Genomic DNA, 68,406 nt, shown 5'->3' with positions numbered 1-68,406 from the left:
ATATCTCAACATCTCGCTAATGTAGTCAATAAATCTCTATAGGAGCTTCAAATTGATTTTTTCAGATACGAACATCCTGCTGTACTGGCGGTTGAAGCACAGGTAATTCTAATGTTAATTTCCTTACAAGCTAACGGAAGAGTATTTTCTACTGAATCAACATCAGGCAAAATATGTTGAAAATTTGGGCGGTGTACTCTGTAAGAATCTGTTTTTGAAGGTAGACATCTGAACAAACTGTTTCTAAATGCGTTCTATATTACAGCGTAGGTTTATAACATCTGCGATACTTTCCACTAATTGACAGGACAAAAAGAACAGATACTATATTGTTTCTGCATTGGCAGACGCCAAAATGTTCCTATAAGGTCTGTACACTTTACTAATGCCTGTGGTTCGTACTAAGTTTTTTTTTTAGGTCTGAAGAGAAAAAGTCTATGTTCATATATTTATATTGCGATATGATTCATGGTGCATTTTAGTCATGCAGTTCTATCTGCAAGCCTTGGTTTGGGTAAAGGAGGTCTGAGAATGGCTCCCGAGGAAGCATTGGGCAAGAAACTTAAGGTTAGAACTAGCATTTTCAGGGAAATTCGGGCTGTGTGATAATTCTTTCACTTTATTTTGTTAGATCTTGCACGGGTTCATTTCTCGAAAATCATGGTGTTACGGACAAGAAGTCTAAGGCAGTTGCAGGTAGTATATGAAGCTTATGCTTATAAGCTATACAGTACAAAAAGATAGGGGAGACATAGTAGAGTAGGACTGAAGAACTGGATATCTAGTTTTGCCTTTTAAGTTCGTTTCATACTTCCATAGGCGAATTCTTTTTCCCCACCGCTTTCTAGGATTTTGCCAACCTGTGTGTTGCTAAATAATAGTTGATGGTCCACTGATTACATAACTACTTAATTACATAACTACTGGATAGTCTGACCATAGTTATTCGAGGATTGTTGGAGTCTCACGTTAACTAATTAAGGGGAAGATGATGGGTATATAAGTGAGGGACATTGACTTCATTGACACGAGGCCTTTTGGGAAAACCAAAAGTAAGGTCATTAGAGCTTATTTCCAGAGTAGACAATATCATACTAATTGGGTCGTTCCTAACATGGTATCAGAAGTCATGCTTAACTATGTCAATAGAATCTTTAAGTGTCGAATAAAGAAATTGTGAGTCTCGAAAGTGTAGTCAAAGTGACTCAAGAGCCGTGAAGGATGTACTTTGTTTAAGAGTTTATGAGAAGGAGTCGAGCCTCAATTAGGGGAGGCTGTTCAAGGGTTCAAGAGAAGAAGGTCTTAGAGGAGGCTCTGTGGTGTACTTTGTTCGAGAGGAAGATTCTTGAGAATTATTGGAGTCCCACCTTGGTTAATTAAGAGGAAGATCATGGTTATATAAGTGAGAGAGACTAACTCCATTGGCACGAGACTTTTTAGAAAAGCCAAAAGTAAAACCACGAAAACTTATGCTCAAAGTGGATAATATTGTTCCAATGTGGAGTGTGGAGGGTCATCATTCCCAACAACATCAAACCTGTACCCAAACATCCTATGCAAATGTGGAGAAATGAGCATCCTAACGCCAACCTTCAATCTACCAACAAGGTAAAGACTTAGTAACCTTCAATCATTTACATAGAAATTCTTTAGTAAGTGTGGTATTATCATTGTTCTTCGTGCATTTACATGTTTTTATGCTCATCGTTGAATATTTTTTGCATGAGATAGTATAAATTGGGGAGAAATCACGACATCCTGCCAGTGCTTAAGAAAATCTTTTTAGTTTATGCTTTCAGCTAACACAATCTGCTATAAGAAATGGTATATTTTGGAAGCTATTATCTTTGAAGACAGACCCATTTCTGCAGATCAAAGAGACGAATCATCTTATCAGTGCTTGGCTGAAACTGTAGATAATGAGAAGCTATTTGAAAGCAGGCAGTGGAGTGGCATCATGCCAAATTCATCCTGGTAATGAATCTAATGATTATGTTCGTCTTTTCCAGCGTCTTCTTATATGAGCTCACGTATTTACATTCCTAACGAAGAAAAATCCAAGTTATTTGCATTAGAAGGGCTAAGGAAGAGAGGTACGATGAACCACCCCATGAATAGAAATACTTTATACTTTAGCTATGTTCTTTTTTAATCAAATGTTAATTTCCCTTATGAGAATCTATTACCCCCACCTGCCTTATGAGGATTAACTCCTTCTTTCACAATGTGTAGAACAGGAAAATTCAATTGCCTTAGTTCGTCTTATGAGGATTAACTCCTTCTTTCACAATGTGTAGAACAGGAAAATTCAATTGCCTTAGTTCGTTTAATGTACACCAAAATAAAATAAATAAAAATACTGTTTTTTAAGTTTTAAAGAGGGTATTAATAAAAATTTGAAAAAATTAAAGGGTATTTTCTAATAATTTAAGATATTTATTTTTAGAAAAATGGGAAAATTAATAGATATTTTATTAATTTTTATCCCATAAAATAAATTAGACATCACCTGGATGAGAAGAAGCATTGAAGCGGTTCGGTGGACTTGAAGGACTAATCTGCCTATACCTATTCCGAAATAGCCAAGACACCAACCGATTCCACCACCTGGTACATGCTCTCCCGATCCGTACTTCAGTTTCAGAATTCCCCGCCGCTCCATTCTCCGGCGGCAATGGCGGTATCTCTTGCCTACAAACTGGGCAAGAGTTGTGAAGCCGAAGCCACGGAACTATGCACTCCGAATGGTATATATGCTTACAGCTCAATTCCCTTGCTTCTCCCCCCACCTCAAACTCCTCCTTACAAACTGGACAGTGCGAGTCGTTCTTCAGATGCTCCGCCGCTATCTTCACCGTCGGTATCCTCTCGATCGCCTCCTCCCCTGCAGGCGGCGGTCCTGGCCGGTCGTTCTGCGTCAGGTCTTCAATTAATTCGTCGAGTCTTGGCCCGGTAAAGTAGTCTCTTGGATTGGCTCTCCGAGGTATTATGGGCTGAATCGGCTGAAACTGGTCGGGGGGACCGAGAACTATGACAGTTCGAGACTGGTTCGGATTTGGGGGTTGTCGGCCGGAATTGTCCCTCTCGTCCAGGCTTCGACTGCGCCGTCGTGTTCGCCAGTGCAGCCATTCGTCTCCTTCCGGATCGCTAAATGATCTCCTGTCAAAATCGTCGAACCTATGCAGCGGTGGACGGCGGCGGTCCGGGTCTGGGTGTCGGTAATTGAAGAGACGAACCGGTGGGTCTAGCATTAGTGAGAGAGCTTCGAGTAAACGAGTCTCCGGTGAAGGATCGAGTTCGGGGAGGGGGAGGTGGACCTCTTCAACGAAGTGGCCGAAACAGCGTGGGCATGTGAGGTCCGACGGTTCTGCGGAGGCGAGGGTGACGGTCCGATGGCATTGGTGGCACCAGTAGAGGTGGAAGGTTCTGGCATGGCGGCGGTCGTTGGTTGTGTGGGGAGGTGGGCTCAAAGCCATGGGTAGTTTTGTTATATTATGAAAGGATTTGGGAAAGGGAATCGGAATATGGGAAGATTTTATATATCGGAAAACGATGGGAGAGGACGGGAGAAAGGAATGGCTTCCTTGGTTTGCAGAAGCAATTCCGACAGCCGCCATTTCTGTATTCTGAGGTTTGTTTAGTTTCAGATTGTTTCGTGCAGATGAAGACAAGGATGAGTGTTACGAGCTCCTTCTCTCTTTTATTAATTTTATTTATTTAAATTCTCAGTATTTCAAATATATTTCTTCACTCACATTTTATAAATCTGACTCAAGACCTGAACATATATGGACCTTATTTCGACCTCTAAATTTTTCATGACTGACTTGTTCACTTAGTTAGAACGAGTGCTGCACAATTGCTATCCCGCTATTGTAAGAGTGTGATTGTAACCAGTAAGGATGATTATTCTTTGTTGAATATGATATTCATTCTCTTATAAATTAACATCGAGTCGACTCGATAGTATTATAGGATAGGATAATATAATGATTTGAAATGAATTAATCATACTATATATATATATATTATAGATTAATAAAAAAAAAAAAAGGATGGCACCCGTGGAGCCTTTTTGGGCCGAATCTTTCTCAGGATGGCAACTTTTTGGGCTCAAAGTTGTTATAGTTCGGCCCAATTGTTCTAATACGTTCCGATGCCTATTTAAATTAAAAATAAACACTTTTCATGTATTTTTAAATTTTAAAAAGAATAAAAACTAAATTAGATGTTACATACGAGACAACGGCCTTGTGGGAAATTAGACCGGGAATGGGGGAGGGAGTGGAGAATATTTTTCCCCATTAGATAAATGGGGTCAGGAACGGGATTATATTCCCCGTCCCCGTCTCTGTCCCCGTCCCTGCCTATCTTAATATAAATATTATTTACAACACACCAAATATATATTCTCCAAACCCATTTTCTACAAATCTCTCGTATGGAGTTCTCCCTCTCGATCCCTGCAAAAATAAATGAAAATTTTTGTGGGGATGAAAATGAAATAAGTGGCGGAGAAGTCTTTCTCATCTCCGCCTGCTCCGTGGACAGGTGTGATGTGTGTATATATATATAAATAGAGGTTTCTTCACCAACTCCGTGACATGATGGTGAGGACTAAAATGACACATAATAATGGTTTTTGGTGGTTCACCTTCCAATTATTTTATTTGAATTCACACTCATTTGACATTTTTGTTTGTATGGTTTGATTTGGTTGAAGACATGACTTTGTAACATTTTGATTGTATTCTCAACATGCCATTGTGTAGAAGTTAATGTGACATGTTTGACCCGACTACACTTTTTTTTGTTCAACCAATAAATACTAATCAAGAGATGGAGTGTTTACTAGGTCATTGATCCGTCATGCTATGAAATACACGACTTCATTATCTATAGGATCGAAAGGTTGAGTGAAATATAGTTAATTCGAGCATAACTCAACTGAATAAGATATGCTCTCAACCAAAACGTCAAAGGTTTGAATTATCTACATTATTTAATTTTTAGTTAAAAAATAAAGTGAATAAATATAGAAAAACATTTTTTTTTTTTTTAAAACTTTAGTACACAGACATACCAGTTATCACAATCTCATTCTGTAAAGACTTTCAGTGCGATTGTCTCCGACTCTGTTCCTCATAAAATATTATAGAAAATAGTGACAATTTTTTTTTAAAAAAAAAACACGTTTGAAATCAATTTTAACACGGTGTGTATATATATATATATATATAAACACATCATCATAGATCATAGATTTTGTGTAAAGAATGATATAAATGAATGATTATGAATGCAATTTGAAGTTTGTGTATGGTCGGCTTTCAAAGGTTACAAAGTCAAAATATAAGTCTTATTCATCATTTAATTTAATCAAAAGGAAAAGGAAAAAGACCCTTGATTTTCTTTTAAAGATACAAAATTAAATTTGGAATCTTTCCTTTTTGTATGTATATTTCGAGACATTTATTATTAGTGACACGATCTCGTGTGTGTTGGAAATGACTTTTAAATTTGTATATATTTCTATATAAACTTCTAAAATTTCTATATAAGCTGTACTTTATCTCTATTGGTTTGAGTTCTTTTGTGAAAGTACAAAACAAAGTCATGAGAGCTTATACTTAAAATAGACATTTTTGAAAAATTTATGGACTAAACTTGCAATTTTACCATAAAGTTACGAACAATTTGACGAACATGAACACAAATGCTAAAAGAAAAAAAAAAGAAAAAGAAAAAACAGAAGGGTAATTTGGGGAATACAGCCCAAGTTGCTTTCAATCCCACCTGTGTTGCTAATTTCTTCGATCATAAAAAAAGGAAGGGGAAAAATAATACAAAAAAACGCCCAAAAACTAGAAAAATTCTCAAATTAAAGAACCTTTCTTACACCACTTTACAATTGTACCCCTTTTTTATTTTATAAATATTTATCCATAAATGAAAAATGGTTGCATTATTGAGTGTTATTGGAATCTGTAAGTAGAGGAAACGACAAAGAAAGTGGATTTTGTAAAGAATCATTGTGGGAGTTTTCTTTTTTTAATTGCATATCAAAATTATTTCTTTTTTATTTGGTGGGTAACAGTCATTTTTAACCAATATTGTTCATGGTCAAATGCATACAACAAAAACCCTATAGCCCCATTAATTGTTTATATATTAGCTCAATAATATAAATTGGTTGCTTATTCTATAGGTGTTAATAGTTCATAGAAAGTTTATTCGGAACAATTCTCTCGTTTTTTATGTCTTAAATGAGACCGATTTGAAATTAGGTACTAAATTTGTTACCGTCTAATATTAAAATAAAATATTTTAAAATTCATTTTTTGAAATGATAATTAGTGTATTATTTATGTTTTGATATTAAAATAATTTATTTTGAATTACATATCTGATTATGAAAAAAAACCAAAAAAATGTAAAAAAAAAAAAAAAGAGAGAGAATCATAGAATAATAAGAAAAATGGGGAAAGTGGAAGAAGAAGTTGGAGAAAGAGACGGCAAAAAATAATGCAAAAACACAAAGAACACTCGCAGACAGTGCCTGTCTTCCTCCATGTTTGCATGTTTTGAGTAGACAGTGTTGATGGTGAAATTTAAGCTTTGCAACAACACTTAATGTTTTTTTCTCAATAAAAAAAAGGCGTAGCTGATGAATCATTATGAATATATAAACTTCGTGACCCGAACACGATTGGTACCGATCACACTAAGAGCTACTAGATAGCAAGAGAGGCCGAACAATGACAATGCAGAGGTTGTCATTGAGAATTAAAAAAGGTCGTAACCACGAAAATCTAATTCTTAAGCTTCTCCTTGTAACATGTTTTTGGAGTTGTCTTCCTCATTCCCCACCTTTTCTTTCCTCTTTCCTTTATCCTTCTTGTTTTTGTTGGACATGCTTTTCTTTGCCTCTTCATCTTCATTCAAATTCACCTTCTCGTGTTTCAAAAGCTTTAAACTTTTGAATTTGCAATCAACTCTTGTTTAGCCTCCAACTTTGACGTTTGTGTTGATTCGATTTTTAAATTTCAAAAACACCTAAAGGGTCTTTAGACTTGTAATTACTTATCATCCAACTTAAAGAAGAGGGGATGAATCTGTTAGAATTAAGAGTTTTTAACCTTTTCTTGATGGAAATGGATTCCATGGATATAAGTAAGATTTGAATGGGAGGTAAGCATTTAAACTAATGAGAATAGTAAGCAAAAAGCAGTTGGAAAGTAAAATAAGTTTATTAAAAAGTCAAATTGAAAGCAAAAGTAAGAAAGAAAAAGATTTTAACTCATGATGAGTTTGAAGAGAGAGAGAGAGAGAGAGAGAGAGAGAGAGAGAGAGAGAGAGAGAGAGTTTTATTGGTAGAAAAGAAGTAATCTGCACCATCAGACACATGATGGAGCCATGTGCTATGTGTAAAAATTATGACCAAAAGCTACCATATTATCCCATGGGACAGAATCATGGCACATGCCTTCCTCCCATTGGCAACATAAAAAATCCCAATTTCTTCCCTTTTGTCCCCCAAAATTCAAGATAATTCACATCAACTTAGGTGATGCGTTCCATTACAATTTTATTCAGGGGTAAATTAATGAGAGTAGTAATCCCACATGGGTTATGATGTACTTTGTTCGAAAGCTCCAAAGAAAGAGGTCTCAAAAGAAGCTCTATGATGTACTCTATTTGAATGAAGGATTATTGAGAGTAGTAGTCACACATTGACTAATTGAGAAGTTGATGGGTTTATAAGGAGCATTATCTATATTGGTACGAAGCCTTCTGTCAAAACCAAAAGCAAAACCACGAAAGTTTATGCTCAAAGTAGACAGTATCATACTATTGTGGAGATTCGTGGTTCCTAATAGCCAATCCATCTGAGTTTTGTTCATACTTGGAATATAAAAACCTTTTTTCAAACAAGTAAGAGCATGAGATTTAACCACCAACTAAAGAGATTTGAATGAAGTTAGAATTATTTCTAAAGTCAAAAGGTTTAAGCTACATTGGCTACAAATTTCCCCTTTTTGCGTCCACCTACCCTAAAAAAATAATGGTATTATGGTGTTTGGGTTTGAATTTGAGACCATGGAATCATTTAAATGAAATAATAAGGAATTCTACGGATAGAGATGGCTTGGCTTGATGATACAGAAATAGAGATCAAGGTATATAGCTAGGGACCATTGAGTGTGGGCAATAGAGTTGAAATCTACAGAAACAGAGACCAAAAAGTGCTCTAATTCATTAATATACATAGAATGTACAAGTTGAAGAGTGATGATGATACATACTTGAAAACACCTCCGGTGAGTTTGCAGCCACCAGGGTATTTGTTTTTGCCTGCCTTGTAAAATTAGCAACAAGCAGAGACTTACACATCCAAATCGCAGAACTTACCATCCATTCGATTTTGAACGGCTTTGATGGCTACGACTCGGGCCGCGGTGGCCGATCTATTAGCAGCAACCACAGCTTTATTCACTTGTTCATCCAACCGGGGAAGGTTTATAGCATTCCTTGCTGCCTTTCTAGATGCCTGCAGTTTGTATAAACATGATCACAATCACCTCAATTCTCATAAAGAGCTACATTTCTCACAACAATAGTGACTAGTGATCAAGTAGGTATACCTGAACAGCTTCGACAACAGCCTCACTCAGCGGTGAGAGAGGCTGCTTGAGGCTGCCAGCATCCCATCCCCCGCATTTGGATTCGCTGTTTCGGAAGGTATACGTGCCATATCCTTGCCTTTGGCCTTCATGCCACGATCCTTCGTAACAATGGCCGTTCGCGAAATGGTAAATTCCAAAACCATGTACTTTGTCCCCAAAGTATTCTCCTGCGTATCTATCTCCATTTCTACAGCACAGGCAAATGCATTTTGGGATTGTAATTAAATTTATGTACCCCCAACTGGAAACCAGCCAGCTAGTTTATCAGTAAACCAACGACATTTCAGCGCTATATGCGTAAAGAATAAGATAATTAATGACATGGGTCATCAAGGAGCAGCCCATATTGCAGCTTAAAGTCAAATTGAGCTCACAATCTTCTATTACATATTCCATATGCAGATTTGAAAATATTATGCACAGTCAAAGAGGAAGCAAACTCCAAACAGAGAGGTTTCTTTGATTTAAGTAATAAGATAACCAAATCGCTTCAGAACCCAGATGTTCATAAAGCTAGAACAAATGAAGAAACACCCTGGAACAAGATGACCATAGTTACCAATTCTAGCAAGATTACGTTTATACAAAGATAATCAACCAGATTCCTTCCATAAATGCAACCAAATTGAGCTTAGATACAACGCCCAAGACACCTTACAACCAAATTTTTGGGCTCAGATATTTCACTGTTGTATTAACTGCAAGCAATCAAGATCCAAAAAGAGCAAACAGATGAAATTCAAGCACGCGAAAGTTTCAGGGAAACCATTTAGAGCTCAAAAATCAAGAAGAGACATACCTGAAATAGTAAGATCCAAGACCATGCTTAACGCCGCGGTGGAACTGGCCAACATAGCAGCTACCATCAGCGCAAGTCTGAAGCCCAACGCCATGGCTTTGGCCATTACACCACTCACCGGCATAGTAATCCCCAGTGAAGAACTTATAGACTCCAAATCCATGTCTAAGACCCTGTCGATACTGACCCCTGTAACGACTCCCCTTCGCCCAGGTCTCAACCCCATGGCCATCGTACCTCCCATCGACCCAATCTCCCTCGTATCTCCCACTTAGGAAATAGTTATAAACCCCACTTCCATTACAACTCCCGTTGTGAAATTCTCCCTCGTAGAAATCACCATTGCTATAGAACTCTACCCCCTCTCTGCTAATTTTTCTCTGATTTTGGTTGTCGTCTTCGGCTCCGTTCGAATCACCAATGTACCACTGAATCGGAGTCGAATCCGTCCTGGAGAAACAGAATCTCTTTGCATTTTCTTGCCAAGAATGCTTGATAAACGAAAGAACATGTAAAATTAACCCCTTATTCTTGCTCACAAATACAAGCATAATAGCAACAAAAATCAGAGCCAACAAGCAAGCGGACGGGAGTAGCCCATCCTTCTTCAGAAAGAAGAACGCAATGAGCAAAGAGAAGAAGGTAAAGCAAACAAGCAAAGCCATAGCAAGAACACGGTTCGCAAATCGGTTCAATCCGGCTCTCGATGACGAACTGGACCTACGAGGCTTCTTAGGCCTCTGCTTCTCTTCATCATCATCCTCTTGATGGATGGCGATGAAATCCTCCTCGGTGACGGACGATAAACTATGAACAGACGTTCGGAAAGTGGGTGACGAACGGAGTAACGACGACTGAGTCCTTGTAAGCTTCAACTGACTTTTCTGACCATCCATTACGAGCCCGATGAAGACCGAATCAGAATCCGAATCTCCGAGTATCTTCAATTTCGACTTTCCTCCTTCAAAAAAAACTCATATACCTCGAAATACTTGAGAGAAAAGTAGTTCTACCCTCCGCCGGCAACATTCCAGAGCGACGGCACCGGATTAGCAGTACACACAGGGCGAAATTTAGCAAACAAACAAAGAAAAAAGGAGATAAAGCGAAGGAGAAGATTGAAGAAGACGAAGAAGGGAGTGAAGTTTCTTTCGGTTTCCCTCGATTTTGATTGAAAAAAAAAGGATAAAAAATGGTGCGAATCGGAGAAGATGGACCAGGTTTATATATTTATACTGAGAATCCTTGGGTGGGGCCCAGTGAAGACTAGCGTGTAATGTGGGCCGTTGATTATTTTGACGGTCGGATTGAATTGTGCGTCTATTTGGTCTGGGCGGGAAGTTTAGGGTCGTCGGATTAGTCCCGCCTTTGACATATGGGTGATGATAATGATTCCATGTTGGTGATATTGGGTTAAGTCAGTTGCGTCGTGGTCTAATCACCGTTGAATTGGTAATCATGATTTGATCGGACGATCGGGACCACTCTAACCATAGTTGGGCGGATTTTTTGGGGACTACGCTCTCTTTGTTTGTTGAATAGGTAAGCCTAAATATTTTGGTAGATTTCATACACAAATAATTTTTTTTATTTTAATGATTTTTTTTTTTTTTTAAATTTCAAATGCGTTTTTTTTTAATTATTTCTAATAAAACTAACCTAAAATAATATCTTTTACTTAAAAAAATTATAAAAAATACTTTTAACCTTGATTTTGGACCAATATTTTTTAAAAATATATTTTAAGTTTTAATAGTTTTTAAAAAATACTCTTAAATTTTTTTAAAAAAAAATTATTAATATCTTTTTACTTTATAAGAAATTAGTACTATAAAAAAAATAAAAAAACCTATAAAATTTAAAAAATAGCAGTAACATATTTACCTTTATAAAAAAAATGTTCAAAAAAATTATTACCTATTGACATATTATAGATTATCAATAAATATTTTAATGTGACTTTGAAAAGAACACCTCATAAATTATCTATAAATATTTTAATGTTAAAATGTTAAATTTTTTTAAAAATATTTTTAAAAGTTAAAATATATTTTTGAAACTATTTAAAAAGTTGATATTAACGAGTATTTTTTATATATTTTTCAAATTATGTTTTGTTATTATTATTTAGATAGTTATATTTTTTTTATTCAATTTTCAAATCATTTATTATTTTTAGTTGCCAATTATATTTTATTTTGACCCATAAAAAAAAAATAATAATAAATAAAGAACAGAGCAACTGGAATCGTTATTCGATTAAATTTATCCATTCATTGATGCAATACATTGAAGAGCAAAGCAGCTGGGAAAACAGCTAACTTAAAAGCGACACCAATGGAAGCAGTTCAAAGTGAAAATTTTATTGTTCGAGGAAACTGAGGTTGCTCTCAGCAATCAGGCCTTACTTCCTAACTAGCTTCTCCTTCATCTTCTCCACCGCCGCCCTCAGTGTGTTCTCATCTTTGCAGAATGTAAATCTCACTAGATTCTTCCCATCTTCTGGGTTTAGGTAGAACACACTCGTCGGAATAGCAACAACCCCAACTTCTTTGATCAGATACTCGCAAAACTCGACGTCGTTCTTCAGCCCGAAAGGGGTGTGATCGACGATGATAAAGTAGGTTCCGCTTGATGGAAACACCTTGAACCCAACTGCATTCAGTCCCTCTACTAAAATGGCTTTCTTTGCCATGTAATCCTTCTTCAGCTCCTCGTAGTAAGAATCGGGTGCTCGGAGAGCTGTAGCAGCAGCTGACTGCATTGGAGTGGAGGTAGCGAAAGTAAGGAAAGCGTGTGCCTGTCGAACGCCCCATGTCAAGTGAGGTGGAGCGATCGCCCACCCGATCTTCCAACCGGTGAGGGAGAATGTTTTTCCTAATGAATTCATCGTAACGGTGCGCTCGTACATTCCTGGAAGAGAGGCTATGGAAATGTGGTCCATTTCGAAAGATAACTTGTCATAAACTTCATCCGAAAAAACTAACACATCGTTCTCGATGCAGAGAGAAGCAATCTCGTTCAATTCATCCTTCGTGAACATTTTTCCCGTTGGGTTGTGGGGCGTGTTCATAAGAATTGCTCGAGTATCCTTTGAGATTGCAGACCTGAGCTCATTTATAGGGATCGAAAAATCTGGAGGGCGTAACGTGATGCATTTGATTTTGGCACCAGCCATTGATAGAGTGGCTTCATAAGAATCATAAAAAGGAGCAAAAAGGATCACCTCATCACCAGGATTTATTAAGCCAAGCATGGTTGCAGCAATTGCCTCGGTGCACCCGGAGGTAACGGTAACTTCCTTCTCGGGGTCGACCACAAGTCCAGTGTCCTTCTTGAATCGCTCAGCAATGGCCAAGTTCAAATCTGGCACTCCATATCCACGAGCGTATTGATTTTTCCCGTCCTTGATGGCTTGAATTGCTGCTTCCTTTACAAATTCGGGACCGTCAAAGTTCGGGAAGCCTTGGCCGAGGTTTATTCCCCCATACTGGATCGCTAAGTTACTCATTCTAGTGAAAATGGTTGTTTTGAACTTTTCAAGCCGATTCGAAACCTACCAAACAGAACAAGAACTATCCTTACATTCAAGCATATATAGTCCTTACTAATCTCTTCCTTACTAAAAGAGAACATGCAAGTTCCAGTTATCTAATATACATATATGAAATATCTAAAGCTTCTTCAGGAATCAAAATTTAGGCATCAGAAGCATCCAAGCATTACAATCATCATCGATATTCACTCGACATTGTCGAAGGATAAGAAGAAACAAATACTAAACGAGCAACATAACTGCAGTCATTTAGTACAAAAGATAGGATTGGTAATTAGAGAAGGAAAGAGCTGCCCAAGCCCACCGCTAGCAAATATTGTCTTCTTAGGGCTTTCCCTTCTGGGTTTCCCCTTGAAGTTTTAAAACGCGTATGGTAGGGAGAGGTTTCTACAACCTTATAAAGAATGTTTTGTTTCCCTCTCTAAACGATGTGGGATCTCACAATCCACCCCTTGAGGGCCCAAAGTCCTCGTTGGCACACCACTCAGTGTCTAGCTTTGATACCATTTGTAACAGCCCAAACCCACCGCTAGCAGATATTATCTCTTTGGGCTTCCCCTCAAGGTTTTAAAACGAAGGAAGAAGGAAGAGGTTTCCACATCCTTATAAGGAGTGTTTTGTTTCCCTCTCTAAACAATGTGTTTAAAGATGGGACCTCACAGAAAGTGTGCAACTAATTGAAGTGAGGCATGCTCCATTGAAAACACAAAACCACATCAGTATATATGCAATAGTACAACTTTCACTAGGTTACTAAAGGATAGTGAAGTAGATTCGAGCTTCCGATTTGCTTGTCTAAATATCAGTAATAACGACAACCAGTTACTAAATACTAGAGGACCAATCTGTGACAAACAAATCCAATGGTATGACTGAACAACAAGAGGTAGAAAATAAACCCATAACTTTATTAGTTTGATAGGAAATGGAACTTCTTTTGAGCACCAAAGAAGAACAGAAGATGTAACAGCCCATGCCCACCGCTAGTAGATACTGTCTTCTTTGGGCTTTTCCTTTCGGGCTTCCTCTCAAGGTTTTTAAAATGTGTGTGCTAGGGAGAGGTTTCCAAACCCTTATAAAGAATGTTTTGTTCTACTCCCCAACCGATGTAGGATTTCACAGAAGAAGACAATGAGGAATCCCCCAAAACCCGATGGGATTTCCCAAAAAAGGAAGAAGAGTTGGAGTACTTCATAAACCATCATAGTTACAAATTTTTGGGTAAGTGGAGAGTTGGTTGGTAAGTTGTAAGAGCAATACAAAAGCTTATAGTTCGTAAAAAGGAATCTGAAAGTTCAGATTCCTGTGATGCTGACAACAAAAGTGTAAAGGTGAGTTTGAGATTAGTTTTTGAGTAGATAGTAATATTGAAAGTTCTAAAAACACTCAGGTATTTTTTTAATAAGCCATTCCAAACCCACACTCAAGTATTTCCATACTTTCTTCGAAGCCTCTAGAGAAGGAGTCGAGCCTCAATTAAGGTGAGGCTATTCGAGGGCTCCATAGACCTTAAGGGAGGCTCTATGGCGTATTTTGTCCAGGGTGAGGATTGTTGGGAGTGGAGTCCCACATCAGCTAATTAAGGGGTTGATCATGGGTTTATAAGTAAGGAATATATCACCATTGGTATGAGGCCATTTTGAGAAACCAAAAACAAAGCTACGAGAGCTTATGTTCAAAGTGGACAATATCGTACCATTGTGGAGAGTCGAGAGTCGTGTTCCTAACAACACATTCATTGATAAGTGGGTCCATGAACATAAAAGAACTTGGAGCAGTAACACAAGCCACAGAATAAAACCTTTCACAATAACCAGATAGTTATCCATTTCTAAACGCCCCCAAAGATTACAGACCACAAAAGGCTGAAACCAATCAAAACCCACCTCTTCCTGCATTAAGAATCGCAAAATCCCTTTCCAAGCTCCCCCAACAAATCACAAACCCTAAATTTGCACTCGCTGATGAAATCACAGTAAATTAAGCTCGATAATCAAGCATAAGGTAGTGCAAGAAACGAAAACAAAATCCACAATCTAAGCATTACCCAAAGAACAAAAACATGACTATACCAAACCCATTTCCACCGAGAGCCGATAGAATCCGCAGGCGATGAAAAATCAAATCCCCCATCGCAATCAAACAGAAATCCATCAAATAGAACGGAATAAGAGATTAGGAAGCTAGGATTTACCTGCAATAGCTTCTGAGTGTCGTTGTTCGATCCTTTCTGGTCGGAATCGACGCTCTTCTCAGTGGAAACGGTGGACATGGTGGCGAAAACAGATGCGCGAAGAGAATTTGGTCTTGGATTAGTATTAATACACCGGAACAAAACGGAAGGCCTAAATTGAACCCGCTGGAGAGTCCAAGTGCATTGTATCCCCATTATAAATTCTGCGCGTTGGTAAAAACAATTATGATTTAAGCTGCACAAAAGGGGAAAGTAAGAGCATCAAAGGAAAATGGAGAATTTTATTTCGATTTTTCTTCCACGAGCGTTACTAATTTGGATCGAGTTCAACGCTAACCGGGGGCTGCGTCAAGCGCCTGCCAAGAAAATAGCCTCCCTTGATTTGGGCTTACATGCGGGACTACATCCTGCATTCGACTGCCGCTGCGTTATATTCCCATTAATTCTCTAATTCGTGCGCTGCACGCGCTTTTATTTTTATAATTTTAATAGCTTGAATTTATTAAAATAAAATAAAATAAACTCAATTTGTCTGAAAAATATATTTTTTTTCAAATTTTTCTAAAATAAAAATTAAAAATTACCTGAATAACCTTAATATTTTTAAACTTTTTTTAAAAAAAATTGTATTTTTGAATATATTTTTTAATTTCATAAATATTTTTGACACAAAATACAAAAATTAAGATAATTTATTAATTATCAAATTTGAGTATTATTTTATAAGATAAGGATAAACTTTTTTAAAAAAGAGTAAGAATATATTCTAATAGAAATAAATAAATAAATATAATTTTGGAATTACTTAAATATTTAACTTTTTAATTTAGTGAATTTTAATAGTTTATTATTGAAGAATATTAGTATTGAAAATATTTTGTTGAATAAAAAAATAATAATATTTTAAGAAAAAGTGAGGTAATACAAGAAGGAATATAGAAGTGTTACCATATATTACTTTCTTTAATAATTTATTATGTAAATATATAATATCATTAAATAGTTAAAATTAAAATAAATCTCTAGAACTTAAAAGTAAAATCCATAGTTAATATATTTTAAAATTCATAAATAATAAATTGAAATAAAAAATTATATTCCTTACCATAAAAAATGAAAAAGAAGGGAGAAAGGAAAAATTAAAATTCACTTCTATCCATTTTATTATATATTTTTGTCAAAAGCTATACGAATAAAAAAAATATAAAAAAACTAAAATTTTTCGATAAATTTAACCACGTTGTATAAATCTAATAATTTATATTTTTGGGACGAACGATCGTATAAGCTTTTCTAGAAAAGTATTATATTACATACTTTTATATATATAAACTCTCGTAGTTTTTATTTTTTAGCTGCACCCATGATCTCATCCTCGAATAATGTTCCATAGAGCCTCCCTCGAATAGTTGTCTATCATTATAGCGCTCCTACGAGAGTTAACCTGTTTTCTTCAAAACACGTAACTAGATCGTTAGAGTTAGTTTGAGTATGAATCTTCACCGTAACTACATCTTATTAGGCTCACCATCTATCTGTTCGACACTCGAGGATTCTACCAATACGACTAATGCAGGGGTACGATTCAAAATATAAATGTATGTTTAACTCGTTCAACTAGAACCCATCTCGGACCGTCAGGGAATCTTTATTTCAATAGGAAAATGAGAGGGGTGGAAAGATATCTCTCTATTAGCTAAACGGGGCTGAAAATAAGGATTATATTTCCATTTCGTCACCACCCCGACCCCACCCAAATTTCGATCCAGTTTAATCCTATCTCACTTATAAAATCCAAAACTAATTTGTTATATATTTATATTATATCATTATTATTTTTTATGAAATATTATTTAATTGTTTTGAATAATTTAAATTCTCTAATAGAAATTATATTAAAAAAAATTTATATTTTTATAAGAATAAATATAAATTTTAAAAGAAGTTAAAATTATTTTTTAGTTTACCCTCGCAATAATACTAATTTCAACATCCCCAGATCGAAAGTCCGTAGAGTTCCTCGCCGGAGAAGCGTCATTCCCGCCGTCAACCAGTGTTCAGGTGTGTGAAAATCTCCTTTTCATCTCTTCTTCTTCTAGCTTCACTTCCTCTCTGTCTGCGATCAATTTAATTTTGTTTTCTTCAATCATCTGCCTTCGATTTTTCAGCAAATAGGTTGATTATCTCGCACTGTGTTCTTAATCATAGTTACTCATAAAATTTGATTATTGGGACTTCGATGTCAATTAAGGTGATGCTAGTTGAGGAATGAGTGCAAATCGAAATGTAGGTTTATGGTTGGGTTTTAGAGCCTTCGCTATTGATAATTTGTTGAGGACGGAAATTTGACCTAGAACTACTAATTCTTCGTCGATTTTTATCCATTTTTTATGAAAAGATGGAACTGGTGTTTTACTGTATGTGTACCATTGATGAATTCCCGACAGTAAATTGTTCTGGATATCAATTTTTTCTCTAACCGATGTGGAATCTCACAATCTACTCTCTTGGAGGTCAGCATTGTTGCTGACACACTGCCCACGCTAGCAAAATCCTTATAAGGAATGTCTCTTCAATGATATGAGATCTCACAATCCACCCCTTTGGAGACCTAGTGTCATTGCTGGCATACTACCCACCGCTAGCATAACCCTTATAAGGAATGCCTCTCCAACCGATATGAAATCTCACAATCCACTCCCTTGGAGGCCTAGTGTCGTTGCTGGCACACTACCCACTGCTAGCAGAACCCTTATAAGGAATGCCTCTCCAACCGATATGAGATCTCTCAGTCCACCCCCTTGGAGTCCTAGTGTTGTCGTTGGCACACTACCCACCACTAGCAGAACCCTTATAAGGAATGTCTCTCCAACCGATGTGGGATCTCACAATGCATCCCCCTTGGGTCCAAGTGTCCTCACTGACACATCCCCCACGGCTAGTAGAACCCTTATAAGGAATGTCTCTCCAACCGATGTGGGATTTCACAATCCACCCTTTGGGTGCCAGCGTCCTCGCTGACACACTGCCCACCGCTAGCAGAACCCTTATAAAAATGTCTCTCCAATCGATATGGGATCTCACAATCCACCCTCCTTGGGGACGTAGTGTCCTTGCTAACACACCGCCCACCGCTAGTAGAGCCCTTACGAGGAATGCCTCTCCAACCGATGTAGGATCTCACAATCCACTCCCTTGGGGCCAACGTCATTGCTGGCACACAGCGGTGCAGCCCACCGCTAGTAGATATTGTCCGCTTTGGCCTATTACATATCGTCATCAGCTTCATAGTTTTAAAACGCGTCTACTAAGGAGAGGTTTTCACACCCTTATAAAGAATGTTTCGCTTCCCTCTCCAACCGATGTGGGATCTTAACTATTTGCTATTTTTGTGTATATAAATTACAGGGTCAAGTTGTCCAAATTCCATGACCAATCAATATGGATTATTTTGGACAACCATATATGTAAATTCCAGTAGAATTTCCTGGGATGATGATCCTTTCAAGCGTTCTAATTATGAGATTTTTTGGTGCTTGACTTTTGATATCAATATGGTTGAGAGCTAATTTTGGAGTTTAATTTTGTTGCTGTTTTTCATTAGTAACTGAGGAAAAGCTATGGGAAGCCAAGAACAAGTGAAGCATCTTGAGGAGTGCTCAGTTTCAAAGTAAGCTCTCTCCTCCTACCTTTTCTCTTACATTGCTTTACTTGAAAATGAAGAATTTCTCTAGACTTTTATCTTAATAGCATCATCTTGTTGTGCAAATAAATCCCAAATTGCCTATCATAAAATTTGGGCAAATTTTTCATAAACCCTGGGAGGATCCCTTTGTGTTTCTGGATCAAATGGAGGCAGAAATTTTAGTTTGAAATGTTGTGTCAAATGTCTTTTATCTTTTTGGTAGCCATGGTTTTAATTTTGGTGAGTATGACCATTCGAGAACTGTGCAAGACCCCACATCGAAACCGATGAGGGGAACGAAACATTCTTTATAAGGGTGTGGAAATCTCTCCCTAGCAGATGCATTTTAAAACCATGAGACTGATGACAATACGTAATGGGTCAAAGCGGACAATATCTTCTAGCGGTGAACTTGGGCTATTATACACCATGTTTCGTTTTTTTTTTTTTTTTTGTTCTTTCAACTGGATTTTCTCTTGAGATTTGATTGATTAGTGGGCATTCCACAGTGCGCTGGGCACTTGGGTATTCTCAGTAGCAGGAGCGTTGCTAGCAATTCCAGTGGGAATAAAGAGGAAGTCACTGGCACCCCTTGTGTTTTTTGGCACAACTGGTACAATGCTTGATATTATAATGGGAGTCAGTGCCTGTGAAAGAGAACATGCTGAGCGTCAAATGAAGCTATTAGAAGCCCAAAACTCTGCAGCCGAAGCTTCTGTTAACGAATCTGAGTCCCTTTCTTGATATCATGCCTACACGGTTGTATCAGATGAATATCTTTGTTGCATGGCCCTTGGCTGATTTGTTACAGCTTCTTTCAAACCAGTGACACTGAATGAGTTATGGCTTCACGAAATCAACGGTCTTGACTTAGTTTGGTGCATCTCAATTTGGTTTGGTTCATCTCAATGATACAATAAGGACTTGAATTGAAGTAAGTTGGGAAGAATGTTATTCTAATTGTCACCTGATCTAGTCAAGTTCTATTAAAGTTGAACAAGATCTAGTCAAGTTCTATTAAAATTGAACTCAAGTTGTAATCGAATTAAGTCTCATTTATGCAACAAACACTTCAAGATACTTCAAATGCAGTTTCATTTGTTTTTAGATGATTATAAATTTACGACGGACAAAATGCAGTTTCAATTGTTCTTAGATGATTATAAATTTACAATGAACATTAAAATATAGATTTATGGTGTTTTATCAATGTATTTTAAATTTTAAAACTTTTTATTTATATTTAGATTACATGATGATTAATTATAGTCATAAAATATATAAAAGTTACAAACTCTTAAAATGACTCAAGAAAGATTAGATGTTTTATTTTAAGGCTATATAAAATCATATATGTTATTTTTCTGTAAACGAGACTAGAAAAATATAGTACAAAGAGAATTTGCGATTTACTTCAACCAATGTAATGTTTTATTTATTTATTTATTATAATTCTATATGTTTAAAATCATACATGATTTATTTGTGATTCGAATCTCAACGTTTTTATCTTGAGATATTGAGATATTCAATTACTTTCCTTGTAGTGATTCTTTATCATTGGATATGAGAGTTTTCTCTTACGTTGATTCTTTATCAATATAAAAGGCGTAAACGTACAATGTTGAAAAAATTATACCATAGTTTGAAGAACTCGGTTTCAGAATTAAATAGGTTTGAAACTCAAACAAACCTTTATGCACGAAGTTCTCCCCATGCTCTTCCATACTCTAATATCACCCCCGTAAGAAAAACTATCAGTCTCCATCTGCTTCAGGAATTTCAGATGTCCATCCATAATTTTCTTTATGAATCTCACGCTTTGGCTGCTGTTCTTTCTCCAGATCACATGTAGAATGTGCTCAGTTCAAAGATCGATTGGTTAAGGAGCATGGGAATGTCAAAGAAACCATCTCAAATCTCCCATTCTCCCTGTCCAAGCTGGTAGTTACTCTAACTTCAAATTTAAGAGGGCTATTTTTTCCTTGATGCAGCAACATTTTCAGAAGGATCAACCAAATGAAATATAAATTTTTAGGGGGCCTCTGTTCTTTCTCAATAGCTCGAGGAGAATTAGCAACCGGAGCACCTGAGTGGCTTGGTTCAACAATAGCTTTTGAATTAGGATGGGAATAGGACTTATGCCAAATGTAATGCGAGTAAATCTTGTCAGCTTTGATGTTACCAAACAAGATTTCTGCTGCTTGATTCTTAACAAGCAGAGGAATGCATTCTGATTCATCCCACACGTATAGCTGCAGTAAAACAAAATATTAGATTCAGAATGCAACGAATACAAACTATCTAAATAAGGCGAGAGAAGACATATATATGATATTACTAGTTAGCGTGATTAAACAAAATGATGATAGGTTTAATTGCAGAAATGAACAGCGAGTCTAGCACACGTGTCGGGTAATATTTGGCTAAGTTATTTTGGATACAATTGATAGCGAAAAATGTGCAAGATAATATACTTGTTGAGAATATTTGCTAAAACCACCCCGACTAAAAGGTGGTAAATATCTATTTATAATCATCAAATAAACTAGGAAAGAAATGAAAAGAGCAATAAATGAAAGTACAATTGGATACAAGATGTTTGCCTATAATAACAGGCAAATACGATATCTATGGTAAGCCGTAATGGAAGATAACTACTTAGATATTTGTCTATAATAAAATATTAAATATGATACATATGGTAAACTATAATTCATCCTTTTTAACACTGGCAGTGGAAGATTCATCAGCACTAGAAGCTCTAGGGACATCGTAAAGGAAAGACGTGAACTCCTAAAGTGCTACTAAAAAGACAACGACAAATAGAGTGATACCAATATATAGCCAATTTCGGGGATCAAAACTAATATTAAAGGTGGAAGAGTTAAGAACATGAAGAAAGTGCAAGAATAGTTCGTACCATGAAAGGCCTATATATCATGCTTACTACGTGGAGGCGGTTCAAGCTTTTTGAGCAATAAAATGGAGCAGAAATCTGATCAACCACGGATCTGCAGGCAATAGAAGGACGAGCAGTGTACAGAAATCAGAATTAAAACCATCTCCAGTGATATAAATAAAAAATGCTGCAACTTATCGTACCCACTTTCCAGACCTAAAGGTGTACCACATAACTGACAGCCGGTGCAAATGAGATCTTCTGCTAGATCAAAATCTTCCTCGTCGTACAATCGCCTGCTAACAAACAACTTTTCTTTTCGAGGTTCATCAAGATCAATCAAGGAGGGTAACGAAAACATTTCACCAATTGATGCATCAAATATGACCTTGCATGATTCAGTTAGACATAATACTTCGGATAGCGAGAAACAGTCTCTGGATATCCTTTTCTCAGGCAATTTCCAGTTGCGGAAGAAATGGTTCTTTTTCCAACCAGGTGGTCCAACATGATGAATACAACAAAAGATTCAGGACTTGGGTCTAATATGGAGTTAGGCAATCAGTTAAAATTGGCATGCCTTGCATATGGAAATTTCAACTACAATCGATTGTTCATTCAAAAAGCTTAATCTACTACATCCATAAGCTTCATAATAATCAACATTAAAATGAAAAATTTATATATATAAATTTGTGATAAAACTACTATCTTTTAGGAAGCAAAAAAATATTACAGTCATGGTACAGGATTACATGTTCAGAATCTTCAGATCTTCACTTATGTTCAAACAATTTGTATCTAAGTCGACCATGAAAAATGTGATTTGGAATGAGCGTAATCCTATCATATTTACAAAATTACGTTCAATAGTTTTAATAAGGTTTTTCCGTTGAGATTTCAATTGTAAGATCTCCACCTCTCTATCTGCCATGCCTCCACCCTATGAAGGTAGGTTTCCTTCGAGTGTTTTGTCCTTAAAGTTCATAATCCAAATCAACCTGAAATGAAACCCATTTCCCAACTACCAGAAAATTTTGATAATCGTAATTAGGTACAAGAAGCCGACGAGAGCATCTAAAAGGTACTATACGAAAAGAGAAAATCAACAAAACGTCTGCATATGCACAAGGCATCAGAAAAATACTTGATCATAAAATAACTTGAAAACCAGTGACTTCAAAAATCAGAAAAAAAAAACGATCATAAATGTTATTTTCCAGCCTTGTCACATCGCACAAATGTTTAAATTAGACACAGCCTACTTCTCTACAAATTAAACCACTCAGACTATGGAAATAGATAGATGTCATGCTTTAATGTTCAATATAGCACACAGGTAAAAAAGAATGGAGACATTGCATAAATATGAAAATGATAGAAAATATAATGGTGGGTCAAAAATTAAATACTTGGTCACTATGCCATTTTATGTTGCGGAAGGTAGATCGAGCCCCCTTCACCCATTCTACTACCTTCCTGAGCTTTTCTTTAGCTACTAAACCAACTCGACAATTGGCCATTAATTCGTCTACACCTATATACACAAAGACTGGTTAGGTTTTATTTCCAGACTCTAAAAAATAGCCGATCAATAAGAATTTTAAGAAGAAAGCTTTCTACAACTGATATAGGGCCAAGTAAATTTCGTTAAAGCAATGCGTTAACATGCTTTTAATCCTTCCATGGTATGGAGTCTGATCCTAGAAAACTCATTTCTAACAGATGATGCTACCAAGAAACTCGATAATCTAGTTCCTATTGTTATTCTGCTTGGATCGACTAAAACAAATTCAATTTAACTAATCCATAAGGCCTAAACCCAGTATACAATCAATTACAATCCAACCAGATGTAACAATACACTGCAAAGCTGGAAATCATAAACTCAAAGAGCCAAAAGATACAAACGTGCACCGGTTCTTCTGCTATTAGAGAAATATGCAACAAGTTGCAGCAATTACCTCAAAAATAAGAGCAGTAGTGAGGCAAAAATTAATTGAGTCTTATACCTTCAGAGAAAAGTGTTTCGTAAGGGTGGATTATACAAACTAGGGAAGAACACTGGACAGTTGTTGCCTCAACTGAATCTCTGAATTTCCTTAGTTTCACATCTGAAACGTCCCGAACGAAGAACCAAATAATAAAATAAAGATAAATATAGCCTTGAAAATCATTACCAAAAACTGGAGATGAAACTTATTACTAGCAAAAACCGAAACCGTTCATCCAATAAATTGACTAATAATTATACATCGGAGCTTACTCTGCAACAATACAACATCGCCAGGAATTGCTGTGGCTGCCATTTTCTTCTGCCATAGTGATACAGAGAAAAACGACCGTGTATCATCAGCTACTTTGATGTCCGTCCTTATGACCTCTCCGCCATTAGAAAATTTGTACTATACACAAGGAAATAACAGTTGCTCCGACAATGATCCAAAGTTCAATGAGAAAGATTGTAAACAGAAATAGAGGGAGAGAAACCTCAACAGGAGTGGATCGATGAATGAAGACGACGAGTTGAACAAAATCACCAACATGAAGAGCAGCTTCAGAGAGATCAATCAGAGGTCCATACCAACCGATTACAGACATTCCCGGCGGTTACCGCTACAGTCGCTCTGTACTCTGAGGCCCCGAGCAAGAAAATAGCTTATTTTGGCGCGTCCTATTTTTCGCGTATTCACGAAAGTTCGAAAATCTATAATTTCATAGCAGCAAAAACGACGACGTATTTACTCCAATGCATTATCGGTTTTGGCCCAACCAGTATCAATATTGGGCTTGTCCTCCAACGGCCCATGTCAGTGTCTTGTAAGAACTCAAAAACATAAATAAATAAAAATAACAAAATATAATTTTTGCAACAAAAAATAAATATCACGTGTTAATAAATAACTGTTATTATTAGTGGAAAATAAAAATAATTAAAAAAAATGTTGCAGACCCATTAAATAATCATAATTTATTTAACAATAAATTAATAGTTGCAAATTTAAAAATTAAATAAATGTTGTTTACGTGGAAGCCATTGACTTTGTGGCATTGAAATCGTCACGATAATACAAAATTTGCACGTATTTTTAAAAACTATATATAATTACATCTAATTATCAAAATTATTGATCGTATAATACAGGTTTCGTCAGATAATTTATCTTTCAACAGATGCATAGAAATTTTGGACATTTAATTGAATTAAGGTTTGGTGGGACTGAAAGGATACCAAACGTCGCAACCATGTTTAGGTCAATGTGTCGTGGTCATCATAATGCAAACATAATGTTTGATAAAATTATTTATGTTATCTTTGGGTTTTATGTTTGATTTTTAAGTGTTAGTTGGTCTAATAAAATTAAAAGGAAATTATTAAAATAATTCAAGTAATGTTGGTATTAATAATTATTTATTGCACGTCGCAATAATAAAATGACAACTATTTAAATAAATAAATAAAAAAACTAAATATTTGGTATTATTTTATTGTTTTAATTTGAATTATATTAAAGTCCATAAATATAATAATTAACAGAAAAACGATAATATTTAAGGTGTATTTTACATTAATAATAAGTTTGTTAAAATTAATTGTTTTTTAATTGATATAATTTTTTTTTCTATTATTTGCGAAATCAGAGGCATTTATTATTAATTAGTAATATTTTGTTGAACATTTCTTATTTTAATTAACATTTTCTTAATTTATATTTAATAAATGATAGAAATTTAATAAATTATTTTTAATATTTCCACAAGCGTTGGAAAAAGAAAAAAGAAAAAAGAAAAAAAAATTGTAAAACTAAAATAAAATAAACATGAATTCCGATATCTCGAACTCTGCGGGGTTTCGAACTCTCTGCAGCGTCTCCCGCCAAGCTCCTCCCGCGCCGGAACTCTGCAGGCTGCAGCCACCACTCTCGTGCGAATTTGTTCCATTCTTCTCCATCGCCATGTCTTGCCTCCGATTTCTGTCTGATTTCTACCGTCCAGATTTCTCTCAAAACCGATCATTTGGTTCCCTAGAAGTAATTGATGCTTTCGGGGATAACTCGTTCTTTCTGTACCAATCGGATCGACTCAGTGGAATGTGGCCCAGCCATACTGTCATTTTCGGCTACGGGCAGTGGCGGCAGCGAAATTTCATTATGTTTTCCAATTGAATGACGGTATGACTTATGATCAGATTTGTAAAATGTTCTTTGTTGAAATTTGATAGCGTGTTTGTTTATGTACGATGGAATTTATATCACTCTGATTGAAGTAAGTAGAATTATAATAGCAATTTTTGCATATTTTATTAGAAGAAAAGGTCGTTGTGTCTGTCGGCCTCAAAGCTTTGTTCATCTTAGAGAAGAGATGTTTGGTCAAATTTATCTAAATTAATTAAATATTTGTCTGATGTGAGTTGTGACCTTTCATGGATATTTTAATCTTGCACCTCAAATGATGGAGGCAATAACTAAATGATTGCCTACCCTTAGCCCATCAATTTAGAGACATAGAGATAGAGTTTCAGAAGTCAACTAGCTGAAAAACAAGTTTGCAATGGAGACAAACAAAGCTTCTTAGTTTCATTCAGACCATTGAAGAATCTCCTGTTCTGTGTCTGTCTTCTATAATTTTCTTGATGGGATCCCTGTTGTTCATCCCTGTAATATTCTTTTTTCTGCCTCTCGCCTCCAGTATATCCTATACCGAATTCATATACCCGAATTTTGTGGCTTCCAACATCAAATTTGCTGACAATGGTGGTGCCTTCTTGTTCTCTCGCAATAAAACTTACAAGGCAGCTATTGTCAACCCTCTGGCTAAAGAAGGCAGCTTCTACTTTTGTGTTACTCATGTGCCCTCCAACACAATCATCTGGTCTGCTAACCGTAATGATCCAGTATCAAGCACTGGTAATGTTAATATTAGTAGTAAGGGAATTTCCATAACTGATCGGGATGGTAATCTGAGATGGTCAACTCCACAATTACAATCAGCGGTATATGCGTTGAGGCTAACCGAAATCGGTAATCTTGTCTTACTTGATCGATCAAATGTTTCCCTTTGGGAGAGTTTCCATTATCCAACTGACACCATTGTAGTTGGGCAATCTTTTCCTGTTGGTACTGTGCTGCTCAGCTCAATCTCAAGTTCAGACTTGTCGAGCAGTAATTATAGTTTTTCGGTTGCTGCATCTGATGCTATGCTGGAATGGTATGGACAAATCTACTGGAAATTATCCATGGATCCAAATGCTTTTATAAACTCAAATGCTGTAGTGGAATATATGATACTAAATGCAACTGGTCTCTACCTGTTGGCTCATAACAGTTCCGTTGTCGTAATTGAAGTCGTCTTGCCCCATTCTGACTTTCGAATAGCCAAATTGGAGTCGACAGGGCAGTTTACTGTCAAGAGCTTTTCCAGTGCTGGTTGGACACAAGAATTCATAGGGCCAGTTGACAGTTGTCAAATTCCTTTCTTTTGTGGTCAAGTTGGTCTTTGCAATGAGGACAGTGCAACCAACAGCCCTAGTTGTTCCTGTCCATCAAGTTTTCACACAGTTCCACCAAGCTTGGGTGGTTGGGGCTGTAAACCAATTGATCATTCCATTGTTTTGGCTTCTCCTTGCAACTCCTCTAGAGGTGGAGAAGAGATAAAATCAGCAGCCTTTTCGTATTTGAGCTTGGGATATGGTATAGAATATTTTGCAATTGATTTCTCTGAGCCGGCTAGGTATGGAGAGAATATCCCATCCTGTCAAGCTCTCTGTTCAAAGGAATGCTCGTGTTTGGGCATATTCTATGGAAATACATCAGGTTCTTGCTACATGATCAAAGACAGGTTTGGGTCAATCAGACAGAGTAGTTCATTTGTGAATGATCTGCTGGGCTATGTTAAAGTTCAAGTTGGATCTACTCCACCAAGGTTCAACGGTGAAGAAAAACATAATTTTCCACTAGCCGCTCTTATTCTCTTGCCAATTTCTGGGTTTCTCATATTGTTAACTCTATATTTCCTTTGGTGGAGGAGACGGTTATTCTTAAAGAGGATACAGATAAAATTAGGCAATGTTAGCTCACGTGCTTCGGTAGAATTGGATGCCTTTTTCATCCCAGGTTTGCCTAGAAGGTTTTCTTTGGAAGAACTGGCGGCTGCAACGGATAATTTTAAAGTCCAGATAGGTTCTGGGGGTTTTGGTTCAGTTTTCAAAGGTATACTTCCTGACAAAACTGTTGTGGCTGTGAAAAAAATTACAAATTTAGGCATTGAAGGGAAAAAAGAATTCTGCACTGAGATTGCAGTCATTGGGAACATACATCATACGAATTTGGTCAAGTTGAAAGGGTTTTGTGCCCAAGCAAGAGAACGCCTTCTTGTTTACGAGTATATGAATCGTGGTTCATTAGACCGTACCCTTTTTGGCAATGGACCAGCTCTAGAATGGCAAGAGAGATACGATATAGCAGTTGGGACTGCGCGTGGGCTTTCGTATTTGCATAGAGGTTGTGAGCATAAAATCATCCATTGTGATGTGAAACCAGAAAATATTTTATTGCACGACTCCTCTCAGGCAAAAATATCTGATTTTGGTCTTTCAAAGCTTCTTGCACCTGAACAATCAGGTCTATTTACAACAATGAGAGGCACGCGTGGTTATCTTGCACCAGAATGGCTCACTAATTCAGCCATTTCAGAAAAAACCGATGTCTATAGCTATGGCATGGTGCTATTAGAAGTTGTAAGTGGGAGGAAGAATTGCACAACACGATCCCATGACCATAGCTTGGATGGCAGTGATAGTTCAGGCTGCCAATCATCATCTTCAACAGGATTAGGACTGGTTTATTTTCCTTTATTCGCATTGGAGATGCACGAGCAAGGAAAGTACTTGGAGCTTGCCGATCCACGCCTAGAGGGGCGTGTGACGTACGAAGAGGTGAAGAAATTAGTTTGCATTGCTTTGTGTTGTGTTCAAGAGGAACCTGCACTAAGGCCTAGTATGGATACAGTAGTCAGCATGTTGGAAGGTGGGATTCCTTTAAGTCAGCCCAGAAATGAGTCCTTGAATTTCTTGCGCTTTTATGGGCGTAGGTTCACTGAGGCTTCAACAATAGAGGAGGGGAACCGAAATGGGTCTGTAATATATTCACCAACAAATGCGCTCCCTAGTTGTATGAGTGGCTCAAACTACTTCTTTTCTTACATGTCTTCGCAGCAGGTCTCAGGCCCAAGATGATAGTTTGTCTCATAATCAAGACTTCCATCTGCTCTGGCTAATGCTGTGTAATTTTACATCTTGCGAGTCACTCAACAGCTCGTGTAAAGGCATGTAGTCTTTCTTAAGTAAATAGAACACATTGAGCTTCTTCACATGTAATCCCTGTAATTTGCATAACTTGAGTTGCTGTTCTTTGAGCCTCTTGTGTTACTCGTTGAACAGGATTATATTGTTTAGCTGTTGTCTCCATTGGTTTCCCTACTGGTTTCATTGTTAACAAGGTGTTCTACTAGTCCTTGTTCACTTTAAGACGACAAAGGCGTTTGTGAAATTGACATTGTTTGAATTGGCTGCTCATATTGTTTCAATATTTTGATTAACTTAGCAACTATTTAGAATGGCAGGTACAACCTTTGAGTTAAAAAGTGAGATGACTTTGATAATGCAGTCAAGAAGACCACCGGAGAAGAGTGACTATGTCACTAGGTTCGATGCCATATCCTTCATGTTGTATTACTTTTTCGCTTTCATTTACTGCTTTCATAATATATTGATTCATTATTGTATTTTCTAGGAGTACGGTGTTTCAACAAATTCATATCTACACTTAATAAACTTAAAATACCTTGAGATGTATTATAGGGGTGCTGCTAGTCTTCAGTTCTTACTACCCGGAGTTATATGTTATGTAAGTCATTATGTTGTCTTTCTTCCTTGCTAGCCTATAACGTTGTGTTGTCTTTTTTCTCAGAGCGAGGCCAGAGGATTGTGTATACGTCGTCCGGCCAACAGCAATGCGAATTCGAGTTGTCTGACTCACTCAGTAGTGAGAGTGAGTGTTGCACAATCACTTACAAACATCTTGAGGAAGTGCGATTGTGACAACAAACACAGAAAGTTACGAGCCTAACTCGAAAAAGGTCGAAATGCTGGGCCTCCAATAGTCATTAACTGTCCATTTTTGCTTTGCCTACCCTGATCATAGGTAAAAGACCACTTGGTTGGTCCACCTACAACTGCAACTTCTCTCTTAAATGTTGCAAGAAAAAAATATGTTTAGGTAGATAATAATGCATTTCTTAAGTTTCGTCGTAGATATAGGTGTTTACAAATGAAAAATATACATTTTACCAATGTTTATAGAAATGTAAATTAAAATATAACTTGACTAGTTAAGACATTATTAAAATTATATATTTATTACTTGTAAGATTAAGTAATTAAAAGTATGTTCGATTTTTGAATATGATCAAAGTGATTCTAATAATTTTAAAACCGCTCTTAAAACAACTCTAAAATCGTTTGCATTTTGTGGCAATGATCTTAGATTTGCTATCTTTGGTGACCCCATCTTATTTATTGGTTTGCCTCCCCTTGTGATTACCTCTCCCTGGTCTGACCTCCTTTTTACCCTCTTATGTGCCCCACCGCCTGCTAAGTCATAAATGATCTCTTTAAAATATTTTCGACTCGTGTTGTGACGTGATTAAATTAAGAAAAGGGCATGACTTTAATACCAAGAAAAGGGCATGACTTTAATACCAAGTTAAGAATATAGTAAACTCTCGTGATTTCACTTTTGGTTCCCCATCTCAAAATGACTCGTACTAATATAGACAATATTTCTCACTTATATACCCACGATTTTCTCTTCAGGGAACCAATGTGAGTATAACAGCCCAAACCAACTTATATACCCACGATTTTCTCTTCAGGGAACCAATGTGAGTATAACAGCCCAAACCAACCGTTAGCAGATATTATTCTCTTTGAATTTTTCCTTTCGTGTGTCCCCCTCAAGATTTTTTAAACGCATCTGCTACGGAGAGGTTTCCACACCCTTATAAAGAATGTTTCGTTCTACTCTCCAACCAATGTAAAATCTTACAATCCACACCCCCCGGGATCCAACATTCTTGCTAGCACTCATTCCTCTCTCTAATTGATGTGAGATCTCACAATGAGACTCAAACAATTATCAACAATTATATCATACATTTTCTTAAAAGATTTAACACTATAGTTCCCTTACCAATAAATGCATCAAAAAATTGATCCACTTCTAACTTCTTAATCGAAAATATACGATTTGAACTAATTTAATTATGTTCAAATTAGCGATTAAACAAAGTTGGAGTTTCATTAAGACGTGCACATTGTTGTTAATTTAGGAGTTAAATACATGAAGTTGGAGTTAGGTTGATTATGAACGTGCTTAAATTCTAATTAATCTGTCAAGTAGGGATTAGAAAAATAAAACATATATTTAGATTTTGATTACTTTAATTTTACTTCGTTGAAGAATCTAATTATGATAGGGGAATCTATGTTTGTTTGTTTGTATCTATAATTTACACCCATTCAATTTCTATTTAAATAAACTCGAATAATTAACAATTTTTCTCGAGTCATTAGAGGTGTTAGTAGGATGAATTGGATCAGGTTATGACATTTTTTAGATCAAACCCAATGGTTCGGTTCTAAAAATTTTCAACACAAACAATTTTTATTACATAATGAATCCAACCCAACTCATTCATAAATTTTTTAAGATTAGATCGTTTACGTCCTTTTATTAAAAAAAATATTTTTAATAAAAGTAAAATGAGTTCATAAAATATTTATTTATAACTAAATTGTTCTGTTCAATCTAATCTAATCTAGTTTAATAGTAACACACGAACCAATCTAACCCATAAAGTTTTCATTTATTTGAACGTAATTCAATCCAATCCAAATCCTACCGAGCACAATTTGTTATGTGTTTTCCATGTTGGACGGTGATCTTAACCTTAATATATATATATATGTGTGTGTCACTTCCATATTAATAAAAATATTTCTATTTAATTTCGGTATATTTTTATATTAACTAATAAATGCGACGAACAAATAGTTATTTCTCACATAGTGTTGTGTTCCATACAAAAAAATTATTCGATGAGATCGCTAAAAGAATCAATCTTAATAACTATTGGATGTAGCAGTTTAATTTTATGTCTCGTGAATTATATTATTTAGTAAATTCGATAATTTAAGAAAATGTATTATTACACGTAAAATTAAACGTTCATATTTTAAAAATTTATAAATTTATTATATACAAAATTACATGAAAATTTAGAAAATGAAAGATATATAAATAAACTAAAAAATAATTTTATTTAATATAAAATTGATTGATTAAAAATTTTAGAAGTAAATGAAGCATTTCCCAAGTGCGATCCACGAGAAAGTTGACTTAGAAATGAGCATGTTACGGTGGATCCCTGGATCATGTGATAGCCGTTGGATCCAGATCCAGATCGCTTTTTACTAGACTTGACCAATATACCCCTCCACGACACGTCACGCTACTTGACCCCCTTTTGGACAACTGGCAGTCACGTACCACACGCCGTTTCTCCTTTATCTTTGGACTCACTAATTTTTATGATTAACCTCCCTAATACGGAATGTTTAGTCACTAATTTCATAAACATTTAAAATATTATCCGTTTTGACCTGTTACGTTTCATTGTCAGTCTTACGATTTTAAAACTATTTGTTAGGGAGAGGTTTTCACGCTCTTATAACAAATGTTTTGTTCCTCTCTCCAACTGCGTCGGATTTTACAATCCACCAATTTTGGAGACTCATCATCCTCACTGACACACTATCCAGTGTCAGACTCTAATACCATTGGTAATAGTTCAAACCCACCGCTAATACGTGCTAGCGGTAGCTTAAGTTGTTACAAAATTGATGACTCGTTCCTTTTAACATCGTCACTTTATGTGTCTCTAAAACTAAAATTGTCTTAAGAGACACCATAGACTAAACACGTGTCATAAACCTGACCACCAACACATGTTTTTTTTAGCATGTTTTGTTATTACTAGTATTTTTCCTAAAAAAATTATCAGTGGGTGTTAGATAAGATTGCTTCACGCTAAACCCCGACAAAATAGGTACAAGGAAAGAGCAATAGACTAGACCAACCTCAAAAAACGAAACGATCCCATCATAACCAGTCATCCATAATATCAAATAAATCATTTTCGTCTGTAGTAAACTTACCAACGACTATAGTCATACTGATCCTTCTATTCAACTAACTTCAACCATTTTCGAACACCTCATAGCATTTTCAGGGCCTTCGAGTCTATCATTTTTGTATGATTTCTACTGTCCCTTCTTTCAAATGGATTTCTACTGTAAATGAAAGTATCGTTCTTAGACTTTTGAGCTCAAATGATTAAACAACTAAAAAGAACGGTACACCTCATTAATATATGCAGTAATTATCAATTATATATTTCGCATATTTCTTAAGATTGGAGTATTAATTTATTCATATTTGACCATGTGCTCCCTCTAGAGACATTATGGTATAATGCTACATCTAGGTTTTAACATTAATAATGTAAATAATATAGTCTACGAATCATTAGAATTTATATCAATTAAAAGTTTATTTTTTTTACCGTCTTTTCTTTATTATATTATAATTGGTAAATAGTAAAAGATTCCTCCCATTTATATCCAAGTGTACTTGTAAATGTTGTAATTTAAACTAAATTTTAACCTTTTTCAACCCTTTATTTATTTACTTAATTTACATTTTTTAAAAACTCTTTTAACTTTACCAAATATAAAAAAATATAATTTTATATATAATTAATTTATAAAATTTATATTATAAAAGGGTTTGGGTGAGGACACGTGGCAAAATAAATGTCAGAAGTTGTCAGATGGGTTTGGCATATTATCATTTAATAATTGTGTTGGAAATTTTATTTCAGGTCCCACTATCAAATTAAATTCCCTCCATATAATTTAACTGAATTATTTTTCACTTTTTTATTTATTTAATACACAATTTCCTTTTTATTTTATTTTATTTTATTTTATTTAAATCGCTCAAATTTCTATGATTTCTAAATTTATAATACTTCTAATTATTAAAATTTGAAATTTTATATTTAATTTCTTAATATCTTAAAAAAATATATTTTTTTTATAACTTTTATGTTACATTTGTACTAATTTTCATTTTTAACCAAATTATTATTATTATTATATTAATTTAGAGACCCAATTAAATTCCAAAATAAAATTTAAATCATCATTTTTTTTTTTTTACTAAATTACAACCTAATTAAATATATAAATAGTAATACGAGAGGTTCGAATAGAAAGTATTCGGATAATTACATTTTTTATCGCACTATTATCAATGATTGTGTTACTGAAACAAATTAACTCATAATATTACCCATTTAAAGTAAGTTAATAACAAAGTAAATTTTATAAATGGTAATATGAGTTGTGTTCATAGTTTAACGGTGTCTATATGTGATATACCTTCCTTTTTTACCATTGGAGTAATAATTGAGTTATAATGTGGTTTATATAAGTAAAGTTTATATTTATCTATTTCTAATAAACTAATTAATTATCTGTAATTAAAATATTATAAAATTTATTATAGATGGTTAGAACTTCATATGGATCGGTTATAAAGGTCAAATGTCAACCAAACTCAACCTTTATAGTTTATGTTTGACAATAGAGTTAGTCAAATTCTCACGTGAAATTTAAAATTTAAAATTAAAAAAATTTAAAGTTAAAAATTTTAATTTCGAATAAAGGGAATTAAAAGAGAGAAAGTACTGACTAACACGTTTATTCGATTATTGGTATTTAAAAAATTACTAATTTCAACTAATAAATATATTATTAAGTGAATATAGACAATTGGGGGAATGTCATTAGTCAATGCATTAAAAATGGATTAAAATTTATTAAAATTTATTAATTACAATTAAATAAATACTTCACCAACTCTGTAGAGAAAATTTTGTAAAGGATAAAAATGGAAATACACTTTTCTGATAAAGCGACATCAATTTTTTCCTTTTCTTTTTTAAAAAATAAAGAAAAAGACAATTAACGGAATAAACTTTTAAATTTTCAAATTTGAAATAAAAACAATTTATAATAAATTCATAAATTAGTTTTATAATTTGTTCCAATTACCACAAATTCATTTCCCAAAATAATATTTAATTTACATCGATTTTTTTCCATATTTTATTTATTTATTTATCATATTTTAAAGTAAGGTTTAATGGTAAAAAAAATTAAAAAATAAAGATATAATTAGATATATTTATGAGACAAGCTAGAATAAGGAAACCTTCTCTGTACTGTCATTCATCTCTTATTTCATTCTTATTCTCGTGAAATTTCTTATTTATTTTTATGGGAATATTTTTTTTTCTTTCCTTTAAAAAAAATCATATTGGAAAGAATTTTTTAATACATAATTTTTATTTTTCAATATAATTTATATTAGGGTTATTATAAATTAAATGGTTAATTAATATTTGATATTAAAAAATTAGGGATGTTGGAAATATAAAAAAAACGGAAAATTGTTGGAATTGGAAAAAGAAAAAAAAAAGGAAAAAAATAGGGAAAATTGATGCTTTTGAGAGGAAAACGAAAAGAAACGTACGTAATTACCAAAAATGCCCTTTGTTATTTAAAGAATGTGTCAAGGGTAACGGAATTGGGAAAAACAAAAGAGGAAATTACGGAAATGCCCATTATATTAAAATAAAAAAATAAAAAAAATAATCAGTCAAACTCAGTGCCCAGTGGATATCATATAAAATGTATCTCTTACTTATTGCTCTGTCTCCACTAATCTCACTTTTTCTCTGCAATTCTCTCTGCAAATCTCACTTTCTCTCTCTACTTTCTCTCTCTATCTAATGGACTTTCCCGAAATCAGGGACGCCCATTAGCCCACCATTGATGCAGCTCAGCCTCACTCCACTCCCCACTCCCCCACATTGCCCATTTCATCTCTCTGTTTTGGGTTTGTTTCATTTTCTGTTTCTTAACCGACACTGATTGGAAGGAGTGTGTGAATCTGTTGCAGCATTTTCTTAATCGCATTGAAATGAAACCCAAAACCCTTCATTACCAGTGCGATGGTGGACAGAGCAGTGGCAGTAGCTCTCCGAGTCCTCCTCATTCGCCGCCGCGTTATGCTTCAAAAGGTCGCCGGAAGTTACGGTCGAAACCCCATTATTATCAGCCGCTCCGGGAACTGTTTGTCGGTGGATTCAATTTCAGGTTTAGTTTTAGACATATGGTGCTTCTTCCTCTGCTTTATATCTCTGGTTTGATTATGTGCGTTGGCCCTTTCTCTTCTTTTGGCGGTCAACCCTCGCCGCCTGGCTCACTCTATCGTAGCCATCATATGTATCACTTGCTCCGGCGTCATATTCAATCTGATAATTCCTCTGCGATTCAGGTTCGATCCTCTTCTTCTTCACTTTCCTTTTTCTTTTTCTGGGTTTTTACTGAAATGCTGGAATCGTTTAGAGCTTGGGGGATTTGGAGTTGTTCTTTTAATGATTTTGTTCTTGTGCTGTGTTGCTGTAACTCTGTTGAAATGTGTATGATTTCGCTTGCAGTTGGCATCAGTTTGGAAGTATAAAAGGCTGAAAGAGAGGAAGCCATGTTCGAATTCTACAGCTTCTCAGCTGCATGCGGGTATGCAAGCTGCTGAGTTGATCAATAAGGATGCTACTACTTACTTGATTGTTGATGCTAATGGTGGACTCAACCAGCAACGCTCTGCTGTATGTGTTTTTTCATATTTCTAATGAATGTTGTCCTGTTCTTGCATCGAAGTATTTAGTTTCGATTATTTGATTGGCATGTTTGTATGTTCATGTTTGTTCTTGGTTTGGCAGATCTGCAATGCGGTGGCTGTGGCAGGGCTTCTAAATGCTATTCTAGTTATTCCTCGGTTTGAGTTCCATAATGTTTGGAAGGATTCAAGGTATGGTTATGGAGTTTTTGTTTCATAGTACTAAGAGCTTGTGAGATCCTACATTGGTTGGGGAGGAGAATGAAGCATTCTTTGTAAGGGTGTGGAAACCTCTTCCTAACTTACGCGTTTTAAAAACCTTGAGGGGAAGTTTGAATGGGAAAGCTCAAAGAGGATAAGATTTGTTAGCGGTGGGCTTATGCTATTATAAATGGGAGCCAGACACTGAGTGGTGTGCTAGCAAGGAGGCTGAGCCCTAAAGGGGGTGGACACGAGGCGATGTGCTAGTAAGGACGCTGGGCCTCGAAGGGGAGTGGATTGGGGAGTCCCACATCGATTGGTGAAAGGAACGAGTGCTAGCGAGGACGCCAGGCCTCGAAGGGGGTAGATTGTGAGATCCCACATCGGTTAGGAGGAGAACCTTGAGGGGAAGTCTGAAAAGGAAAGCCCAAAGAGGACAATATTTGTTAGCGGTAGGCTTGGGCTATTACCAATGGTATCAGAACCAGTCTCTGGGCGATATACCAACAAAGGGGGGTGGACATGAGACAGTGTGCCAATAAGGACGTTGGGCCTCGAAGGGGAGTGAATTGGGGGTCCCACATTGATTGGAGAAAGAAACGAGTGCCAGCAAGGTCGTTGGGTTTCGAAGGGGGTGGATTGTGAGATCCCACATCAGTTGAGGAAAAGAACGAAACATTCTTTATAAGGGTGTGGAAACCTCTTCTTAGCAGACGCGTTTTAAAACCCTTGAGAGGAAGCTTGAAAGGGAAAGTCCAAAGAAGACAATATTTGCCAACGGTGGGCTTGTTATAGAACTCCACCCCAAGATTTTTTAGAACTGAAAGATTATAGAAGAGGACTTAGAACGTAAAGTTTTGCCCAGACAACCAACACAAACTTTTAGTGCACTACAATAACTAGTTATATGGTTATTTACATGTATATTCTCGAAGTTCTCATTGAATATTCAAAGTTCGAATTCGAAGAACACCCCCGAAATTCTAGAATAGAAGTAACAATGCTATGTTAAACGTTTTATAACTCGAAATCATTACAAGTATGATAGAATTTGTTCTACCTGCGTTCTTAGAACACATTGAACTCCTCTCTCATTTTTCTTCTTCTTTTTCAAATGTTTTCAGTAAGTTTGGTGATATTTATGATGAAGATCATTTCATAGCTGCCCTTGACGGTCATGTGAAAGTTGTCAAAGAGCTACCAGAGGCTTTAATGCAAAGATATGATTACAACATTTCTAACATACCTAACTTTCACGTACAAGCTTTGTCCACTGCTAACTATTACTTGGGAGAAATTCTACCTGTTTTGCAAAGGGAAAGGTACTCATCAATATCATTTTGGTACTCATCAATATCATTTGGTACTCATCAATATCATTTTGCTACCCATCAAGCCTTTTATGCTCTACTTGTGACTGAGAACTAAGGGAAACTCTGCTGCAGGGTATTAAGGTTGTCCCCTTTTGCCAACAGATTGGCCATGAACGTTCCACCCGAAATCCAATTCTTAAGATGCTTGGCAAATTACGAAGCATTAAGGTTCTCGTCTCCCATTCTGACTTTTGCACGTTCACTAGTTAGCCGGATGATCGAAAAGAGCTCAAGGGATAATGGGAAGTATGTTTCCGTCCATCTACGGTTCGAGGAGGTACTAATGCTTTTTCATCATCTTCTAGACGAGTTATTTATTCATGCCCCATTTGATAACGATTTCATATCTCGTATCTGAACTTCAGGACATGGTAGCTTTCTCGTGTTGTGTATATGATGGAGGTGAAGCTGAAAAAGTCGATATGGATTCGATTCGAGAGAGAGGATGGAGGAAAAAGTTCAAACTCAAAGAACATCTTATTTCGCCTAGTCTTAACCGAGTTAATGGAAAGTGCCCGTTAACCCCCTTGGAGGTAGCTAGAATGATCCGTTTTGTTCTCTTTGTGCAAAAGGTGTATCCTTTAAACCAATTTCCCTATGTTTTTACTTTTTGAATGTCGTTCTTCGTGTTAGGTTGGAATGATGTTGCGCGGTATGGGATTCGATAATAACACTTCGATTTATTTGGCTTCGGGTAAGTTATACAAGGCAGAGAGATATTTAGCTCCATTACAGGAAATGTTTCCTCTTTTGCATACAAAGGAATCACTTGCAACCGCAGATGAACTTGCTCCTTATATGGTAAGTTTATTGTTTCAATCCTTGTGGCTCTATAAGATTTTAGTAAATCCGTGACTGCCTGATAAACCGTTTATCTATTTCTATAAGATTGCGAGATCCCACATTGGTTGGGGAGGGAACGAAGCATTCCTTATAAGGGAGTGGAAACCTCTCCATAGTAGATGCGTTTTAAAACCATGAGGTTGACGGTGCTACGTAACGGGCCAAAACAGACAATATCTACTAGCGGTGAGCTCGGGCTGTTACAAATGGTATCAGTACCGGCAAGGATGTTGGGTCCTCAAGGAGGGAGGATTGTGAGATCTCCACATTGGTCGGAGAAGGGGAAAGAAACATTTCTTATAAGGGTGTGAAAACCTCTCCCTAGTAGTCTCGTTTTAAAACCATGAGGCTCACGATGATACATAATGGGCCAAAGTGGACAATATTTACTAGCGGTGAGTTTGGGCTGTTACAAATGGTATTAGAGCCAGACATCAGACGGTGTGCTAGCGATGACACTGAGCCCTCAAGGGGGAGGATTGTGAGATCTCACACTGGTTGGAGAGGGGAACGAAGCATTCCTTATAAGGGTGTGGAAACCTCTCCCTAGTAAATGCGTTTTAAAATCGTTAGACTGATGAAGATATATAACGAGCAAAAGCGGACAATATTTACTAGTGGTGGGTTTGAGCTGTTACAAATGGTATAAGAGCCAGACACTAAGAGGTGTGCCAGCGAGGACGTTTGGCCCCCAAGGGGGAAGGATTGTGAGATCCCACATGGGTTGGAGAGGGGAACGAAGCATTCCTTATAAGGGTGTGGAAGCCTCTCCTTAGTAGACGCTTTTTAAAACCGTGAGGCTGACGGCTATACATAACGGGCCAAAACGGACAATGTCTACTATGTTTGCTTACTCCGCCATCTTCCTCAATTCAACTCAAAAGCTCTTATAAGTTCGAAACTAAAATCCTCAAACCCATTACAATTCTAGGAAGCGAGGCCATAATTTACACGAACATTGATACAAATTACTGTTACTCGAGAATTCATCTGTGCAAAGTACTAATAGTTAGCATAATTTTCATTGACAGGAATATTCTTCAAGAATGGCTGCTCTGGATTACATGGTATGCTTGTTAAGCGAGGTCTTCGTAACGACTCAAGGAGGTAACTTCCCACACTTTCTAATGGGGCACAGGCGGTTTCTTTACGACGGGCACGCCAAGACGATCAAGCCCGATAAACGAAAGCTAGCCATTTTAATGGATGATAGAATAAAATTGAGGTACTCATCATCCATAAGCTTTATGACTGTGTATTGACACTGATCACTGAAAAGACGACTTCATATCATGTTGATCTTACAGCTGGAGAGAATTCAAGGAACACATGGGGGTAATGCTTGCAGAGAGCGATCAAAAGGGGCTGATGGTACCTCGAATCAGACGGTTCAACCGAAAAACGTCTGTCTATACGTACCCTTTACCCGAATGCAGATGTCTGCAAAAACCCCACAACACAAACTCCACAGACAACAAGTATATGCTCGATCAGCTCTTCGAATCCGTGAGATAGCGAGCAGATTACCCCTCCATTGCTCTAAATTTTGCTCGGTGTAGATAGTCGGCATTGCTATCTTGGTAGGTCGGATGAAGAAGCAAGTTAACGTCGAAAATGAAAGGTAATGATTTCTTAGTTTGTTCTTGAGTGAGCTTGAAACTAAACCTCCCCCTTTCTTTGTAAGTGTTCTGGATGATAACTGTATATAGCCAGATGCATGTCTGGAAATATGTACATTTTAAAGCTAAAACATTTCACAAACCTTGGAAGCTTGAAGCTTGAAATAATGCGATTGAATCCTTGTAATCGTACGTATGCTATCAAAGTCGTATTTGGATAAACTTGTTGACTTTGACTGACCAACCTACATTCTCGAACGCCAATGTCTGGGTTTTGATAGGATGACGCAAGTAGTAGATTAGGCAATGGTTGGTTATTGATACTAAATCATGTCACATCCATCAACTCTCACAATCGCACTTTTTTGAGACTTGTAAATTGATTAAGTTAGCCAAAAATAGGTTAGAGAATGTTTTGAGAAACGACATTACAAAATATAACTCAAATAGGAAAAATTGACCAGGGTTTTGAATAAGCATGTACAGACAACGCATCAGGGACAAACATGACCAAGTGAGCGGGGTTATAGTGGCTAACTACGTACTAACCTAGATCCCACAAAGGGTATTGGTCGATTAAGACAGCAGAGCGGTAGTCATAGAAGTGGAAATCTACTAACCTACCGAAACAACTAACCCTGAAAATGGATGTACGGAAGCGCGAGACTCATACCCGGTCGGTCGTCGGGTCAAGTGCGAAAATCAAAATTTTAAAAAGAAAGTGAAAGAATTGCAATAGGGCCATCCACTACTTGCAAATGGGCCACAAAGTGAAAGTGGGCCAACACCACATTTGCTTATGTCTTTGCCTTTGATGATTCATCTTGCACAATCCATTGCACCAAAATATTCCCACACAAACCCATGTCAACAAAAAAAATTTAAAAAATAGAGGTTTAATCGTTACGACCATAAGTGTCATTGCACGGTTTCAATTGAGGTAGCTCGTTGATAACACATTCAAAGCAATTTCAATCCACGAGAGATGATGATCTATTAAAAGAATCTTCCACCCGTGGTACTCGACCGTCAACGACCTTTCGATGCTTAAGTCAGTCAAGTTCAAGCTTACGAGGAGGAGCGGGAGAGAAAAATAATATATAAAAAAAGGGTCAATCGTGAATTTAATTAATTATCTTTTGGAAAAAAAATATAAAAAAAATTATATTTAAAAAAAAAAAAAGGACAACAAAACCACATTTTCTTAAAGGGAATCTCTATATTCAACACGGTCCAGAGAATAAAGTTAGAAAAAAAAATTAAACTTTTTATCCAATTTTCCACTTTGAAATTTAATTTATAATTTAAAAAAAAAAGTGTTAAATAGAGAAAGAATGGGAAATGGCATTTAGGTAAATAAAGAAGGAAAGGAGGTTAAAGATGTAATTAGACATAAGAAATCTGATGGCGCGGCGCTGAAGCTGATCCTAGGCGATTCCATCACGTCAAGATGGGAGCTTAGGAAGAAGGGAATAAAAATAGAGACAGTATGGTTGGAAATTTGAGAAATTAATGAAAAATAATAATAAATGCCATTAATTTTTTTTTTTTAAAGAATTAAATTAAATGAGTTCATAACTCGGGAATGGATCGTTAACAATGTTCCCTAGGCAGAGCCGTCGAATTGAAAATTTCTACAGTTTCTGCGCTTTCTATTTTGGGTATGAAGATGGAGACGAAGCTTGAATGAGAGAGTGTTGGATTCCGTTAGATTTTCAGAGAGATATTCGCCGGAGATGCTCTTGAAGCGTCAGATTTTCAGGTGATGAAATGCAGCGCTGATTGCTGGAGAGAGTGAAGGGGAGGAGGGAAAATGCGAGACAACGACACCCGGAAGTTGATTGTTGCTCCGCCTGTTGTAATCGTTGGTCGGAATCGTTCTCAAGTTGGGAATAGAAGGGTTACTCCGACTACCATTATAACAACGCACTCTACAGCGACGACGGCTGTTTCGACGACTACTAGGTCGGCGACCGTCGTGGAGAAGCATCTGCCGAACGGAGATCGTTACACGGGGAGTTTCTCGGGGGGAGTTCCGCACGGATTGGGGAAGTATTTGTGGGCGGACAGGTGTATGTACGAGGGTGAGTGGCGGAGAGGGAAGGCGTCGGGGAAAGGGAAATTTTCTTGGCCTTCTGGAGCTACCTACGACGGCGAATTCAAATCGGGTTTGATGGAGGGAATCGGTACTTTTATTGGATCTGACGGAGATTCGTATCGTGGATCGTGGAGTTCAGATCGGAAACATGGATTAGGGAAGAAACGGTATACGAACGGCGATTTCTACGAAGGGAGTTGGAGGAAAAATCTCCAAGACGGCCATGGCCGATACGTTTGGAAGAACGGAAACGAGTATGTCGGCGAGTGGAAGAACGGCATGATTTCTGGTCGGGGTGTTTTAACATGGGCGAACGGGAATCGCTACGATGGGCAATGGGACAACGGAGTTTCTAAAGGGAACGGGAGTTTCATTTGTGCCGACAGTAACTGGAATAAGAACTTGACCATCACATTACGGAAGAGATCATCGGTGGATATAGCAAGAGGGAGTGTAACAGAGAGGAATTTCCCGAGAATTTGCATATGGGAATCCGATGGTGAAGCCGGAGATATCACCTGTGAAATCATTGATCATGTAGAGGCGTCGATGTTGTACAGGGATCGTGATCTTTTTAGGCAGTTTAGGAGGAGCCCCTGCTGCTTCTCCGGCGAGGCCAAGAAACCAGGCCAGACCATTTCTAAAGGACACAAGAATTATGAACTGATGCTTAATCTCCAGTTGGGTATCAGGTAAGTTCATGAAACAGGTCGTGTTCTTTAGACATTTACTGTGGATTCTGATATCACCATGTTGCTATGTTCTTTAGACATTCCGTTGGAAAGCATTCTTCAGTGGTGCGTGAGCTGAAGTCCAGTGACTTTGATCCAAGGGAGAAATTCTGGACGAGGTTCCCAACCGAAGGGTCGAAAACGACGCCACCCCACACGTCAGTCGAGTTTCGTTGGAAGGACTACTGCCCTGTGGTGTTCAGGTAACCATTACTTCTCTGAATCCTGATATTCTGCTATGAGTTCTTGTGATCCATGTTTCTAATTGATCTTTACAGATGCTTGCGGGAGCTGTTCGATGTCGATCCTGCCGATTATATGCTAGCAATTTGTGGGAATGATGCCCTCAGGGAGTTTTCATCGCCAGGAAAGAGTGGGAGCTTCTTTTATCTCACACAGGATGATAGATTCATGATAAAAACAGTGAAGAAATCTGAAGCAAAGGTTAGTTGCTTCCTTGAATTGTTCATCTTGTTATAAGTGCACTTGCATAATGCTATACACTTCTGGCATACTCAGGTGCTTATCAGGATGCTTGCAAGCTATTATCAGCATGTCTCCCGCTATCAAGATTCACTTGTGACAAAGTTTTTTGGTATACATTGCATCAAGCCAACAGGTGGGCAAAAGGTAAACATCATCCAGAGTGTTGTGTTATTTAGATTCATTACATGTTCTTCAAGAATTCACAATGATATCTAATCTGTTCTTGTGGGAACTAGACTCGGTTCGTTGTGATGGGCAACTTATTCTGCTCGGAATATCGAATCCATCGGCGATTCGACTTGAAAGGATCATCCCATGGCCGGACAACGGGTACTCCTGAGGGAGAGATTGATGAAACCACAACTTTGAAGGATCTTGATCTTAATTTTGTGTTTCGCCTTCAATCCAACTGGTTTAGTGACTTTATGAAGTAAGTGTTATAAGCTCTTTTGTTTTCGTTACGCTATGCTTATGGAAACCTTATTATTATCGAACTTTTGGTCAGACAAATCGATCGAGACTGCAAGTTCTTGGAATCTGAAGGCATCATGGATTACAGTCTTTTGGTTGGTCTTCACTTTCGTGATGATAATACATACAACAAAATGGGGTTATCTCCATTTCTATTGCGAACTGGTATGTATCCTTGTTCTTTCGTTATGAGCCTTGGAGGGGGTCATCCAAGACGCATTTGAATACTGATTTAGAAGACCTGTGGTGTTTGCAGGCAATAAAGATTCATACCAGAATGAGAAGTTTATGCTTGGTCATCGTTTCCTTGAAGCGGAGTTACGAGATATGGACCGAGTCTTATCTGGACGGTGCGTTTCTACTCCTATGAACTCATCTAAGAGTGAATATTAAAGAGCATGTGATGATTAATGTTGGCCATAAATTTGGGACTATTGGGGTATCAATTATTTCTGCAATGAATTGTATTGTTTTTCTCTGATAAATGGGTGACATGGGTTGTCTATACCACATCATGGGGCTATTTAGTAGGTAATAGTTTTTAGTAGGTTACAAATGGTATCAGAGTCTGACATTGAGCGGTGTGCTAGCAAGGACACTCACGTCGATTGGAGAGAGGAGCGAGTGCCAATGAGAATACTGGGCTCCAAAGGGGATGAATTGTGAGATTCCACATTGGTTGGAGAGGGGAACGAAACTGTAACAACCCAAACCCTCCGCTAGCAAATATTGTCCTCTTTGGGCTTTCCCTTTCGAAGTTACTACCTAAGCCCACGCTGACACTCCTTCCCTTCTCCAATCGATGTGGGACTCCCCAATCCACCCCTCTTTGGAGGCCAGTGTCCTTGCAGGCACACCGCCTCGTGTCCACCCCCTTTTGGGCTCAGCCTCCTTGTTGGCACATCACCTGTGTCTGGCTCTGATACCATTTGTAACAATCCAAGCCCACCACTAGCAGATATTGTCCTCTTTGTGCTTCCCCTTTCATGATATCTCTGCTAGGGAGAGGTTTCCAGACCCTTATAAAGAATATTTCGTTCTCCTCTCGAACCGATGTGGATCTCACATAAGCATTCTTTATAAGGGTGTGGAAACCTTTCCTTAGCAGACGCGTTTTGAATGCCTAAAGAGGACGATATTTACTAGCAGTGAGTGTGGGTTGTTACAGGACAAACACTTTATGGTCCTAGTCTCTTTCCCCATAATTACGAGCTCTTTTTTGCTCAATCCAATTGGTTTTTGGCAGTTGAGGATAATTATGACACTTTGTAATCAATGATTCTCCATTGTATTAACCTTTTGTCTATTATTTTCTTCACCATTGGGGCAAGAACTTATTGTAGATTAGTACAACCATGTCATGTAGTAGTAAACCACGAACCACAAACCACAAAACACATTCATACACTGATATAGTTTATCATTTTCTGTTATCAGGAAGTCATTGATCAGATTAGGATCTAACATGCCAGCAAGAGCCGAGCGATTAGCTCGGCGTAGCGACTTCGATCAGTACACCCCAGGTGGAATGAACCATCTAACCCCATCTCGCAGTGGAGAGATCTATGAAATAGTCCTCTACTTTGGGATCATTGACATCTTACAAGATTACGACATAACCAAGAAACTGGAACACGCATACAAGTCCTTGCAAGCTGACCCCACTTCAATCTCAGCTGTTGATCCTAAACTCTACTCCAAACGGTTCAGAGACTTCATTGGCAGAATATTTATTGAAGACAGGTAGTGAAAGGGATTAGTTCAATATCAAGATTAATGCTGTCTGGTTGAATTAGGGACCAGACCCTGCTAGCTGCTGCTGCTGCTGCTGCTGCTGCAGCACACGGATGGGTGTAGCAAACGCTTTGATCAGGCCCAGAACTTGGATGTCGACGTCGAGGGAGGCGGGGCGGGGCAGGGCAGGGCAGGGCAGGGCGGTTTGATACAAAATCTGAGTCAATGGGCTGTGGCTCAATTCTCCGGCCCCTTCCCTTTCAAAATGCTCTTTTTTCCATGTGGGTATTGGCTTTTTCAGGTTTTGGACGCCATGGAAAGCAGAGAAAGGTGCAGAAAAGATGGCGTAGGTGAGACCCAATTCCCATCCCGTTTCTTGTTTCTTGCCCACTTCGTTTACTTGTCCTTTCCTTCCTTCTTTGGATCTTTCCTTCTCTCACTGTTCTTGTACTGTATGGACTGTAAATTTTTAATCAAATTCTTTCCTCTCTCTCTCCTCCTCTGAATTAAATTTTAAATGAGAACTGAGGAGAGAGAAGAAAGAACTAAGCTGCTTTTTAAGCATTGGTTTAAGCTATGAATGAGAAACAAAGTGGTGGTATGGAAAGTGCGGATTTTGAATATAAGCTATCAACTAATTCGGGTACTGGGTGGTGTGTCAGCAGAATGTTGGCCCCCGAAGAAGTGAATTGTAAGATCCCACATTGGTTAGAACGAAATAAAAATCTTTCCTTGGCAAAAACGTTTTAAAACCTTAAGAAAAAATCTCGAGATTACCATATTTACTAAGTGGTGGACTTAGACTGTCACAAATTTTTTTAAATAAAATATTACAAAAAATGATTATGGATTTATAAAATATTCTACAAAATCTTTATATTTTAAATCAAATTTCATAATTCTATCTGATCAAAGAAACATTATTATTATTTTAAGATAATAAATAATGAGATAAAAGAAAAAAAAAAAAAGGAAAAAGAACAGGGATTAGATAAGATTGACGAAAGGGTAATCACGTTATTCCGGAGAAATTGGAAGGGTAATTATGTCATTTCGATTTCGGAAGGAAAAAAAATTGGGAGTCGAGCTAGTACGGAAGTGAAAGAGGTAGTCTAGGGTGCGGCCGCTCACAGAGTTTCATTTTTGGGTTGTGCTTGGTGGGGCCACGTGGCATTAATCGAAAAGTATGATATACTAATGCAAGGGTTTCAATAATTAATGATGGAGAGAAAGGGTATTTTACATTATTTTCAATTAATAGCTTTATTTATTATTTTTTTATTGATTTATTTATTTACACCTTCCTCTATAATTGCTAAATTATTTAATTTATTTGGATGCCTCCCAATTTGTTTGTCTTAAATATTAAATTATTATTATTATTATTGAAAAAAAGAAAAGAAAATGATATCCCATCTTAATTAAAAAAGAAAATCTGTGGCCCTTAGAATTTCTATACTTGGTTTTCTTTATGATGGGATGGACAAATTAATAATAATAATACAATAATATAGGCATATTTTTATTTAAAGAAAAAAGAAAAAAAAAAGGTAATTGTTTGGGTTAGCTTGGTTAGCAAGCATGATTACAATTAATGAGATGATGACAAAAAAATGTGTCTTCCCTTTCAAGTTTACACATTTTCATGCCTAATATTTCAAATAATTCTTTAATATTTATTTACATTACTCGTCCCGATATGATCCTCTCTCGCCTTTCTCTTTCAAGCTTTTCCTCAAAGTTCTTAAAACGCGTTTGTTAGAGAAAAGTTTCCACTAATGTGGGATCTCATAATCTATCCTTGTCTGGGCTCAATATGTTTTCCCTCAAAGTTTTTAAAATTCGTTTCCTAGGGAGAAATTCCCACTTATGTGGCACCTCATAATCCATCATGTCTGGAGCTCAGCGTGCTTCTCTCAAAGTTTTTAAAACACGTCTGCTAGGGAGAGGTTTTCACTGATTTGGGATCTCTCATAATCCACCCTGTCTAGAGCCCAACGTGCTTTCCCTCAAATTTTTTAAAATGAGTCTGTTAAGGAGAGGTTTTCACTGATGCGAGATCAAATAATCCACCATTGTCCAAAGCCTAGCGTCCTCGTTGATATTTGTTCTCATCTCCAATTGATGTGTAATCTTACCATCTACCCCCGTTTAGGGCCCAGCGTTCTCGTTGATACTTGTTTCCCTCTCCAACTAATGAGTGATCTCATAATTCACTCTTCTTTGGGGCCCAACATTCTCACTGACACATTGCTCAATGTCAGACTTGATACCATTTGTAACAGTCCAAGCTCACAGTTAGCAGATATTGTCTTTTTTAGATTTTCTCTTTCGTGCTTTCCCTCAAGGTTTTTAAAACGCGTGTCAAAAGTTTCCACACCCTTATACCTATACAGAAATAGGATATTTTTTTTTATTAAATAAATGTTTATGTGCACCTCCTATGTTTTAGAACATGAAAAAAATTGGCGTAGAATTAGTCTCACATTCATTAATTAAAGAAAAAATTATAAATTTATATAATTATGACGTCAATTTTCATAATTTATTTTTAAGAAAAAATATATTTTTGAGAAGCAATGAAGCGACCAAAGGGAAGCAGCCTGATAATGCCGTTTGCCACACTCAATGCTCTGCCCAACTCAGCGCCATCATGTCTTTGTTTTTTACTCAAATTAATACATTTATTTTTAAATTATAATAATAACCAATTTCTAATATTATTCATTTTGAATTCATATAAACACTTTCCAAAAATTTAAAATTAATTAAATTATGAAAAGAAAAAAAAAAACAGCTTAAAATAAAACACGTCTTAAGTTAACGTAAATCTAAAGATTTAGAATTATAATTATTGTCTTATTTATTTGAATTAATTTGAACCGACATGTCGTCCACAAACTACCTCTGCTCGCATCACTATGTCGGCTCTCCCGCATGCCCACACCCCGTGTATGTTGAGATCATTCGCCGTCCATAATCAATATATAAGAAATATTATTAAATTTCAATAATTATTTTTTATTTTAAAATAATAATAAAAAAATTAATTTGTGGGAAAGCAAAAGGGATTAATTGCGGCGGACATATGTCGGGGGAGAAGGTGCTTTCATGCCCTACACGAGGGTTGGCTGTTTTGGGGACATTTTCTTTCGTATTTATTAATTACCCATTTTTTTCCATTATTATTATTCATACTAATAATTAATAAAATCTTCTAATATATATTTAAGCACGTAGTTTAATAAGTGTGACATCCCACCGTCCCATATTTGTTAGGGAGGAAAACAAAACACTGGTGTGTAAACCTTTTCTTAAGAAACGAGTTTTAAAGCATTGAGGGGAAGCTCGAAAAGAGAAAGTCCAAATAGAGCTTGAGTCGTTACAAATGGTATTAGAGTCAGACACCGAGCGATGTGCCTAGCAAGGAGGCTGAGCCCCGAAGGGGGGTAGACACGAGGCAATGTGTCATCTAGGACGTTGGGCCCTAAACGAGAGTAGACACGAGGTGGTGTGCTAGTAAGGATGCTGGGCCTCGAAGGGGGGTGGATTTCGTGGTGGTCCCACATTGATTGGAGAAAGAAACTAGTGTCAGCGAGGACGCTAGACCTCGAAGGGGGTGGATTGCGAAATCCCACAATCCCATATTGGTTGGGGAGGAGAATGAAAGCAAAGGGAAAGTCTGAAAAGGAAAAGTTCACAATATCTGCTAGCAGTAGGTTACAATAAGTTTCTCGTTATTTGACGTTTTTCATAGTTCAGTTAACGACCATTTCTTTCTCTCTTATCGTTATCGTTGTTATTATTGTTCAAGGATTTTACCCATAAAATTCTGTATTTCTTTAAGATTACAACTTTTGAAATGTCTCGGGTAAGGTTAAGGATTTCCATTTTGAAGCTATATAAGATCATGTATGTTGTCTTTACATGCAAGAAGACTTGAAAAATGTAGTAAAATGAACATTTGTGCTCTACTTTAGCCAAGAGCTAAGTTTCTTTGCAATTTTATATAGTTTAGAATCATTCAAGCTAGACATGATCGATCTTACTTGTGGAGTGATTCGAATTTCAAAAAAATGTTCTTACCTTGAGATGTTCGATCAACGAGATAATCTGAATCTTACTTTCCTTTAGTGATTCTTTATCACTTCCCATCCTAAATTTCGAAGTCGACTTGACCATACTGCAATGCCTTGTTAGCTAGGACGTCTAAATTTAACAACAAAAGTTTTCAACCCTTAATTAAGGGCATTCCAGCCACCCGACAACTATGTTGGACTAATGAACATAGCATTAATGATTTTGTCTGATTTCAGCTACAATTGATATCCAATAAGCTTATTTATTTAGCTACAACACATTTACCCAAAAGGGTTGGCCTCAAAGTTGCATTATTATAAATTGCTTTAATTTCCTGTTATTATTGTTTTCTTGAGACACCCAAAATGAATCCATTTGAAACTTCCTTTTTATGGTTCATTGTGTTGGTTTGAGAACATCATAACCATTGGTTGACATTTGTACTCAAATCATGTTTTATGAGATTATGGGTAAAAAAAGATCGGGACGTGTGGATATCGTTCATAGAAAGGAGAGAAAGTTAGTCGTGGGTGTACACGGTTCGATTATACAAATCTTTTAGACCAATTCAAGATTTTGAGTTGGTTGGATTGGTAACTCGAACAACCCGAACAGAGTTCACATTCCAACCCTACTCACCCTTCTATTTTTCGGGTGGGATTGTCGGGTTGTTCTTCTTTTTTTAATTATTTAAAACAATCATATTTATCCACCGTACATGTTACATTAATACTTAAATCACATAAAGTTATAACTCATCACTAACATCAGTGACAAATGTCAAATATTCTTAATATTCATAATAATCTTAAAAACAGAATAGAGTTGGATTGGGTTGACCCAACAAAAAAAATGTCAACGGGCAAACCAATTCAAATTTTATGTTTTTTCAAAAATTCAACCCAACCCAGTTTTTATAGTTTGGTTAGATGATCTGGGTTGGTCGGGATTCCAAAAGTTCATCCCAACCCTAAATAGTACATATTCATTTCGTTCTTAAATTCTTCTTTTACGACAAATCGTTAATGCAGGTAGTATAGAAGAGTTCTGATACTACCGTAGCACTAGAAATTTTATCCATTACAAGCAACGAACGATAATGGGCTTTATTTGGGCCTATATCATTCTCGAACCAATTGTATAGGTCAAAACCCAATTGACGAGAGAAGACGAGGGAGCCCCAGAACACGAAGAAAACATTTGTGGTCGAAGAATTTGTATCGAAAACGTGCAAATGAATAGAAGAAATAGAGAGATGGAGAGTAACTCTAATTTTGTGTCATCACTATGTATGGTTGTAATGAAAGTGAGAGGCTTTCATTTGCTTGTGGACTAACATTTTTCAATACATTATTGTTTTTTTAACTTATCCAAATGAATGATTAATGGGATTGAATTTTTTTTAATAATTGTTCATTTTTTAAATATAAATATAAATAAATAAAATTATATAATTTATTTTCATTTTTTTCTATTGTAATAATTTATAAATATAATCTTCTAAAATAAATATTATTAACCATATAAGTATCTCATTTTAAAATAAGTTTAGTTCTATCAAATTAATATAAGTTTCATAACAATAAAATATTAATATTAAATTAGTAAAGTTATTCAAACCGTTAGCCCAACAAACTTTACAAATTGGGCCGGACTTGAATTAGTTGCATCAGGCCCAAAAGGTATTGGGCCCAATGTCCAATAAAGGGTACGAGGATGACGTTCGTGCCATCTGAACTGTGCAAGGCTTCGGCCCACGGCTCCTTCACTTCTGAGTGAACCCGCCATGAGCTAAACCCCGACGCCGATCCTTTTCTCTGTATGGCGCCCTCCGCATCACGGTTACGTATCGCAGTAAGCTTAGGATTTTAAAAAATGTCTACTAGGGAGAGGTTTCCATACCCTTATAAGAAATGATTCGTTCTCCTCTCCAACCAATGTGGGATCTCACCATTTGTGTTCTTGGTGGTAAGCTGCCTATGTCTGCTTATGATACAATTTGTAACAACCCAAACTCACTGTTAGCAAATATATATGTTTTAGCCCTATTGTCTACAACCTCACGATTTTAAAACGCGTCTTTTAGGGAGAAATTTCCACACACTTATTAATGTTTGATCTCATAATCGACCATTTTGGGAGCCCAACATTCTTGCTAGCACACCACTAGTATCTAGCTCTGATACAATGCAAATATTTGCTAAAACCATCCCACTTGGTGGTAAAAATTCTTCATTTATAATCATTTACGTAACTAAATAAATTACAAACAAAATGAAAAGAGCAATAAATATCTTTTCTACCGTGAAAAAAATTCTAATTTATTCATTATTTTTAGTTCATACATAGAAAGTAAAGTACATGGCTCACTTAAATGATAATAAATATCTTATTTGGCCGATTATTTTTAAATTGACGTTGATTAACAGTAGTTTTGTCCTTATTTGCTTTTAGCAGCATCAAATGATTGAAAAACAGGTACAATATTGTTTATATTTCCAACACGAGTGAATATTTGAATATTTAACGGCTAAAAATGTAACCAATTTATTTACTAATAATGTTACGTTTCAAGCTGATTCAAAATATTAACACGATTACAGTTCAACGGCTATGAAAAAAAAAAACAGCTGGTTTTCGATCTGATACTCATGCCAATAGTATGGATCACACCCCTCTTACTTTAGGTGTTGTAAAAAAGCTTCAAAATTTGAGTAATATAAAGTGCTGTGATATTATTTTAACATCAATAACGAAGAACTTTTACCATCTCTCGAAAAGAATCAGCCCTTTTTCTCTTCCTTTTCCAATAATTAGAGACAATTTTGAAGAAGAAACATTCAACCTTGAAAATCAAGCATTTTGGTGGAAATGAAATAATTGAATCCAATTATCTCCAATAGTTTTGATAAACTCCCGATTGGATATAATAATCATAATCAAAAACCCAAAAAGGAACCCCGAAATCATTCGATCAAACCCAAAATCATTACAATTTCACAATATAAAGAGGTGGGTTTTGTCAATCCAATGAGTTTCAGTGCGAATGAAGATGAAATCAAAAGCTTTGGGGTTTATAAAATAATCCCCAAAAATGGGGGGAAAACACGAGTGGCGGAAGAGAGATAAAAAGGGGCGAGAAGAAACGGTCTTGGTGAGAGAAAAGGGATGGGATTTGCCATTTGTTGTACTTGGGGGAACTGTTCCCTTTCTCAAACCTTTCTTGCTTTCATGGCTCGGTGACCAACCCTGAAGAAGCTACTGCAGATGACGACGATGATGATGATGATGCGCAGGGAAATCGCTGCTCCGATTCTCCCTTCGACTTCCCTCAAATCGGTGCCATACCCATTTCCATTTTGAAATCTCTTAACCCTAATTCGATTCTTGATTCCATTTGCATGTTGATGCTGTATGCATTTTTGATTTAGCTAGAAATGGATGAATGTGGGGAGAGATGAGATTCATGCGGTTCTTGACAATTGGCCGTATGAGATTTCTGCAAATGGGTATGAACGGGGTTTTTTAAAAATATTTGTTCTGTTCTTCTCGTTTGTCGGATTTCTGGAATCTGGTAATGTAGTTGAATGATTTATGAGTTAATTGCTTTGATTTAGAATAGAGAATTTGACATAAGTACCTGCTGGAAATGGGCAGCTCATGCATGTTCGTTTCGTTCTATATTCTATTCTATTTGAAAAGCTGAGGATCGAAGAACGTAGGCCTATACACAGAAACTGATATCATTTCAATTGCTTTCACTATCTTGTATCCACATTCAATGTTCGATGATATGTGGCTTGCATTCCTTCTTTTGGAGCTGATTTAAGTAGCAATTCTTGTTCATCTAAATGCTCTTAAGTAAGGTTTGATTTCTTATGTTACAGGTCCTGTCTTTTGAAGTAGTGTTTACATAAAGTGGATAAGTGAGGGTTGTTAGCTTAAGAAGGCTTCTGATCCATTCTTATGGATTTCCAGGATGATGGCTTTGAGGGATCTCCAAATGAAGAGATTATCTTTAAGGAAGTTTTCTTTGGGAACGGTGCTAGTCGTTCCAATGAGAGGTGTCCTCGCGATGCATTTGGTTATGAACATGGGCTTTGTAAGATTAATGATGCATCTTTATGTTCAAGTAGTGAACTCTCGACGGTGTCCAGTCATTTATACTCGAGGAATATAAAGCTCGATGAATGTTACAATGCTACTGAGAATATTAGGACGAGTTCTGCTCCTAATAGTTTTCCATGCAAATGGATTCCAGTGGAAGGAAATGATGAGAATGCATGTGTCAAACGAATGAAACGTTCACCTGATGAACGTTCTGATTCTGTACCTGAGCTAGTTATGGTTATGAAATCATCAGATATTAGAGGAGAACCTGTTTCCACTAGTTGCTGTCCGGCTGAGGTTTGTGATTCTGAATCATTTACGTTTCACATTGTAGAATCGTCTAGACGGGGTATTATTTCAAGTTGCTATCTGCTAAAGCACTTTGTAGAAAGAGACAGTAACCGGGGTGAACCCGATGCCTCCAAACGAACATCGTTAAATTTAGAAGGTAATGATGAACCGAGTATGGTGGATAAAGTTAGTGCTTCGCCTGTTTCCCAAGAGAGCTCCATGACCAGGCTGTTGGTTGCAAGTCCTTCTAATAACGAGCAGTTCGGATCTCCACTACAACTGGTGGTAGGACAAATGAAACTTCAATGTCCAGAACTGGACACTTCGTTGATGACAGATTTGAAAAGAGATCCCCGTCCTCTTCTCCACTATCATGTCGTTCACCTATTTATTGCAGCTGGATGGTCTATCGAAAGGGTCAAAAGACCTTGTAGGCGTTATATGGAAACAGTTTATAGATCACCCCAGGGAAGGACGATTCGTGAATTTTCCAAGGCTTGGAGGGTTTGTGGTGAACTCCTCTTTGCTGATAGATGTAGTTTCGTTAAGGAAGTTGGCAGCAAGGAATGGACTGGCATTCATCAATTCTTGTTTGATCTTTCTGACACGTTGTTACAGGTCGGGAAGGAAATGAATCAATTAGGAGGTACAACTTCATTGGCTCATTGCTGGGTTATTCTAGATCCCTATGTGGTAGTTGTGTTCATTTACCGAAAGATCGGTACACTTAGGAAGGGAGATTTAGTTAGAGCTACTTGTAGTATTGGGGTTAATGGGAACAATAAGACCGATACTTTTGTGACATTAACAAATGAAGATAGTAGTATTTGTAGTCTATCTGCTGACAAAAGTGCATCACCGCTACGTGAACAATCACCATCTGCCAAGAGTGCATTGACAGAAGCCGTGTTAAAAGATCTTGATGGAGGCAATTGTGCTTTTGATGAACAAACCTGTGATACAATTTTCTCGAATTACTACGGGCATACAGAAGATGGAACAATGAAACTTTCGACAAGGGTGTCTAATTATGTCCCCAGTTTGGCGAATGTTCCAAATTGCACGGGCAGTCATTGCAATGAAACTGGATGCAAGATAGACAGTGAGGATTTAACTTGCAAACCTAGATGTCTGGCGGACTGTCCTGTTCCATCTGGAAATTCAGACAATGTTGTCAGAATTTCTGGCACTACATCTCCTGATGAGGATAGTACATTGCATTGTTTGGATGAACACAGCTCTGAAAATCAAGTTGAAAAGCCTAATGAATTGGTGAAAAATGTACTAACATGTTCCCTAGGAGAAGAAAAAAAAGTGGAAGTCCCACTCGATGATAAGGCGGAAAATAGTTTGGAAGAATCTCTGAATGACTATTCAAACTATACAAGTGATGACCTATCCCATTCTTGTGCCTCAGGGGTTGTAGAGAAGTCGACACAAAATGAAGAAGGTGGGCTGCACTTTTCAGCGTCAAAGTTCAAAACAGAGAATAAAGTTTCTGCCATACATTCTACTTTGAAGAAGAAAGGGCGTCGAAAATGTAAAAAGATATCTGAAATTAACCCTACCTTGCCACCGCAGATCAATATTGTGAGTACGACTCCAGGAAAGAAAACTGATTGCACTCAGTTGGACATGATAGAAGACCAGAAGTCCCATATAGCTGATACTAAAAACGTGGACAGTCATGAGAAGAGCTCGTTTCTCAGTCCTATTTCATGCCATTCTGAGAGGAAAGGTTCAAAGTTCAAAAAGAAATTTGACAGTCTTAGAGGTTCAAAAACCAGAAAGAAGAAATTGAATGAATGTCAAATTGAAGATGACGACCTATTAGTTTCGGCCATAATTAGAAACAAAGATGTCAACTCAAGCGCTATCGGATTTTCCCATATAAGAAAATACTTAAAATCTAGAGCAAAAATGAACTGCAAAAGTCAAAAGAGGAGTTGTAAGTTACTCCTAAGAAGCTTGGGTAATGGGGAAAAGAATTATAAAGATGGCAAGTGGTATGCGATTGGGGCTAGAACAGTATTGTCATGGTTGCTAGATGCTGGGGTTATATCCTCAAATGATATAATCCAATACCAAAGCCCCAAGGATGACAGTGTGGTTAAATATGGTAGAATCACTGGAGACGGCATCATCTGCAATTGCTGCAGTGAGCTACTCACAATATCTGAATTTAAATGTCATGCCGGTTTCAAATTTAATCGCCCATGTTTGAATCTTTTCTTGGACTCTGGGAGGCCTTTCATGTTGTGCCAGCTTCAGGCCTGGTCAACTGAGTATAAGACAAGGACAAGTAAAACCCGAACAGTTCAAGTTGATGAAGATGATCGAAATGATGATTCATGTGGGATTTGTGGCGATGGTGGAGAGCTAATATGCTGTGATAATTGCCCCTCCACATTCCATCATTCTTGTTTGTCAATTCAGGTTTGTCTCTACATTCCTTCGAAGTGTAAGAATCTCATTGTAACTTTTTTCTTCTTAAGCGATTGAGTTTGAGATTGCTGGTTTTTGATATCGGTTAATTTTCAGTTTTCTATAATTTTTATAATCAATAAAAAGTCTATATAACTCTTAAACTTTAGGAACTCCCTGAAGGCAACTGGTATTGTTTAAACTGTACTTGCCGGACATGTGGTGGTCTGGTGAATTATGAAGAGACTTCAAGTTCTTCTGATGCACTAAAATGTTCCCAGTGCGAGCAAAAGTGTAATTCCTATGCCTACCTAGAACTGTTTATGTTTATTTTTATTGCATTTGATTAATTTTTTTTTCTTTATGTTTTTTGATCTTGCATGCCGATTTCTGCAGGGATAATCCGTTACTGGATTTCCTTGAGAAATCGACAAAGCGTTCCTAAGACGGTAGATTGTTGAATTTTGTAGAGCTGTAATTTGTTTATTGTAGGGCAGCATACATATTGTCTTCTGCTAAAAGGAGGCAAACAAAAAGCAGAGGAGCTGCAAGTACCATAGTTAGGTCCTAATTACATAAATTACTCTTTTTGGAACTTGAAATTCGATGACCAGTTTACGGCCTTTATCCTAGCAGAAAACTGTCATGTTTGTCGCACACAGTGTTTCAAATGGACAATATCATACTATTGTGGAGGTCTATACCCTTAGCCATGTCAATAGAATCCTCATTTGTTAAACAAAGAAGTTGTGAACCTCGAAGGTGTAGTCATAGTTAAGATCCGTGGTAGAACTCTATTGGACTAGCAATATGCTCCCGAGAAAAGAACGACTGGATAGTGCTAGATGGATAAATGACTATTTAAGGGGGGAGTCAATGATACTTTGTTCGAGGGGAGGATTGTTGAAGTCTCACATTGGTTAAGTAAGGGAAAAATAATAGGTATATAAGGAACACTATCTCCGAGGCCTTAGGAGAAATCAAAAGCAAACCCAAGAGAGCTTATGCTCAAAGTGGACCATATCATATCATTGTGGAGGTCTCTTGTTCCTAACAATGTCTAGCAGGGTGCATGCAAGTGGTGAACAGATGCTTTGAGAACTTCTCGTTGCTTCTGCTCCTAAGACCATAACTTGGCAGAAGAATCATAGACTCTCCATTATAGAGCCCTGTCTTCAAAATCCTCATATCTGTAGTAAATCATATATCTCAAAAGAACTGCAAGAAGGGTAAAATTGCTGCATGAATTCACCCTGTAATTCATTTATTTTGTAAGGGGTCCCTATGTTCCTTTTTTTCATATAAATTTTATTAAGGTTATTTTTTAGAGCAGTGAAATCCTATTTTTCTTATAGGCTAAACACTTCATTTAATTTCCTTGTAGTGGAAACACTATTGACTCATCAATGATAATCTTAGTATCTAATCGTTGGCTGTTTGAGCTTTGAGTTCTTCTTATGAGGGAACTCCTGAACATGGGGTATCTCATCCTTCTAACAAATAATTGTTTAAACAGATCATGGGCAATGCCTGAAACAAAAAGACATCGATCCGGGAGTAGGATCTCATCTTTGGTTTTGTAGCGCGAGTTGCCAGAAGGTCTTTTTGCATTACTCTTCTTTATTTACATAGTTTTTCCTGGTTGTGAGCATCTATTGTCGATTTTACTGATTCTGATTGTTTACATAATGTCGTTCACTGATGTGCGCAGATTTACGCTGGTCTTCAATCACGACTTGGATTGATTAATCAGTTTGCAAACGGGTTTTCATGGATGCTTCTTAGATGCATTCATAATGAACAGAAAATTCTGTCTACCTCACGCTTAGCTATGATGGCAGAGTGCAATTCCAGATTAGTAGTGGCTCTTACCATCATGGAGGAATGCTTTTTATCCATGGTAGATCCAAGAACAGGAATTGATATGATACCACATCTGGTGTACAGCTGGAAGTTAGTACCTTCTTTTTCTTTCTTGATAAGAAACTTACTTTTTATATTGAATGGAGCACCGTGGGAAATACCTTTGTACAAAGAGCATTTTCGTTGTGAATAAACCGCCAAAACCAAGCAAGGAGAAGCGTTATTCCCCTCTTTCAAAGATTCTACTCAAAGACGGCCTGAAACTAGAGGAAACCAACAAGGCCCACCTTTAACAGCTCAAGCAACATTCCAAATGAAGTTCTAATACTTTAACGCCCAAGCCCAACGCTAGTAGATATTGTCCTCTTTGGGCTTTTTCTTTTGGATCACCCCTCAAGGTTTTCTAAAACGCATCTGATAGGGAGAGGTTTCTACACCCTTATAAAGAATGCTTCGTTCTCCTTCCCAACCGACGTGGGATCTCACAAATACAATCCATGGGTCCAAGGAATTTTGTAGGGACTTTGAAAAGAGAGAAACAGTAAGGAAGAACTAATTGACCCAAAGTGAGCCCGTCTCCTTTAGAAATGGGAATATGTTTCTTTATTTTGCCATTTTGGCCTTGAGTTTATCCAACACCCCCACAAAGAGTAGAAGATAGATCCCTCTGCATTGTGCAGGGGGGATGGTAAGGAAACTTATTTTTGGGAGGATGAGTGTGTAGGAGGTCGAACCTTCTGCACTACGTTTCCTCATCTTTTATCATTTATCCTCAAAAAATCGTTGTGGTTGAAACTTTGGTCTAGTATGGGAGCTCTTTTTTCTTTGTGTTCGGTTTCCATCGTCGGCAGATGTTATGACTCTCTTATCTTTGATGGGAGTGGAGTTTAGGCTTGGGAGGAGGTATGTGTGTTTTTGGAGTCTTAACCCTCTCTGCAGTTCATTCTTTCGTTGTTTGATGGTCCCTTCTCCTGTTAGGAATTTTCTTTCTGCTCAACAGAAGATTAAGGTTCCAACAAAGGTTAAGTTCTTTTATCTGATGGGCTTTACACGGACGAGTTAACACTATTGATCGGCTTTAGAGAAAGTTGCCTTCATTAGTTGGTCTGTTAGGATCTTGCACAATTGGAGCCCTTCTTTACTGGGGTCCCTTTTGAAGGCTTGACCTTTTGGATCCTTGTGTATTCTTTCATTTTCTCTCAAAGAAAGGTCGTTTATATATATATATTGGCCAGAAAGTGGGTGAAGCCTTGAGAACCCTTTCTTTCTTTATTATTTCATTTGTTAAATTTTGTGGCAAGTGTTTAAGACAATGAATATGTTTATAACTCAATAGTTTCATTTAAGTTGCTATTGCCTAGCCAAGTACCTGTTTTGGTTGGCAGTTTTCTGGTTCCTCATCTGTTAAATCATTCACAGAAATAGCTATACAAAAATTCTTTCTGTTGTCTGATGTGATGTGCAGGTCTAGTTTTCCTCGTCTCGACTTTCATGGATTTTACACCGTAATACTAGAGAAAGATGATGTGCTGCTATGTGTAGCTTCTATCAGGTACCCTAAATTATTCCTTTTTATAACAATATTAACCACCATGCTACCAGGCTTGAAGAGGGTTATTGCTTGTACCATTAGCCTACGATTATTGACATATTAGACTACGGGCTATAACTAGCTTGAATGGATTGCCTACCTTGAATAGCTTACTAATAGATACTAATAGATACTAGTAGGAACTACAAACAGCCCTATGAGAATATTTGAGGTGTGCTCAAGCTTTCCAAGCTTTCCGAACATTCGGGGATATTAAAAAAAGACAAAATTGTGTCGATTTTGTTGTGTGATTCTTGATGGCTTAGTAGTAACTAGTAACTTTTTGAGCTTGTACTTTTTATTGCTTTCTCGAAGAGCATTTTCGGTATTGGATTAGACGGTTCTAACTGTTTGTGATCTATTACAATTATACATGTAGATATTCTCCACTTTTATTCGGACTTTCTTGTTGCAGGGTACATGGATCAGAACTGGCCGAGATGCCCCTGATTGCAACGTGTAGTAAATATCGTCGCCAGGGAATGTGTAGGCGCCTACTGAATGCTATAGAAGAGGTATTTTTCCTGGTCCGCTATTGCGATGCTTTTCGGGTCTTCTCTGGTCACTTAGTTGTTTGAAAGTTCATATTCATGCTGGTCGTAACACTTCTGTCGAAGTCTCCTTACGTCGTTATTTTTGTGGGCGTTCTAGATGCTATTGTCTTTTAAGGTGAAAAAGCTTGTGATAGCTGCAATTCCTAGTCTAGTAGAGACATGGACTGAAGGTTTTGGGTTCATACCTGTGGAAGATGATGAGAAACATAGTCTTCACAGGTTCAATTTGATGGTGTTTCCTGGAACATTACTACTAAAAAAGGCCTTGTATGTAAGTGGCCAAAATACAGAGACAACACAAGGCAAGTGTCATTTGTTCCCCATACTAGACTCTCATCTGCTATATTAATTTAACTCGAACGAATCAACTAAACCAGGAATTCGTTCAGGAGTACAACTCGACACCGATTCGAAACAAGAATGTGATTCTGAAAAAGCATGTTCTAGAACGGAAATGAAACGTTTAATGTATCAAGAATTGCAAGAACAGAATGGTGAAAAGACGATGGACGATTGCGAAGGGAATCCAGCTCCGATGAGTCCATCGACAACAACAAATGAAATGGATACTTGTTCAGGACAGAAATCTATTCAGTCTGTACAAGAACAATCTGATGGAAAGTGTTGCACTGACGAAGTTGGTGCAGCAAGCGAAACACACATCCACGAGGGGAATGAATCGTTAGAAGTAGAAGTCGTTGGCACGGAACGTGACGTTCAGCTTTCAGAAGGAAAGAGCTGGGATGGAGTTCGTGCAGTCGGTATGACGGGATTTGTAGAACCTGGTGTTCAAACTTTTAGGTAAAAACAAGGTTAGAGAGAGAGAGAGAGGAGTAGAGTTAAAAGAGGAAAGGAGTTTGCAGGACCATTTTTGAAAGCTGTCCAGTGAACATGAATTTTCTAAGATGGGGAGTGAATGACCAAGTTTGGTTTTTTTGAAGGTAGGATAGGATCATCAGGTTATGTATGTATGTATGTATGTATGTATGTATGATGAAGCATATCTTTTTGTAGCTTGAAAACAGCATCATCATTAAGAGAGATCAAATCTGATCATCCTATATAAACAAAACTGTTTTCCTTGCATATGCTTACTTAAACCTTTCATTGATTTTTTTTTTTTTTTTTTTTTTTTTTTTTTTTTTTTTTTTTTTTTTTTTTTTTTTTTTAGTACGGATAATATTGGCTAGCGGTGGGTTTGAACCGTTACAAATGGTATCAGAGCCAGACATTGGGCGGTGTGCCAATGAAGATGTTGGACCCTCAAGGAGGTGGGTTGTGAGATTCCATATCGGTTGGAGATCGGTTGGAGAGAGGAATGAAACATTCCTTATGAGGGTGTGGAACCTCTCCCAAGCAAATATTCCTTATGAGGCTGTGGAACCTCTCCCTAGCGGACGTTGGGGGGGATTGTGAGATCCTACTTCGGTTGGAGAGGAAGGGCGCAAGGTGATGGCTCAAGGAATACACGTGTGCTCGCATGTTGGAGCACCTTTATAAGGTGAGAGACCTATTCATTCGACTCTCCCCCACTCGAACTTGGCTGTCTCTTTGCAGCAAGGTCGTCCTCCCAAATTCCTTTCGAAACTCTGACTTTTGAGATTAAGGCCCGGGGCCCTACCCGACTCTTCAACAAGCCTATCTTTGTTCTTCATGTCTATTCTGATGTCTCTATCTTGCTTATGTCTCAACCTCTCCTTAGTAGACGCGTTTTAGAATCGTGAGATTGACAACGATATATAACGGGCCAAAACGAACAATATTTGCAGTGATAGACTTGGTTGTTACATGTTACCCTTTTCTTCGTGTCAAGGCATAACATATGCTTGATGCTCGTGATTTACCTTAAGAAACTCTTCCATAATTATAAAAATGAAATAAAAAAGATCTATGCATTTAAAATAATTATTATTTCTATAATATTTTAAACTAATTTAACTACGTTGAAATTGATTAAAAATAATACTATTATAAAAATTAAAATTTTAGTTTAGGGTAAGTTTTAATTTATTAAGAACAAAATTTAATTTTTATATTTAATAAGAGAGACTCACCCTTCATTTAACTCATTAATTTTATGGAATAAAATTTATGAAATTAAAAAAAAAAAATATTGGTTAATTAGTATTACATCAATTATCTTATTTTTTACTAAAAAAAATAAAAATAAAAAAGGAAAATCGAGGTCACTTCCCCCGCCCGCAACCGAAAACCAGAGGGACCCTTTCGAGTTCCACCGAGTCGGAATCTGTCTCTGAAACTGAAACTGTCACAGAAAAATGATTCATCTTCTTCGTTTTTCTTTCGATTCGATGTAATCCGAAGCTCAATTCGGGCTTTCTTCAACGCTTAGGTTCACGCCATGCCTTCCTCGACTAAGCTCTTTCACGCGCGCCACTCGTCCTCTTCTCCATTCTACTCTTGCAGATCATCGGTGCTCCTTCTCTGCTCTTGTCTCCTCTTCGGCATTTCCGGTTTCATCTTCGGACTGACCTCTTTTTTCACTCCTCGCCTCGGATATAGTTGTTCCAACCGTGTGCCGACGACTGTCAAAGTTGTTTGGGACAGAGCGGCCGGTTCTGGTGGTGGTGCTGGAGGAACTGGTAGCGATGTGAAGCGCTATAAAGTGATGGGGTTTGTGGGGATCCAAACTGGGTTTGCATCTGCTGGTCGGCGGCGATCTTTGAGGAAGACATGGTTGCCTTCTGATCGGGAAGGGCTTCAACGGTATCGTTTCTATCTTGTTCGTGATTCAAATTGTTGAGTATGGATGTTTTTTGAATCTTGGTTGGCATTTTGTACTAGAATTCGTAGGCTTGCGCTGATCTGGATCCTGGGAATTGAATCTAGATGAATGTTGTATAATTCTTTATGCTTGTATTTGTATTTTCTTGATTTGGGCAATAGCATTAAGTTAGTACACACCACACGCTGTTTCAAACTCAGTTCAGCATTATCGAAATTTTCCGTGTTCTGTTGATGAGAAACGATCCTATTTGCTTTTGTGCTCAAGATTTTCTTGTAACTCTGGATATTCATGCACTTAGCAGGATGCAACTTTCTGGGAATGATATGGTATTTCATTGGATTCATAGTTGTGCTAGTAGTAATTTATGCACTGACATCAGTGGTGGCTCCCAGTTTGGAAGAAGCCACTGGCTTAGCTTTCAGGTTTATAATTGGAAAGACAAGTGACAAGGAGAAAATGTTGGAACTCAAAAAGGAGGTAGCAGAGTACGACGATTTTGTGCTATTGGATATTGAAGAAGAGTATAGTAAGCTACCTTATAAAACGTTAGTATGAACGAGCGAAAATTTGATTCCCTTTACTTTGGCATGACTGATCTTTTATTCTTAAATTATAGGTTAGCATTCTTTAAAGCTGCATATGCACTATATGATTCTGAGTTTTACGTCAAAGCCGATGATGATATATATTTAAGGCCAGGTAACTTCATTTTTTGAAACGGATTCTTTATTTGCAGATCACTATGATATCTTTAGAATTTGATACAGTTGGTTCCATCTTGCTAGATCGCCTTTCACTTCTACTGGCTAAAGAACGCTCACACCCTCAAACTTACATTGGCTGCATGAAAAAAGGCCCAGTTTTCACAGATCCTAAGTTGAAATGGTCTGTTCTTTTTGTTGGTCTTTTCTATGTAACCTTACTAATTTTGTTGTGTTCTATACTTCTTTATCTGAGCAGATCAGCTCTTCTTTCCCATGTGTTATTTGTTAATATATTGCTGCTGCATTCAATGAAATTAGTGTGAAGCTAATAATGGAAGTTCAAATATATTGTTCTTTGGTTTGATTTTAGGTTAACTTAAAAATCTTAAGGTTTAAGAGAGGGAAGCATGCACCATAGTGTTGTTGGTTAGATTCAAGACTTTCGGTGTGATTATAGCTGAGGTTCAAGTTTCGAGCCTTCAACCTCGGGATGGAATTCACTGGTGTTGGGGTCACAAAACTCCTCATGGAATAGGTAGGTGGGAGAGGGGAGGCAAACAAAAAATTATGAACTAGCAAGAGCCTAAATGTTATCCTGATATCTAAATGAAAGGGACCATCCCATAAGAGCACTGCCCCAGACATTATCAGGCATTTTTTTGTGCTAAAACTTAATAATGCTGGAGAAGATTCACACAGAGACTGTGTAGAGATCCAAAATCTGATCCTTCTTCGATTTTTCAGCTTAAAGACTAGTACAACACCCGTATGGATTTTTGGTTTGATAGAGGAAGTGGTACTGTGGAATACCCCAAGCACTTACCGACCTTTTTAACTATAATTACCGTACTTCAACCACGTCTGAGCAATTGTACTAGCAAGAATGTTATGCCACAATTTATCTTGTTCCACAGGAAGGAAGCCCCTAAGCCATTTGATTAGGAGGAAATTGTTCTGTAAACTAGGACTGAAGTGCTAAAATAGGAGGGAAACAATATTCCGATTGATCATAACTTCCATTTGAGAACAATAGATCAGAATCTTTTTGCTGTAGACTAAAAATTTACTGATTAAATTTCTTGATGTGTATGCTAGTGTTAATGGTAAGTTGGTAATAGTAACATATAACATTCAATAGCCAAGAGAAAATGGTGCATATGTACCAAAATTAATATAGTTTATAACACTGCAAGAGGTATCGTATCATCTTTTATCCAATGGATTCCAGATTTCATTTGAGTTTTGCTGATTCCTATTGATTACTTCCATTTTGTTTGATTAGTAACATGTCCATACTGATTGATTTTTGCAGGTACGAGCCACTGTCTCCTTTGCTTGGGAATGAGTATTTTTTTCATGCCTATGGTCCAATATATATCCTTTCTGCGGATGTTGTTGCAAGCTTGGTTGCTCTTAAAAACAATAGGCAAGTTTATTTCTCTAAAGCTTTCAACCTTTTTGTGGACTTCAAGTGTTGAGGTTACCTATTTTCATTTCGTTCTTTAAACCCATCTCCAGCTTCCGTAATACTCTGAATACAAAGTTTACTGGTCTGTACTTGTCATGGAGATCTTTGAGTTGATTGCTTTCCAAGTTTTATCAACCATACTAGTGTCGAAATTGATCTTCTTGCATTGGTCTCTCTTCTTTTTCCGTTCGTCTGCAATTTTTGAGTAAAACGTGCCATGGTAATTTACGATTTCTAAAATTCTCTGCGCATGGAAATTCTCATTTGTGTGGTTGTCACTGAGAAAGCAAGTCGTGATATTGAAAAGAGAGTAGTTTGATATTTTGGTTTGTTGTTGTCTGTTTCAATCTCTGTGTTGTATATAATGTGTCCAATTTCATGAAAATTGTAGTTTCCGGATGTTCAGCAATGAGGATGTAACAATTGGCGCTTGGATGCTTGCTATGAATGTTAATCACGAGAACGAAAAAGCACTCTGTGAACCAGACTGTACGCCAACATCTATTGCAGTATGGGATATTCCCAAGTGTTCAGGTTGGTATTGTTGTGCTAACCACTATATCAAACACCATACTGTCATCATCCAGCAACTTGTGCTAACCACTATAAGTCGTCTTAGTTGTCGATAAGAACTAACGTAATAATTAATGGCTTAGAGGAAATGAGTATAAGCCTCGGTGATGACCTACCGAGGATATATCCTACAAGTTTTTCTAGCAACCAAATATGGTAGGAATTGAAAAGTTGTCTGGTGAGAATAATTGAGGTGCTTGTACGCTAACTTGAACAGTATCTTGGATATCAATTCGATAGATCTTTACATTTTCAAATCAAATGCTAACTTTTCAAGTGAAACTTGAAAGACAATTTATACTGTGACATTTAACATTGGCTTATTTGCAATGCAATATCAATCATTACACCATTGGATGAGAATTGTTAGATAGTGTAAATTTTCTGCATGCCTTGATGAACTAGAAGTTTGAGCTGGTTTCTGAAAATATTGTCCTGTAAAATCAATGTTTTTATTCTTCAGGACTATGTAATCCAGAAAAGAAATTGCTGGAACTTCACAATCAAGAAAGCTGTACAAAGAGCCCTACTTCAGCGTCTGATGATGATGCATGAGAATCCCCGTTTCTCACGGGAGTCGAGCAGCGCCCGCCAGGGAGTTTTCTGTTAAGTCTCCCAACCATATAACGTTAATTTCACCCCCTTTAATCTTCTGAACGTGTATTTTTAGAAAAGATATCTATCTGATTTGATTGCATATTCTTCCTGGTTCCAGTGGGTGGGTTTAGAAAGAAAGCAATAGTATATGAACAGATTAGTTCTTTAGGCATCATTTCATTCTTTCATTCACTTTGCCCACCTTCTGAAACCCATTTTGTAACTTACTTTCTGTGAAGTAGATTGAACTTTACCATTGCATTTATTTATAGAGTTACAAAGAGAATGAACAAAATGGTTCGAGGTTCAGGTTCAAGTGATGACTTGTGGCTTAGGAACAAGGCTATTGTGGGATCTCACATCGATTGGAGAGGGGAACGAAACATTCTTTATATGGGTGTGGAAATCTCTTTCTAGCAGACACGTTTTAAAAATCTTGAGAGGAAGCTCGAAAGGAAAAGCTCAAAGAGAAGATAATATCTGATAGCGGTGGATACAATAGGGCAACCAAAGGGTAATCTTTTCAATGTAGAAAGCAACCAATATCTTAATGGATTTGGAAATCATTAATGTCGAAGTTGAATGGAGAGTGCAACTCAAGGCAACCAAGTGGAAATAAGAGGTCTGCTTAATGATGAGCTCAATCATTTGCTCATTCTATATACAAAATTATGCCTCCATTGCCCCTTTTTTAGGGTCATTTATATTAAATTGGAGTGGGAATTGTATTTGATTTTTAAATTTAAATATTCAATATTTTAATTCCTATGATATGAAAAGTGGTTCAGTTGTAACCATCATTTTGCTCTTTTAACTTTTGAAAACAAAAAAAAAAAAAAAAAAAAAAAAAAAAAAAAAAAAAAAAAAAAAGTTTTTTTTTTTTTAATCTCGAGTTGAAAATTTTCACTTTTTTTTTTAATCTCGTCAAAGTAAGCATAACTTAGCGGTAATTGCCATGTACTACTTGTAGAAGTCGAATGGACAATACAACAAAGCGAAAGCTAGCAACTTGATTTTTCATATTTCTTGTTTGCTTGAAGCTACGACATCCCACGAATCCTATTTGACTCAAATTCTCATACCCGACTTATTGTACTCATATATAGATCTTTGTATACCCAAATCTTATCGTAGTGATCACTAGCGACTTGCTGAG

General features: G+C 36.9%; 10 protein-coding genes across 15 annotated transcripts; 6 read left to right on the top strand and 4 right to left on the bottom strand.

The window, feature by feature from the left end:
- Positions 1-2,025: 2,025 nt before the first annotated feature.
- Positions 2,026-3,588, bottom strand: LOC111476446 (E3 ubiquitin-protein ligase RZF1-like). The gene is made up of 2 exons (XM_023120105.1): positions 2,486-3,588; positions 2,026-2,093 (listed from the first exon to the last, which is right to left on the bottom strand). Exon 1 carries the CDS (start codon positions 3,474-3,476, stop codon positions 2,499-2,501), a length of 978 nt encoding a protein of 325 aa, XP_022975873.1. The 5' UTR covers positions 3,477-3,588; the 3' UTR covers positions 2,026-2,093; positions 2,486-2,498.
- A 4,615-nt stretch (positions 3,589-8,203) lies between these two features.
- LOC111476883 lies at positions 8,204-10,675 on the bottom strand. Its single transcript, XM_023120735.1, has 3 exons — positions 9,487-10,675; positions 8,646-8,874; positions 8,204-8,551 (listed from the first exon to the last, which is right to left on the bottom strand). Exons 1-3 carry the CDS (start codon positions 10,380-10,382, stop codon positions 8,387-8,389), a joined length of 1,290 nt encoding a protein of 429 aa, XP_022976503.1. The 5' UTR covers positions 10,383-10,675; the 3' UTR covers positions 8,204-8,386.
- Positions 10,676-11,717: 1,042 nt separating this feature from the next.
- LOC111476876 (probable N-succinyldiaminopimelate aminotransferase DapC) lies at positions 11,718-15,655 on the bottom strand. Of its 2 annotated transcripts, none has more exons than XM_023120727.1 (3): positions 15,574-15,655; positions 15,237-15,439; positions 11,718-13,042 (listed from the first exon to the last, which is right to left on the bottom strand). In XM_023120727.1, the coding sequence occupies exons 1-3, from the start codon at positions 15,647-15,649 to the stop codon at positions 11,891-11,893; spliced, it is 1,431 nt and encodes a 476-aa protein (XP_022976495.1). In that variant the 5' UTR covers positions 15,650-15,655; the 3' UTR covers positions 11,718-11,890. The 2 variants fall into 2 exon arrangements, with proteins under 2 accessions (XP_022976495.1, XP_022976496.1); XM_023120728.1 differs by having other exon boundaries at positions 15,548-15,623.
- A 1,540-nt stretch (positions 15,656-17,195) lies between these two features.
- LOC111476955 lies at positions 17,196-19,775 on the top strand. Its single transcript, XM_023120844.1, has 3 exons — positions 17,196-17,297; positions 18,841-18,906; positions 19,431-19,775. The coding sequence occupies exons 2-3, from the start codon at positions 18,857-18,859 to the stop codon at positions 19,663-19,665; spliced, it is 285 nt and encodes a 94-aa protein (XP_022976612.1). The 5' UTR covers positions 17,196-17,297; positions 18,841-18,856; the 3' UTR covers positions 19,666-19,775.
- Positions 19,776-20,532: 757 nt separating this feature from the next.
- On the bottom strand, positions 20,533-24,495 carry LOC111476888. Of its 3 annotated transcripts, none has more exons than XM_023120746.1 (7): positions 24,314-24,495; positions 24,078-24,228; positions 23,836-23,937; positions 23,236-23,360; positions 22,027-22,307; positions 21,845-21,935; positions 20,533-21,176 (listed from the first exon to the last, which is right to left on the bottom strand). In XM_023120746.1, the coding sequence occupies exons 1-7, from the start codon at positions 24,422-24,424 to the stop codon at positions 20,784-20,786; spliced, it is 1,254 nt and encodes a 417-aa protein (XP_022976514.1). In that variant the 5' UTR covers positions 24,425-24,495; the 3' UTR covers positions 20,533-20,783. The 3 variants fall into 3 exon arrangements, with proteins under 3 accessions (XP_022976514.1, XP_022976516.1, XP_022976517.1); XM_023120748.1 differs by having other exon boundaries at positions 24,090-24,228; XM_023120749.1 differs by lacking the exon at positions 20,533-21,176 and adding an exon at positions 21,660-21,728.
- A 1,506-nt stretch (positions 24,496-26,001) lies between these two features.
- On the top strand, positions 26,002-29,293 carry LOC111476828 (G-type lectin S-receptor-like serine/threonine-protein kinase At5g35370). Its single transcript, XM_023120646.1, has one exon. It carries the CDS (start codon positions 26,457-26,459, stop codon positions 29,055-29,057), a length of 2,601 nt encoding a protein of 866 aa, XP_022976414.1. The 5' UTR covers positions 26,002-26,456; the 3' UTR covers positions 29,058-29,293.
- Positions 29,294-35,737: 6,444 nt separating this feature from the next.
- LOC111476855 (O-fucosyltransferase 10-like) lies at positions 35,738-40,948 on the top strand. Its single transcript, XM_023120692.1, has 9 exons — positions 35,738-36,348; positions 36,512-36,679; positions 36,794-36,882; positions 38,016-38,213; positions 38,337-38,541; positions 38,630-38,797; positions 38,898-39,065; positions 40,139-40,332; positions 40,415-40,948. The coding sequence occupies exons 1-9, from the start codon at positions 35,992-35,994 to the stop codon at positions 40,620-40,622; spliced, it is 1,755 nt and encodes a 584-aa protein (XP_022976460.1). The 5' UTR covers positions 35,738-35,991; the 3' UTR covers positions 40,623-40,948.
- Positions 40,949-42,266: 1,318 nt separating this feature from the next.
- Positions 42,267-46,853, top strand: LOC111476839 (phosphatidylinositol 4-phosphate 5-kinase 1-like). The gene is made up of 8 exons (XM_023120668.1): positions 42,267-43,516; positions 43,594-43,758; positions 43,834-43,999; positions 44,075-44,185; positions 44,278-44,471; positions 44,547-44,677; positions 44,769-44,862; positions 45,950-46,853. Exons 1-8 carry the CDS (start codon positions 42,540-42,542, stop codon positions 46,257-46,259), a joined length of 2,148 nt encoding a protein of 715 aa, XP_022976436.1. The 5' UTR covers positions 42,267-42,539; the 3' UTR covers positions 46,260-46,853.
- Positions 46,854-53,337: 6,484 nt separating this feature from the next.
- Positions 53,338-62,245, top strand: LOC111476816 (increased DNA methylation 1). Of its 3 annotated transcripts, none has more exons than XM_023120632.1 (9): positions 53,338-53,665; positions 54,214-57,163; positions 57,322-57,445; positions 58,668-58,750; positions 58,863-59,104; positions 60,480-60,566; positions 61,021-61,120; positions 61,257-61,461; positions 61,537-62,245. In XM_023120632.1, exons 2-9 carry the CDS (start codon positions 54,293-54,295, stop codon positions 61,962-61,964), a joined length of 4,140 nt encoding a protein of 1,379 aa, XP_022976400.1. In that variant the 5' UTR covers positions 53,338-53,665; positions 54,214-54,292; the 3' UTR covers positions 61,965-62,245. The 3 variants fall into 3 exon arrangements, with proteins under 3 accessions (XP_022976400.1, XP_022976401.1, XP_022976399.1); XM_023120633.1 differs by having other exon boundaries at positions 53,338-53,835; positions 61,549-62,245; XM_023120631.1 differs by having other exon boundaries at positions 53,338-53,835.
- A 1,120-nt stretch (positions 62,246-63,365) lies between these two features.
- On the top strand, positions 63,366-67,515 carry LOC111476904 (probable beta-1,3-galactosyltransferase 14). The gene is made up of 7 exons (XM_023120770.1): positions 63,366-63,886; positions 64,301-64,453; positions 64,525-64,607; positions 64,694-64,793; positions 65,925-66,038; positions 66,472-66,614; positions 67,117-67,515. Exons 1-7 carry the CDS (start codon positions 63,522-63,524, stop codon positions 67,206-67,208), a joined length of 1,050 nt encoding a protein of 349 aa, XP_022976538.1. The 5' UTR covers positions 63,366-63,521; the 3' UTR covers positions 67,209-67,515.
- The last annotated feature ends 891 nt before the right edge of the window (positions 67,516-68,406 follow it).

This window comes from Cucurbita maxima, unplaced genomic scaffold (assembly GCF_002738345.1).
Source record: "Cucurbita maxima cultivar Rimu unplaced genomic scaffold, Cmax_1.0 Cma_Scf00003, whole genome shotgun sequence".
Classification (NCBI taxonomy): Eukaryota; Viridiplantae; Streptophyta; class Magnoliopsida; order Cucurbitales; family Cucurbitaceae; genus Cucurbita; species Cucurbita maxima.
The sequence above is the reverse complement of the archived record's forward strand: the minus strand, read 5'-3'. Positions and strand labels throughout refer to the sequence as shown.

Coding starts and splice junctions, on each gene's coding strand:
- LOC111476816 (XM_023120632.1), top strand. CDS start 54,293: ATGGATTTCCAGGATGATGGCTTTGAGGGATCTCCAAATGAAGAGATT. Junction 58,751..58,862: donor GTAGCGCGAGTTGCCAGAAG/GTCTTTTTGCAT, acceptor TGATGTGCGCAG/ATTTACGCTGGTCTTCAATC. Junction 60,567..61,020: donor CTATGTGTAGCTTCTATCAG/GTACCCTAAATT, acceptor TTCTTGTTGCAG/GGTACATGGATCAGAACTGG.
- LOC111476839 (XM_023120668.1), top strand. CDS start 42,540: ATGCGAGACAACGACACCCGGAAGTTGATTGTTGCTCCGCCTGTTGTA. Junction 44,000..44,074: donor TGAAGAAATCTGAAGCAAAG/GTTAGTTGCTTC, acceptor TGGCATACTCAG/GTGCTTATCAGGATGCTTGC. Junction 44,678..44,768: donor TCCATTTCTATTGCGAACTG/GTATGTATCCTT, acceptor TGGTGTTTGCAG/GCAATAAAGATTCATACCAG.
- LOC111476828 (XM_023120646.1), top strand. CDS start 26,457: ATGGGATCCCTGTTGTTCATCCCTGTAATATTCTTTTTTCTGCCTCTC.
- LOC111476876 (XM_023120727.1), bottom strand. CDS start 15,649: ATGCAGGATGTAGTCCCGCATGTAAGCCCAAATCAAGGGAGGCTATTT. Junction 15,440..15,573: donor GGCGCTTGACGCAGCCCCCG/GTTAGCGTTGAA, acceptor ACCAACGCGCAG/AATTTATAATGGGGATACAA. Junction 13,043..15,236: donor ACACTCAGAAGCTATTGCAG/GTAAATCCTAGC, acceptor TCTGTTTGGTAG/GTTTCGAATCGGCTTGAAAA.
- LOC111476855 (XM_023120692.1), top strand. CDS start 35,992: ATGAAACCCAAAACCCTTCATTACCAGTGCGATGGTGGACAGAGCAGT. Junction 36,883..38,015: donor AATGTTTGGAAGGATTCAAG/GTATGGTTATGG, acceptor AAATGTTTTCAG/TAAGTTTGGTGATATTTATG. Junction 40,333..40,414: donor GATGATAGAATAAAATTGAG/GTACTCATCATC, acceptor TTGATCTTACAG/CTGGAGAGAATTCAAGGAAC.
- LOC111476904 (XM_023120770.1), top strand. CDS start 63,522: ATGCCTTCCTCGACTAAGCTCTTTCACGCGCGCCACTCGTCCTCTTCT. Junction 63,887..64,300: donor GATCGGGAAGGGCTTCAACG/GTATCGTTTCTA, acceptor GGTGGCTCCCAG/TTTGGAAGAAGCCACTGGCT. Junction 64,454..64,524: donor AGTAAGCTACCTTATAAAAC/GTTAGTATGAAC, acceptor CTTAAATTATAG/GTTAGCATTCTTTAAAGCTG.
- LOC111476955 (XM_023120844.1), top strand. CDS start 18,857: ATGGGAAGCCAAGAACAAGTGAAGCATCTTGAGGAGTGCTCAGTTTCA. Junction 18,907..19,430: donor GAGGAGTGCTCAGTTTCAAA/GTAAGCTCTCTC, acceptor GGCATTCCACAG/TGCGCTGGGCACTTGGGTAT.
- LOC111476883 (XM_023120735.1), bottom strand. CDS start 10,382: ATGGATGGTCAGAAAAGTCAGTTGAAGCTTACAAGGACTCAGTCGTCG. Junction 8,875..9,486: donor CTTGGATCTTACTATTTCAG/GTATGTCTCTTC, acceptor CCTGTGCTGTAG/AAATGGAGATAGATACGCAG. Junction 8,552..8,645: donor CTGTTGTCGAAGCTGTTCAG/GTATACCTACTT, acceptor TACAAACTGCAG/GCATCTAGAAAGGCAGCAAG.
- LOC111476446 (XM_023120105.1), bottom strand. CDS start 3,476: ATGGCTTTGAGCCCACCTCCCCACACAACCAACGACCGCCGCCATGCC.
- LOC111476888 (XM_023120746.1), bottom strand. CDS start 24,424: ATGTCTGTAATCGGTTGGTATGGACCTCTGATTGATCTCTCTGAAGCT. Junction 24,229..24,313: donor ATCGATCCACTCCTGTTGAG/GTTTCTCTCCCT, acceptor CCTTGTGTATAG/TACAAATTTTCTAATGGCGG. Junction 21,936..22,026: donor CCTTTAGGTCTGGAAAGTGG/GTACGATAAGTT, acceptor TATTGCCTGCAG/ATCCGTGGTTGATCAGATTT.